Raw genomic sequence first — 72,089 nt, 5'->3', positions numbered from 1 at the left:
AACATATATAAATATATATATATGCATAATTATATAAATACAACTTGATGACTCCTCTTAATGTTCCATATATATAAATATAAAGAGTTTATAGGCATACCATGTAATTCTAAGCGTCAAGTGTTAGAGATGCTTGAGCCATGGCTATGGGCTTGCTAATGTCTAACACAACTCATAGCTGTCCTTTCTTCAATGCTTCACTCTGATTATTCCAAGACTAGATTAAAGAATAATTTGTTGATTACTGAGTGGATTTTTTGTTAATAATATTATAGGGTATATGTTGTAAATAAGCATAAATATCCATTAGTTATTTAAAAAAATATAATACTTTACTTGGAATGTTTTCTCTCTTTTCTTTTTTTTTCATTTTTTGAGACAGGGTCTCTCTGTGTAGCCTTGGCTGTCCTGGACTCGCTTTGCAGACCAGGCTGGCCTCGCACTCACAGAGATCCACTTGCCTCTGCCTCCCAACTGCTGGGATTAAATGGGTGCACCACCAATGCCGGGCCTGGAATGTTTTCTTAATCAACAGACTTGCTTATAGATAGTATGATTTGGATATATAAATTGGTTGACATTATTATCTGCACTGTTACTATGATGAAAAGTGCATTACCAGCTTTCCCGGTAGTCAAAGATTATGCTGTGTGCCGAACTTTGCAATTGATTTTACTTGGACTGGAAAAAAAATACAATACTAATTTTCTTAATGAAAATAACTCTATCCATGAGTTTGTAAATACTGTGTCAAAATTATAAATTATGCTAGAGTAATTTCTCTGCTCATGTCTGCTCTTCATTTTCCCAATGTCTTAATAATCTTTTTCTTCAGTCACTGTGGCAATTTTTAACTATAATGTTTACCTGGTAATTTCTAGTAGAATCTCCTGTTTTTGCATCTGGTTCAGTTGTTTCCACTTTTTCTTCTATATCTTGAAGTAATCATGATATATTTGTGTATTATATCTTAATTTGTCTAATAACGGGATATACATTTGCTACCATGCCAGATGTATGTAATCATACCATTCACTGCTTCCCCTCTATGAGTTGGAGACACTGCATCTGTTTCAAGATGGTAGATGATGTAAATGAAATTATCCCTATGCCTGCTTATTGGTCTCTAGCCTTGGAAGGGGCTTTATCTCTTGACCTTTGCTCCACCCTCCTCTACCTCCCATTCAGACTCCCCAACTCCAATTAAGATACTATAGCCCTTGTTTTACAGCACATCAAAGTTAAGCTTTTGAACTAAATATATATTGCTGTACCCTAACCTGTTACCCAAACTGAGAAAGTGGAAAATCAAGATGTTATTAGTGTCATAGCACTAACTGAAGACTTTAAGTCCCCCACGTAGCACCTCTGTGGTGTGGTAGCCCTACACTGCCTGTCATCGCAAGCAGAGCTAGTATACAGAAACTGCTATGTCCTTTCTTTGCTTTGACATCCAGTATTGTATCTGCTTTTCCTGAAACTGTTGGTTTATTTCTCATCCAGTTCCTATTGCGTCTCTTTTATCTACCTGAGCTCTTAAGTCCTGAAGTGTTCTCGGAAGTGGTTAGTCAAAGTGTGCCTCTCACACATGCGGGATGATTCTGGATGTTTAGTTTTTGATTTTCCAGGTCGCTCTGTTGCGACAATGAACATCATGCACATTCCCCACTAATCCACACTCTGCCTTGACTAAGCACAATGCAGGTTTTCTTTTTTATACTACATACACATTTCAGTTCAGGCACTCATGTGATTTAGGAACTATTGAATTAAGTCTCCTGTTGGAAAAGCCATCCCTGTTTTTCTCCTTTCCAAAAAACCCTTTAGAAATATAAACTCACATCCTGTTGGTTGTTTTCTTTCTTTCTTTCTTTCTTTCTTTCTTTCTTTTTTTCTTTTTTTTCTTTCTTTTCTTTTTTTTTACTTAGAATTACTTAACAGCACTATTCTACTTTCAACATAAAGTTCAAAATCCTTAAAATATTACACAAGAGACGCACAGTTCTGGTTTGCATTCACTCTGCTTGCTTCTTGTCAGTTCACCAAGTGTATCTTCCTGCTTCTGAAAATACACATACTGCCCTTAGTGTTTTTTCTTCCTTTTGTGTTACTAGAAACCGTGTGGTCATCTGTTGAAACAAGTTCATTATTTTAACAGTCTATCTTCCATCATCAAACCCAGTATCTTTTAAAGACTATTTTATTTTCCTTGCGTTTTAGTGCCAGTTCCGTCTTAGTGTGAAACTTGGTATTTTCTTTTCTTTTTCTATATCAACCTCTAAAAGCTTTACTAAATTGCTTTATGGAAATTCTTGGAGTTTCCCCAATAGCTGTCTCCAAAGGTAAATCTTGCATACATATGGTATGGGCTGTATTTGAAGTCAAACAGTATTTTTACAGCATATTTGTTCTATGACCTCTACTAAATTATGTACCATTAGAATCTTCTTTGAAAATAGCATGGAACTATCTTATGGATAACGTTTGAAACTTTCTTCCCTCAAAAAGGAAATAATTGTAATTAAATTACTGTGGCATTAACATACAAGTATTTTCATTTCTGCCATTTGGCTTGGTTCATAACTTCATCTCTAATGCCTGCCAGAAACTAAAACTCCTCTGCACCAAGAAAAGTCATAGAAATTGTCATCTTTTCTCACCTCTCTGTATTGGTATCGACCTTAAAGAATCACAGACCTGCCTTTAGCTAACAGTAGGTGCTAAGAGCCTCCTCATTTCATAGAGTTGCTACATTTGTCTCCCAGGAGAATTTGTACAGACACTGTTCTACTGGTCTGATAGCATTATCTTCAGCATTATCTTCAGAATCTGTTCATCAGTGCAAGTGTCTCCACAAACCACAGGGCAGTAGATTCGGGAAATTTACATGCAGAAACTTGTAAAGTGGCCTAGAAAGAGTATAGCCCATATGCTCATTGGGTTGTCTTATATACCTCTATCTATGCATTTTCATCAATGTCATTTATTATAGTCTTTCCTTTAAACTTGTAACTGTACTAAGTATTTCTCTGAATTCTCTTATCTAAGTCTAGCAAATTAATCACACTTCCTGAGGGGGAAATATTAATTCACTTTATAGCAGTTTAGTGAAGAGAAAAGAAATCTTGGCTAGGAACTAGCATATACAGTTTGAAGGGTGTGTGTCTTAGGGACAGAGTTTCCATTATGAGGGCTGTGAGGCCATTTCCATGTAGGCAGTGGTACCAAAGCAAGCTTTTTCACCCATCATGTGCAATGACAATCCCTGAAGTATTGAATTTCTTAAAGGGGTATACATTCACCAAGTAGTTACGGAAAAAGAAATCTCAAATCCATTTCCAGAAAGAAGTGTTCAAAGATAGGATAAAGCACCAGGGGTAAATAAGGCAGGAGTAAAGGGATTTGGCAACAAGAAAGAAATAATGGAGTGTGTATCTGTGCATTTAATCAAACTTCATGGATTTCACTGGGAACACACTCTGAAGATAAAGTCTTACCATACTCTAAGTGTTGACGTAACATCAAAAAGTCCATCTGGTACTTCCTCAGACCCAAGTGTAGCTTCAGTTGTTTGAAATTGACAAAAGAAGTCAACAAGATCATAGGATGCAATTTAGGCAACCATTGCTACTGTGACTGGTATGTCAACGTGTCAGCTACAGCAAAGCCAGTGGGAGAATATGACACTGGTTAGCTATTGTAATCTGGCTATAATATAATCTAGAACTGGTGAATTTTAAAGTCACCTACATCAGCTGCCACAAGGTGAATGCAAATTTATTCAAGATTTCCTTACTTTCCAACAGCATAAGAACTAAAGTAGAATAGGGGATACCAAATTATTGTCTTCTGCAGAATTGCTTGGTTGCTCAAGTGTAGGAAACCCCTTATAAATCTTGTGTAAGCACTGATTGTGGTATGAAAACAGAGCAAAAGCAGTCATTAGTTAGACCCCAACACAAGGACTTCTTGACCTTCTCATATTACATAATCAGTAAGCATGATCTTGGTTCTTATTTTTCAACTATCTGCTGATATTGAAAAAACAACTTCTAGTATTACACTTCTACTTCTATGAGGCAGTCATGCTAGATTCTGCATGAAGAATACATCAATGCTATGGTTGTTTGCTTTATTGTGATTCAAATCAATGAATCTTCAATTCTATCTTATATATACGCATTACACTGATGTTTCCTAAATTTTAAATTTTATTTAAAAACGTATTCTTTGGAAACTTTATACATATCTTGCTTTTTGTTTTTTTATCCACTATACAGTACCTGAAACTGTGTGTGTGTGTCTGTCTGTCTGTGTATTTACAAAATACTTATACACAAAAGAAAATAATAAAACATACAATAAAACAATAAAATGTACAATAAGAAATACATTGATGCCAGCATTAACAAAGGTTTTTAAAAAGCAGAGAGACCCCAACTAAGCTCCCAGTGGCAAAACTTCAATACATCTCTCTTATAACTTAGTACCTTCCCTTTGGTTTAACTAATAACATACTTAGTCCAATTAACACCACTGATTTGTACATGGAAGTGAGAACATCTATGTGGGCATGCACAACCTATGAGCAGCAAGGAACCTGAGTCTTCCTCCTCATTTCGGTCAGATATATGTCATATTAAAACATTATGGGGGATCCAAAATTGAGGCATGGATCACACACCATGCCTGATCAACATGACAATAGTGACTGCACAGCAACCCAAGGACCAAACTGAGAGCTACAAAACAACAGTGTTGGTGTTTCCCAGGTGAGCGGGATCCACAATGTGTGCAGCATGTGTGGGTCCAGCCTTGGACCACCTGGATAATCTACAAAATCCCTGGGTCCTTGCAGGTGTGTGTGCAGTTTCCAAAGTCTAGCCACTCACCTACATGCATGTGGCACCTGTGCTCTGGGTATCAGACTGAACTGGGAACAACAAAACACCCTTGTTTGTGTTTTCTAGCCCAGAAGAAACCACACTGCCTGGAACCCAAGTGGATTAAACTTCAGGTCACTCAGCCAATCCAAGGAATGCCCCCAGGTTCACACAGGCATGGGCCCAGGCTCCAAGGTCTAGCCACATACCAGGTGGTGGCACTCCATACCTGTGCTCTGTTTCTCAGATGGAGCTGTGGGCTATAAAACACCAGTGTCATCAGAAAATTGGGAACAATGATACCTCAAGACCCAGTTATACAACTCCTGCTCCTAAAAGATGCTCCTGTATACAACAAGGACATATGTTCAACTATGTTCATAGCAGCTTATTCATTATAGCTGGAATCTGGAAACAACCTAGATGTCCATCAACTGAAGAATAGATAAAGAAACTGTGGTACATTTACACAAAGGAATACAACTCAGGTATCAAAAACAAGGAAATCTTGAAATTTGCAAGTACATGGATGGAACTATAAAAGACCATCCTGAATGAGGAAACCCAGACACAGAAAGACACACATGGCATATACTCACTTATAAGCAGATATTAGCCCAACATATAACTCCTCTGAGAGATTCCATACAGCGGGAGTATGGAACAGATACTGGGACTTCATCTGGACCTTGGGAGGAGAGCTGAGAGTTGTGTAGAAGAGTCAGAGGATGGGGTAGAAGGACCCAGAACAGTCAGGAGCTCCACAGGGAGACCACCAAGCCAGAGGATCTGGACCCAGGGCACCCTCACAACGAATGCTCCAAACAAGGACAATGCATGCAGAGTACCTAGTGTACATGGGGAGGGGAGAGAGGGGACAGCTTTTGAAATGAACTCTGGTGCCTGCCATTTGAAGACTGCCCTTTAGTGGTGTGGCTTTGGGGACACACAGAGGAAGGGGATGCAGCCTACCCAATGAGACCTAATAGATTGTGTGATCAAACTGTGGGGGAGGAGTCACCCCCATCAGAGGTCTAGGGGAGGGGAATAGGGTGGAAAAGGGAGGAAGGGTAGTAACTGGAAGATAAAAGCAAGGCAATAACAATAAGCATGTAATATGAATAAAATATATTTTTAAAAAGAATACAATTTGGTAAAAAAAATACAATCTAAAAAAAAAAAAAAGAAAGAAAGAAAAAAAGAAAAACAAAACACCAGTATTTGGAGTTTTAGCCCAGAGGACACCCTACAGTCTGGAAGACAAGTGGATCTGACCTCAGGTCACCCAGCCAATCCACAGAAAACTCCCAAACACACAGGCACAGGCAAGGGCTCCAAATTCCAGCTACATGCCAGCTAGTGGCACACAGCACCTGTACTCCATGTCTCAGACTGAACAGTGGCCTACAAAATAGCAGTGTTTGAGTCTCCAGGCTGAGAGGAGACACCAGAAAGTATTGGTGTCAGACAGGTAGATCTGGTATCCGGCCACTTGACTCGTCTACTGTAAGTTCCTAGGTCTGATCTGTCTGATCCACCTGAAGTGTTGCATCATCCCCCACAGGAGAGATGTCTCCAAATATAGCCAGTCAACTACAACCTGATCTCAACAGCCAGTGAAGGACACCAGAAACTACCACCCAATGCCAGAGACAGCAAGATGGCTAAAAGCAAGTAAAAAGCAAAACAAGAAAAGCCACACACAAAAAAAAATATGGCATCTCCCAAAGCAGTATCCAGTTATCCCAAAGCAATCAACCCTAGACATTCTAACACAACTGGAACACAAGGGAATGGCCTCAAATCTTTCCTTATGGAGATGATAATGGAGGAAATGGATAAAGCCCGTGAACAAATATAGAAAGATAGAGCCAAACAGATTGAGGCTCTTATAGAGGCCATGACAGAGACCTATAGAGAAGAAATGAAGAAATCACTGGAAAAATTTTAAAAATGCAAACAATCAGGTGAATGAAATCAATAAAACAGTTTAAGATCTGAAGATGAAAATGGAAACACTAATAAGAGCACAAATTACAGTTGAGTTGGTAGGGAGGAGCAAAGGAGCTAGAGGAACCTTGGGGAAGGGAAGAATATGATCAAAAGAATGTGATCCAATTATAAGTGAGTATATGCCATGTGAGTCTTTCTGTTTCTGATCATTTCCAGTTTCTTCCATTTGTCCACAAATTTCTGGATTGCCTTGCTTTTTATAGCTGATTAGTATTTCAGAGTGAAAAAGAGCAGGGACTAACTCTGACATGAGCTCTGGTGCCACATATTTGGTGGCCTCCCCTTGGAGGGGAGTCTTGGTGGCACTCAGAGAAAGAATAGGCAGACTACCAAGATAAGACTTGTTAGCCTGCGACCATAAAATGGGGGAGGATATCCTCCTAGGACATGGACCTAAGGAAGGGTAATAGGGTGGGGTTGGGAGGGTAGAAGGAACAGAAGGATAAGAGTGATGGGAGAACAATTGAGTTGTAATCTGAATAAATTAATAAAAACAAAACAAAAAATATTTCATTTAAAAATATCTTTTTATTTTAAGCCCAATACATTGTTTTAAAATTTTATCTTGGGTATTTTTGTCAAGTTAATGATGCTTTTGCCTTTATATTTAATATTTTAAGAAATGAATATGGATACATACTTGGCCCCATAGTAACCAATCCAGTAGTTATTACACATATGTGACAGCACAGAATTCAAAATTCTGTAAAACCAAACTTAGAAATGCTTTAAAAGTAAGCATAGAATTTCCAAAATGTTGCATCAAATTTTTCAATTATCCATTGATTAATTTTATATTGGATATATGTTGAATGATATTTTGTTTACGTTGAGTTAAGTAACATCAGCACTAACATCACCTGTTTATTTTTAATTTTTAATTTAACTAACAGACTTTTCAAAATTATGTGCATGTTTGCATTCATCCCCTTGCCTGGTACTCTGTAATGTGATAGGATCTGATGAGTTTTCAGTCATTTCTGCCTCTACTCATCTCTCCCACCTCCACTAAAAATAGTACTGACTTAAAGATTGCTCAGCCACAGATGAGAAGGAAAGACCTTAGGAGTCAGATGTTGGGAAGGACTTGAGTAAAGAGATGTCTCTAAACATAAGAGGACTAATGTGCTCACGAACAGACAGCAAGTAGTTAAATTTCAACCATCATCATCCTAACTGAGGAGCTAGTGACAGATGATGGGCTATGAGAGAGGAAGACTCTGTTGAAGGTCTGTCACACTCCAGTAGATAGCTACTCAATACATGTATGTGGCTAGCACAAACTGGAATTGATAGGTTACAAAAAGTAAATAAATAAGGACACATAAAATTTGAAAAGTTGTGAGAAAGTTACGATAGGGTTGGATCTTAGAAGAAGTAGTGAAGTGAATATGATCAAATCATATTGTGTGCATATATGAAATTTCCAATGAATTAATATTATTCCTGTATTTTTAAATTTTCAAAAATTATGTTTAGGCTCCACCGTACAACTAGGACATTTGCTCAACTATGTTCATCACAGCTTTATTTGTAATAGCCAGAATCTGGAAACAACCTAGATGCCCCTCACCCAAACTGTGGTACATTTATACAATGAACTACTAGTCAGCTATTAAAAATAAAGAGATTATTAAATTTGCAGGAAAATGGATGGAACTTAAAATGATCATCTTGAGTGAGGTAACCCAGACTCAGCAAGACATGCATGGTATGTACTCACTTATAAGTGGATATTAGCTCCACACAGATGTCCTCTGAGAGACTCTACCCAGTGTGGGATCGAGACAGATGCTGGGATTTGTCGCTGGACTCCTGATGGAGGAATGAGAGTGGTATGGAAGAATGAGGGATGGAAGGATCCAAAGGGTCTAGGAGCCCGACAAGGAGACCATCAAGGGCAAGGGCAGCAGATCTGGACTCAGGGGGACCTTCACAAACTGTTGCACCACCCAAAGACAATGCATGCAGTAAACCTAGACCCCTGTTCAGATACAGCCATTGGCAGCTCATTCTCCACGGTTGTGGATGGAGCGAGGACTGCCTCTGACATGAACTCAGGTGTCCCCAGTCTGATCACTTTCCCTTGGTGGGGAGGCCTGGTGGCACTCAGAGGAAGGAGAAGTAGGCTATCAGGATGAGACTGGTTAGGCTGTTGTCTTATGGGAGGGATCGTAGGAACAGGAAGATACAAGCTAAGGGATAACATTTGAGATGTAATCTGAATAAATTAACATTTGAAAACAAAAACAAAAGAAAAAAAAATTCAGAGGAAGGACAGCTGGTTACCAAGAAGAGACTTGATACCCTATGAGCATATACAGGGGGAGGTAATCCCCCTCAGGAACAGTCATAGGGGAGGGGAATAAGGGGAAAATGGGAGGGAGGGAAGAATGGGAGGATACAAGGGATGGGATAACCATTGAGATGTAACAAGAATAAATTAATAAAGAAAAAAAAGAAAAAAAAGTAAAAAAAAAAAAGTACAGCACCCCTTGTTTTCTCTTGTGTTATTCCATTTCACTACAAAGTGACTTATAATGGGCTTTTTGTAGGAACTCAGTAAATAGTACTAAAAGGAGGGTCAGTATATATTTCTTTCAGATACCATCTCATCAAAACACTATCTTGTTTATCCTCTTGTTCTTGTATCAGCATTTGGCTCAAATGAGAAATTTCAGGTCCATTGGTAAGGCGCAGAAAGAGAGATCTCTCACACCGTGATGATGGTTTAAGCCTTTTTCTGAAGATTACTAATGTAGATTGTGATCTCTATGGCTCCCTTTGTGGCTAGTTCATTGTCTTTCCTAAGGTGATGTGGCACGTTCTCTTGGCTTTGTATAGGCTTTCTGTCCTAGGTGAAGGGCTTGGAATCTGATGCTTTCAGGCCTGCTGAGTTAGCCAGCAGGCCTTCTGCTTTCTAAATATTGTCTCAGTTTTTGTTCTTTATCATCAACATCTTTGGGCAAATATATGTTTGTCTCTCTATAAACTGTATTAATTGCGTTTCAGTGAGAATTTCAGGCAAGGATGAAAACAAGTGCTGTATTAAGTAGGCCATGTTAATAAAAAAACACCTTGGTTACAGTTTTTAATTTTGCAACCATCCAGACATCACTTTTGTTTTTTTTTGTTTGTTTGTTTTGTTTTGTTTTAGTACTTGATTCCTGCTGGGTTGTAGTCAGATATTCATATCTTGTGCTTTGCCTCATTCATTTTCCTTTACTAATATATGTTAATTTATCTCATTCTGTCTCCCTGTACCCATAGGCATGAGCTTTTAAGTCAAATAAGGTTTCAGAAGTTCACTTGCCTTTTCCAATCTTACCAACTGCTATGTTAACACACACACACATAAGGTCTTATTAAAGCACTTCCCTTTATTTACACACAATTTTACTTCCTCCTACTTAGGTCCGACTAATCTTCTAGGACAGATTAATGCTTTAGTGAATCTGTAAATGTGTTCATCAGATTACAGTCCTTGTTGATCGCTCAGCTAACGTCCAAGTCACAGGTCTATTTCCTACAATTTCAAATATGCTATTGTGCGGTATTAATTCAAAAGCTGATCTCTCCTACTCTGAATATTTATGAATCTTAAAACTAAGGGATAGATTTTTGTGGGGCCAAGGAACTGACATTAAGATAGTATTCAGTTTTCTAAAAAGAGAAAACCATTACAATCTCACATGAAAGCTAATTGCCCATACCTTTCATCCAGTGGGTGGGTGGATTATTTATCAGTGAGGGCAAAATATTGAAGTACTATTGCATGGGTAAAAAGTGCAGGCATCTTAGAACTTCCGGATCTTAAAATTTTGTTCAATTCTCTGGAAAGATTGTACGATGAAATCAAGGAAATAATGGCTACTATCTACAAGGTGCAAGTCATGAGGACAAAGAAATGCCAGATCACTGAATTTAAAAGGGCATGCTCTGTCTTCCTATCTTTATTGATATCATAACTGTTGAGAAAAAGGTTTTGAGTTTTAAAGATAAAATGACTAAAACTGTCAATATTTTAAATTGCCTTATCAATGATAATGGAAAATAGCCTGTATGAGACAGAATAAAGGGCTAGGGTAAAATTAAATGTAAAAGAATATAAGTTCATCTCATTGTAGACCTGAGTTTATGACTATGAAAGTTCTTTTTATTTAAAAGACATGTAGTCATCACACTGACTCTTTGTGACAATTTTTCCCTGCTAAAATAATGAGGGCACTTTCTGTATCTCCTATAACTTGCCTTTGGTCCAAGTAAACTTGCTATTTCACATTCCACTTGTCAGGAGGACCATTCTGATACGCCAAGTAATGGAAACATGCCGTTAGGTTTATTTTTTGTTGAATTTTTATTTTGTTGTTAAGTCTTAGCAGAAAACATTTTTTAGAATAATATAATATTTGGAAAGTACAAAAGACTTTGAAATATATTAAGTCAATGAAAAAATGATTTCATTTTAGACAAAATTTTATTTTCATATTTTAAGATTACTATTGTCTATCATGTATAACCCCATTTCAGGAGCTGCGTAAGGACTATATAAAGACCATTTTTCTATGTTCTCTGCATTGTCTCATGTTGACAGTGTTTACTAGCAGTGTGGTACAGAAAAAACAACTCTGAACCAAACTTGTCACCCAACTCCCCTTAAACTCTAGTAAGTTTCCCAACCTACTTGCATTGTGAAAATACTACTACCTCCACGTGCTGAGTGCAAGACTGCTCTACTGGTAGCATCTGGGTCTGGAATGCTCTCTGACGTGGGAAAAGCACTCTCTTGGCTAACCACTAGTATAACATAGCACAACTTAGGTCTCTTAACAAAGGTGCTTCTGCATTTTGCAAGTTAGTTCGGCATAGGGGCATAAAAATGACGCAATTATTTGAAATGTCAGTTAGTACAGTACAGGATTGTGCCATCCACTTTCCAATCAGATTCTGTCCAAGTACATTGGGAGGTTTAAAGCACTCATAACAATATCTTTAGTTTCACTAAGCCTCAGGAAAGAATGGCTACAAGACAACATGTAGGTGGAATTAATTATTTTATTTACAATGTTATTTCTCTAGTTGTCTTTTTCTGAAAATTTACTCACATATTGAAATATGTGGCCACTGGCATAAGATATAGCTCAATTAAGTTCAAGATAAAGGAGTGCAGTCCTTGTGTTGGGATGATAAGCTTCCCTTATGTGACTGGGTAAGTCACCTGCTCTGTCTTATTGCTGCATTGGGTTGAGAAATAGGAGGAGAGACTCCAGGAAAAACTCGGACAAAGGCCAGGAAGTGGTTTCCACACAGAAAAGTGTTCTTGTCTTCACACTGCCCCATGCTAGGCTGACTTCTGGGAAGGTCACTAGAGCTTATGAATGCCTGCCACCCGAAGAGCCTTCTGTTCATGTGGTGTGTCTGTGTAATTTGAAAGGAATAAACACTGGGGACCAAAATTTATTAAAGGCAAGGAGTTTAAAAACCTATGAGAATATGTAAGAGCTTTTATAAAACTATCATTGTACACATCTAGATTATAGGCTATCCTCATAGTAGGAGTGGAGTGGGTGAAAAAACAAGAGAATAAAAAGTTTTATTTGAATCATGTTTTCCTTCCTTAATTCAAATAGTTACAAAAAGTCCTCTGGAGCATTTGATTTCTTTTAAAATAATATAAAACTCAATTTCTATCTTATTTGTTATTCATCTATCTTCAGTTTGTGTTCTTTTTATTTCCTTAGGCCTAATCATGAATACTAGTTTTTTTTATTCCCCTACTATTTCCTGGAAGGTGATATGGTTTTGTCTACAGTAAGTCAGAGAGAAATATGCTAAGATAATTATAGACATTGTATTACCCAAAAAAGTATGCAGCTCTGAAGCTGCTAGAAATGTTTACCTACACATATTTTCAGTTTAAAATGTTTCAGGTTTTTAAATGATTAAGGTGCTTCCAGTTATGGTCCTTTGATTTTGACCTCATTTTCAATTCAAGTTGTGATATTTTTATAATAACACAACATATATTCCCTCATTTTCTAAATTAAAATGGGTTTTCTTTAGAGTTTCAAGATACCAAGTATCAAAATAAAGGCTTGTAAATGCATTCAATGTGTTCTATCTTTACCCCTAATTACAAATTTTGAGACTTTTTTTTTTGTATGAAGTTAGCATGTTTAGCAGGTCAATACTAATTCCTTTTAAATTCCATGGTGAAATGTGCATGTTATTTCTAACAGCGCCTGAATTGGATGTTCAATTATTTTAAAATTACCAACCTCTCATCTATTCTGAAGTTACAAAAGAAACAAAAACAAAGAAACCAGAAACATTTCCTACTTGGGAAGTTCTGCAAGCAGTTCTAAATTCCTGTTGGATGTTGAAATGTCCTCTGCCTCCACCCCTCCTCTTCACTGGCAGGTGACAACTGGTTGACCCCTGACTCATTCTGAGAAAGAGGCCAACCACCCCTGCTCTGTGCATTGTTCTCTTTGTCTCTGTCTCTGTCTCTGTCTCTGTCTCTGTCTCTGTCTCTGTCTCTCTCTGTCTCTGTCTCTCTCTGTCTCTCTCTGTCTCTGTCTCTCTCTCTCTCTCTCTCTCTCTTTCTCTCTCTCTCTCTCTCTGTATCTCTGTCTCTCTCTGTCTCTCTCTCTCTCCTGCTCCCCTTGGTGAGTGCTTTTATTATGTTGAACTATTGTCTACCTTCATTTAGCACACTCCTAGTGTGCGTTATGACAATTTTTCTTTGTGTTTATTTTTACTAAATAAAATTATCTCTTTTCAAATACTCTGGATCAGGAGATAGAAATAGCCAGGAAAGATTAGTTTCTTACAACCAAATGAACAAAGATAAGTTTGGGGGTTTTGTTTGTTTGTTTGCTTTTGTTTCTGTTTTTATTTTTTAATATATTTTATTAACTTATTCATATTACATCTCAATTGATATCCCATCCCTTGTATCCTCCCATTCCTCCCTCCCTCCCATTTTCCCCTGACTCCCCTCCCCTATGGCTGTGACTGAGGAGGAGCTTCTCCCCCCTGTATATGCTCATAGGGTATCAAGTCTCTTCTTGGCAGCCTGCTATCCTTCCTCTGAGTGCCACCAGTCCTCCCCATCCAGGGGACGTGGTCAAATATGGGGCACTAGAGTTTGTGTGAAAGTCAGACCCGACTCTTGCATGAAAGTCTCCACTTACCAGGAAAGTGGAATAGAGGGGAGGACATCCTATTGGGACTGTAGGTGAGAGACACATGGGAGAATAGGAAAATAGAAGGATCCAGAGGGTCCTAGAAACCTATAAGAAGAACATTATGATGGGCAGATCTGGGCCCAGGGGTCCTGCTCTAACTATGGCACCAGCCAAGGACATTACGCGCAGTAAACTTCGAATCCTTACCCAGATCTAGCCAATGAACAAGACTTTCTCCACAGTTGAGTGGAGAGAAGGGTCTGACTTTCACACAAACTCTGGTGCCCCATGTTTGTTTGTTTTTTAATTTATTTATTATGTATACAATGTCCTCCCTGCATATGTGCCTACCTACCAGAAGAGGGCACCAGATCTCATTATAGATGGTTAGGAGCCACCCTATGGTTGCTGGGAATTGAACTCAGCAACTTTGGAAGAATAGCCAGTGCTCTCACCCTCCGAGCCATCTCCTCAGCCCCTAAGTTTCTTGTTTTAATTGTAATTTGTCCATGATTATAGTGAGAAAGGTCCTCAAACATTCAGTTAGTACAGGAAAAACTTTCTGCTAAGAACTTTATACTGACAGACAGGAAAGATTTAGATAGGAGACAGAAAGCTTTTCTTATAATAAATATCCTTATGTTTTCTCATTAATTTTTAAATATCACCTATCAAACAGATTATCAGTTGAAGCTTGCCTGTTTCATATTACTACTTGAAATATTATATTTAGTCAACTTTCTAATTTTTTTCCTTCTATCAGTTACCTCTCTAAAATGTGTGGCTCATACATAATATAGAGGTTTGGGTGTTGTTTTCCCACCTATGGAGACCTGCAAATAATCCACCCTAGCAATTAATCAATGGAGAAGTATGTAAACATTTGACTACTTGCTAATATTTTTCTGGAATTCCAGTTGCCTCATATAAGGAGAATGAAACAGGATATGTCAATTGAAGCAAATGAGTTTAAATATTTAAAAGGACTTTTCTATTAAAAATATGAAGCCCAGTGAAATGAAAAATTTTAAGCCAATTAGTGCCCTTCTAGCAACAGAGAACAGAGTATAATTGACAACGCATAAAAACCCCAAAGAGATGTAAATTAACCTGTAGGTATGGTGAATATTTGTTGCCAAAGCAAAACAAAAAACAAACAAACAAATGAAAAACAACAACAAATAAACATGCACAGAAAAAAATAACATGCCTGGGACAGAAACACAGGTACAAGATGATGATAGAGAGAACGAGAGGAGAACATGCCAGCATGGGAACAAGGCAGCATACTCTGTAGGCTTTCAGCATCATTAGGTGACTCTGAAGTTTTTCTTGATGCTTAGACTCCTTTGTGAAATGATCGAGATTAGATGTTGAGTTCCCACAGCTGTAACATGAGCACAATGAGCAGAGAAGACGTGCATCACAGGTGAGGAGATTAGAATTGCGGTGGACTGGAGGAACAAGTATTCATGTTTGTGTAAATGATGATTTTTACAACTATAAGGACACCTCAAATTCTCTGGTAGTTGTGTGTGAGAGAGAGACAGAGAGACAAAGACAGAGAGAGAAACAGAGGGAGAGAGAGACAGAGACAGAGAGAGAAACAGAGGGAGAGAGAGACAGAGACAGAGAGAGAAAAACAGACAGACAGACAGACAGACAGACAGACAGACAGACAGAGGATTGCCCTATCCCATTCTCTCACTGTGCTCAGTGTATGGCTGTGAATTACCTTGAGCCTCCGGTTCTGATCACCCTCCTCCATTGGATCTCCACTTCTACTGACTGTGCTAGAACCAAAGACAAAGCACCACTACTCCAATTATGGCAGGCTAGGTGTCAACCCAGGACTTGATGCTTGCTAAGCAAGAACACAACCTATTCAGCCTCATCACCTGGCTCCATAGCCAGCAGATCTTTAGGTACAAAGTCTCCTAAGCGTAAGGTGCACCTCTTGAAAGTGAGCTACTGGAAACTTTCTAAGCAAAGCAAGTTGTGACAGAAGCTACTGGTACATTGGCTTGGCTGCACTAGCAAATTCAATAAATGGCAGTTCTTCCAAAACACGCACTTATCTAACTGTAGATAACTGACCTTCTGACCACAGAGCCATGACTGCCATAAAATGCAAGCAGAGGCCAAGACAGACTTTTGAAAATTCTGTTTTTGTTTAAACCCCGTATTGTAATGGTGAGGGCTTAGTAATATTTCTATTCATTTAATAAAGTTTTGAAATCATTCATTTCTCCAGTGAAAATCACATACCCCATATCATGATACCAGTCATGTAAAGGGACAGAGATAACCAAACAATGAATATTTAAATGCTTGTTAATCATCTCTACACTGAGCACTCTAAGCCAGGGAAATTTGCCCTTCAGGAGATCAGATTGGATTCTCCTATGCCTCCTGGAGAACTGCAGTGATACTTACAACAATTTGCTGTAGATATCTGCTTCCTTCATCTTTGTGTCAGTGTTCTGAGTACAGATGGTTTACATAACAAATGAGCCCCCAAGTAAGGATATTATCAGTACTGATACTTGGAGATTTATAGCCTTAAATACAGAGAAAAATCATAAACACTTGGTCTTATTTAGCATATATTATAATGATCTTGTGTTTCAGAGTATCCTTACGTTTAATACTTATTTGATGTAATACATTATTTGATACATATATACATATATGCATGCAGATTAGACTCACCAAATATAATCTTTGATGGCATAAGGGGATCAAAATTATTTTAAGTCTGAGCTTGGTAGTTTCGCATGGCTTAATCCAGTGTTGTCCTCACAAGCGATACTATCCTTGCGTGTAGAGGTCTTCATCTCAGAGACAAATGCTCAAGGCATTCTGAGATTCATATTATGATTACAATGTCCCACATAAGTCTAAGGCACAGAATACACAGAATACCATCAAGGGACTTGCTGCGAGGATGTAAGCGGGTTTTCCCTGGAGAGGAATACGCAGCTCTGTTCTTTTAAACATAGAGTAATTGTTTATTTCTTTTCTTTTTAAGAGCAGTTCATTTTCAAGCTGGACAGGTTGGCAAACACTGGATGCGAGGTTTACTTTAGTTTAGAAGCTTCACTGCCGCACTGGAGTGTCAATCAAAATTCCACAGCCATTCTTAGATACTTGGAGGTGGGGCTGCCTGGTGAGCAGCAGTGATTTGACCAGGCACTTTGGACAAACAGGACCGGAGTTGTCAGTGTGACTCTGTAACCTTGCAACTGCATTTTGACAGTTCCTTTAAACTGGTGGCCTTGCATTCTGTCATCGGACTTCTAACTGGTAATTACTTCTGTGTAATAAGTGAAAATTATTTAGACTAAAGATTTGATGATCAAACTTGTGCCTAAAAAACTAACTTCACTTACTTTGATGGGATTCTTTGCTTTGTTCTTATGCAGTTTAGAGTATAATTGAGTTTTTCTCTTCTTACAGAGAGGAGAAAAAGTAAGAAGTATTACATACATTCAGCTATCTTGTTTAAACTTTTTATTAAGAAAGAGAGTAGGTTCTTGGTCAACTCTACTATTTTTACTATAATCTTGTCAGTGATGTCTATGTTACTAATCTGATGAAAGAAGATTCAGAGATATTTAAAATTATTCAAATATTTTAATATATATGTCTATATCTGTTGTATTAGAGGTACATCTTAATAGGACTAAAAGGGCCTGTTTATGTTTGCCTCCTTATCATCTGTCTGTCTATCTATCTATTCATCTATCCTAAGGAGGCAATTAAATTGCAGATTGTCCTTTTCTTCCTAAAGAAGAAATCATAATAAATTTTATAACTGAAGCTTTGGCTTAATAAGATTTTTCAGCAATGCAGTTGTCTTTGGAATCGTTCAGAAGGAAGGGTATGTCTTTCCCTGCTTCTGGTGGCCGGTAATAATACACAAAGGTCACAGGCAGTTTCTTCTGCTGGCTTTTCTGGCACGGCATGGACAAGTCAGCAGGTCATCGCTGTGAACTATTTGCGAGGTGATTTTGCAACTTTTCTTTTTTCTCAAGTTAGATGTTTCATCACTGCAATGCAATTCATTTAAGATAAGCCACTGATGAAATTGTAGGATATGTAAGTAACACTAAAATACTAAACTAAAAACGTTTCAGTCTGAAAATCACTACTAAGATGTTTTCATAGTAATAATTTGCTGATAATAAAAAAATAGACAAAAACAAGTTTTGGAATTAGGCAAAACTGGACACACGATTGCTTTATTAGTCACATACCATAATTCTACTAACTGATGCTTTATGTTTCGTCTTATATTGTGATGCAATGCTATATGGCAATAGTTGAACAGCATTACTGTAGTCACATTAAATGTTTGGCAATATTGTCTAGGGAATTCAAATACAGAGTAGCAGGAATAGTTAGCCTTAGTGGGCACTGTGGGAATGTAGGGCTGAATGTGTTTTCGGACTAGAGGAAAAAGTGCTAACACTTGCATCTTCCCAAAATCAAAGCTTTGCTTGCAACTGGATCTGTGTAATTCTCTTTCTCTCTTGGGCAAGTAAAAGTGTTACATACTGTATACAAGCTATACTTTCACAGTCACAGATTATTTTTACTTTATATGATCCAGTTTACCTAAAGCTATAATTACTAAACACAAATTGAAGTGATAAAATTTATAGTAATGCCATAAAACATGTTTTATATTAAATGACAAGAAATTTCATTAACTTTAGAATTATGCCAATGACTGTCTGTAAAGAACTAGATGTTATGTTTCATCTTGTTTGTTGAGTTAATGTGTATTTTCCTAAGATATTGTTAATTTTCTAATTTCAGCACTTAGCATTTTAAATATTCAAATATTTCCTAGTGCAAATACCGCTTCATAAATTGCAAGTATAGCCACACAGAGAACCTTTGAGGATCACTGACCTATTAGATAATTAAGGAATCCTTCACTGAATTTTGTACCACAACAGTGATATTTCTTCTCTAAAGATGATGAAAGATCACTGGAGTCCTAAGTATATGCAGTCTGTGGAGCCTTAGGTTGCTTAGAAACTCAGTGACTATGAGCTTGCTATGGCAACCCAAGTTATCAGTGAACGCAAACTTAGCTGGCATTCTTCTAAATCTCCATATTTGGTTGGTAAGAATTTTCAGATAATATCTTCTGTAATCTCTGTATTCTTATTATTTATGCAAGCATGATAAATGATATGCCAATAGACTCCAATATGAAAATAAAATTATGATAGATTATACACACATAAAATTGATTTTAATCCTGTATTTTATTTAAAATGTGTGATGTCTGTTTGGTTTTATAATCTGCTCTCTCTCTCTCTCTCTCTCTCTCTCTCTCTCTCTCTCTTTCTCTCTCTCTCTCACACACACACACACACACAGAGAGAGAGAGAGAGAGAGAGAGAGAAAGAGAGAGAGAGAGAGGGAGGGAGGGAGGGAGAGAGAACAATAACCAAGTATGGTGCATTGAAAATATGAGAAGATGAAGTTGGGACAATAATTATTTAGATACTATATCAAGGGTATTAAAATTTTTACTCCTTAATAGTTCTACTTAACATTCTACAAATACAAGACAACTTGCTGTCATTTTCATTGTACTTTACACACTCATTTGGAGACCATATATAAGTATATTACTATAAATTTCTCAAGATCTTACTTTAATACTATGTAATCTGCAATACTAGAAATCATGTTCCTTTGAAGAACACATTTTGGAGGTCATGGCAAAGGCATGAGGAAGCTGTCATCCTCTTACTTTGTGTAGTGTGTCACAGCAGTGTGTTTATGGGGCTGTGGCTTTTGTGAGGGTCTGTTATCAGATGCGAGAAGTAGCTTCATTGTTCTCCACATTTGTACCGTGTAGAGCCTGCGTTCTTCCTAGCTCCTCTTCCTATGTACGTGCTGTGCTTGGCTTATCTCTCGATTAGTTCCAGCTTTGTGTTTATCACTATCAATAGCAGAGGCAGAAGTAGAGGTTCTCTTGAGACAAGACACCACAAGGCTCTATTTTCTGTCCTTTTCTCCTGGGCATTATCATTTGTGCATTTTGTTTTGATATTTAAGAGTTCACCTTGTTAATATTTCTCTTGAGAGAAGAAGAAGCAATTTGACTCAGCTTTACACAGAAAAAGCCAGGATTCATACTTTTTCATATTCATGATTCTGCAAATAGTCAACGTCTGTGAATTGCTTAGTACATTAGCTCAGCTAGATGGTGTCTCTGCAGATGGTAATAAACTGCAACTCACAGACACGGACAAGTGTAAACAAAGAACTTTAGGCTGTTTGCCTGGAGGTAGCTGTTCTTTGAAAGCCCAGCCCAGAGCTCTTTAAGATTCCAATGAGCACTCATTAAGTAAATCATTCATGACATAAAAACTTTCCCCTTTCACTACAAAATAGATTTTTAGCTGTTCAGTGGTTGTACACACCTTTAATCCCAGCACTTGGGAGGGAAAGGCAGGCAGATCTCTGATTTCAAGGCCAGCCTGATTATAGAGCAAGTTCCAAGACAGCCAAAGCTACACAGAAACACTCTCAATCTCAAGACACACACACACACACACACCTCATACAACTCATATAATATATCCTGATTACAGTTTCCCCTCCCTCTACACCTCCCATTTACCCCTTTAAATCCCTTCTATGTTTGGAAGGATAACTGTTTACAATAATGTTCACTTATTTATTTATTTATTTATTTATATTTTGGGAGTGGGCGTTTGGTTTTTCAAGACAGGGTTTTTTTTTTGTTTTTGTTTTTTTTGGTTTGTTTTTTTTGTTTTTGTTTTTTTGTTTGTTTGTTTTGTTTTGTTTTTTGTAATCCTGGCTGACCTGAAACTCACTCTATAGACCAGGCTTGTCTCAAATTCACAGAAATACTCCTGACTCTGCCTCCTGAGTTCTGGGATTAAAGGCATGAGCCACCACCGCCCTGATAATAAGTTCAAATGACATGCCATCTTTGGCATGTCACCCAAACTTTCAGAAGATTTCATGGTGGCCATGTCTCTTTCTGCCTGGCATCTTAAAACTCATTTTCACTCCTATCAGTTTGAAGCCTTCTGTTTACAGATATGTTTTTTATATAATTTGCACACAGAATCATCTGAAATATTTAGGGAAAACATACAGGAGTATATCACTCATTTGTTCATTGTAATTATGTAAAAAATATCTTATAGACTGGAAGCGTTCTTGCTATCCTACAAAAGCGTTTCCTAATATGGAGTAATAATATGATATATATTTAACACATTTAACACAAACTATACCTGTTATTGGTCACATTGCATTCTTAACATATACTAAACCAAAATATTTACATAAAGGAAGTTACTATCCCTTTAAATTTTGTATCAGATAACTGGAAAAGGCAACTATTAAATGAAATTGTAACTCTTTTAAATGCCTTGGGTTCTTCTAAAATAGACTATATACTATTATTTCATCTTACTTTTATTTACATAGGATTAGATGAAAAGAAAATGTGTAATCTAGACATGTACAGTCATTTTATAAATAGAAAGAAAGGTTTTACATATAATTAATTTGCACCAAAAGACATAAAAGAATATATTCCCACTGTGGTTTCCCTTTACCAAAATGACATAGCGAATAAGACAAGAAATGATCAGTAAATAACACAAATTCCATTCTTGTGTTCACTTCTTAATTTTGATCATTTGAGAGATTTCATCTTATTTTTCTAGAATAGAGTGACACATATGAGGCCAAGAAACGAAGAAACAGAATAAGCCTCATTTTTTAGCTAAAACACATTTCACACGATTTAGATGTAGTGAGCTGCCACTGAAAGCAGTAAAACAGAAACATCTGTTAAATTGATAAAGTGAGCTTATCTACAAAAGGCATCAAGGACCACAGGAACTTGTGGTTTCCTCTAACTTAAAAACTTGTGCTAAAGTAGATACCACTTTGAAGGAAAATAAAATTCAAAACACAATATCCAGTAGTCAAAAAATAAACAGGAACACAGTGAATGTAAGACACTAAGAATGGAAAAAGGATAAGCAAGAGCTAAGACAATTCTGCAAACTGTTTATGGTATCTGTCTTCTGGGATATTCATCTTCATGGGTTTTAATAGGCTTGCAAAAATGTGACTGTTGTGTTTTTTACTGATTTATTTCACTCCAAATTTTTACTTACTCTCATCCTCTTAGCTCCAACTAGAGTGATTATCAAACATTCCCCCAATGAATTGTTGAAAATGAGAGGAAAAACAGGCCTAGCAATAAAATTGGATCACATCCAGAAAATATTTTTAGGTCTTACAACACATGGAGGATGGTGCTACCGGTCTTATACATGGAGCTTGGAGAAATATGTGACATCCTTAGCATGGTCATTCTGAGTACCAAAGGACCCTGTTGCTAACAAAGACAGCATCCTAGGTCCCCACCAAGCGTGCTCCGACTCCATGAGTATTGCACCTCATGCTTTCGCCCATGAGCTGGGGCCATTATAGAATAGAATGAACAGTAAAATGGTTTGCTAATCAAAGCCAAGAGACCATGGGCGTCCAGAGCACAGAAATGAAAGCTGTGTCCTGGAAGTCTAGATTGACCATTGTTCTCCTTAAGTAGTGCGAAAGTTTCAGAACTTGGTCACTTGAAAAGTCATTTGAAAGTGACATTCCATAGTTCATACGGTTCCAGAAACGCTACTGTTTACTAAAATTATAACCAGTAAGAGAAGGGAAAAGTTACCTTCAGGAGCATGGGAGGAGATAGCCACAATGAGGTCGACAGATACTGACATAAAGGCAGGGTCCGTGATGCCTAAACCTACACCTAAGGACACAGAAAGAAGATTCCTTCTCTGGAGTATACAAGGTGAAATACAGAATCACTGCCATTGCTTACTAATGGGCAGCAATGTTTCTGCTATGGCGATGCGGCTGAAACAGGAATGAGTGAGTTAGGAAAAGGTTTGTTGTCCGCAGGTTATTGGAGAGATCCCAAAGTGAGCATTTCTTCTGCTGCTCTGCAAGATTTGGATTTCTTTCATCAAAGCAGGAGTAACATCTATCCTAAAGCACACACAGGGCAATGGAGGGCTCTCTGTTTTAGGATGATTCTGGACTTGCAATCTATCTGTCATGTGCTTTATAGACTGGTATCCAGATGCTTGCCAATCTTCTGGAATCTAATGATTTCAATGATGCATTTATAAAAATGTGAAACGCAGAGTGGTACTGTACTCCTTTAACCCCAGCACTTGAGAGGCTGAGGCAGAGGGAATCTCTGAATCTTGTAGGTGTCTTTGTTTATATTGTTCATTTACTTTTTTTTTCAAGACTCTTGATTTTCTATAGATGATTTTCAAAGAAATTTAATTTCTTCCCTAAATTTAAATAACTTTATCCTCTAGAGTATTTATCATGTTTTGCTGTTTATGTTCACATTGTAAATAGTATACAGCACATGTTTTTTCCTAACACGTTCTTATTGTAACCAGTTTATATGTGTACATATACAAAAATATGTACATATACTGCTGATTTCAACTCATGAGATTGTGAGCTTTGCATGTTCACTCATCTACATATAAAATATAAACAATACTGATACAGGCCTTGCATCCTAAGAACTTTTATTTTTAGTTGAATTTTAAAGAGAAACTTACCTAACACTTATCATCTACATATACAACCTGTGCTGTAAGGAACTAGTGTGGACAAAAAGAGTAAAGCAAAGTAAACTATTGGACAAAATATTCTCAACTTTAGTAACTAGTGAAATACTTAAAAAAGGAAATAAATCATTTCAGTGACTCATTCGTTTTTTCCTAGAAAATTTATGATTTTTTTTTGGCAGTACACATAATTATTACCAGATTAAAATCCGGATCCGTGTAAAAAACTAAGCATTTATTTATGAGCTTTTTAGACACCTATAACATATGCTTAATATATGCATCTTACAGCAACTCAAGTCGTAAGTAAATTGAAGATCATAGATATTGGTGAATTGAGTACAACATGAAGTCTTGATTGAGCCACGTGGTGGTGACGCTTGCCTTTCATCCCACCACTAGGGAGGCAGAGGCAGGCGAATCTCTGTGAGTTCTAGGTCACACTTGTCTACAGTGTGAGTTTCAGGACAGCCAGGGCTACACAGTGAAACAAAGACATCTAAATGATTGCTAGCATTCCAAGAAAACATTTTGTCCAAAGGTTTTTATGACATAAATGGTAAGCATTCTGTATATTTTATTTGCTCATATAGCAACATTATAAAAAATGTCCATTTCTATATAATTTATGAAGTATTGATTTATGCTCTGTTGAAACTGAAAAAAAATTCTTATAGCTGTTCCCATCTTTAATGTGATGCATGATTGAAAATCCCAAGCACATTTTTTTCTATGATTATTTTATGAGTATGACTGTTTTGCTTGCATGTCTGTTTGCACACACAACATGTGCACTTGGTCCACATGCAGGTTAGAAGGAAGTATCAGACCCTTTGAAATTAGAGTGATGGACGGTTGTGAACCACCATGTTTGTGCTAAGAACCAAACCTTAACCTTCTGCGAGAGTAGCAGGTACTCTTAACTCCTGAATCAACTGTCTACTCCCCTAAACATACGACTTAAAGAACTCTAGGCTGTATGTGGCTTGAGAAGTAGCATCTTCGCAAATGACACAAGATACTGGCTCTTCCAAGAATAGCTATTCATGAGCCATTCTGGAGAAATGAGGCTCGCTTTCACTGTAAGGCTTGAGAAGTTGTTTTATATATAAAGCTACCAACTGAAGCTGCTGTGCCATCCAGGAGCAGAGAGTTCATGCCAAGTGGTTCTTTGAATGTCGAGCAGGAAGATCACACTTCTTCAAACAACAGCAACTGAAAACACCCAAGACATATTATTTTCTATGTGGTGAAATTTGAAATAAGCTATTGTTAGGTAAGACGCTTCTTAGAATACATGTCTCTTGGCTTTACAAGTAAGTCTAATTAAGTTTCCTCCCATGCCTTGGAAAGAGTGACTATGTGCCTGTATGTGTATTTAACTCTTTTAGTAACTGAATGCTGCTGTTGAATTTTTTAAACATAAGACACAACTATCAATGCCATTTTCACATAATTTCTTTTTACTTTTTTAAACACAGACTGGTCAGCCTCATTAAAGGTACTTAATAAATGGAAAAACCACCAACTCTGATGTTTAATCAAAAACATCAAAAATGGAGATCCTTCTGTTTTAATTTATTTATCGCGTGCTTCATTTCTATTACTGTTTAAACAGCACAAAAATTATGATATTATTTTGGAATCACAAACCATATTATTTTGTTCAACCTAAGGCACAGTGCAGGATAAACCGTTATTTTTTTCTAATGCATTCTTTTATTAACTTCCTTTTTAACACCCCACTTCAAGAATTCTGTTACATCCTGTCCCTGCTACAAAATACCTCAGCATTAACACTTGTTTTTTCTCAATTATAATAAGTGCTATGACTTTCTACCATGTATACCTTCAAGTTAATTAACTGAATACTTTTTTCTAATTTTTTACTCAGATATACCTGCTGAATGCTTTGTTTAGCTGCTAATTGGTGCCATGTCCTGCTATTACAACACATGTTGCTTTGAGTTCTCATGGTTTTACCTTAATTATTTTTCCTTTTATCCTCCTGGTCTCCCTTGTACTTTATGAATAAATGTGGCATCCTGTCAAATTATGTTGAAATGAACATTTCCTCAGGGTTTTTTTTTTTTTCATAGCTTACACATTCACTTTTCTTTCCCTCTCCTTGGAGTGTTAAATCAATGTTAGTAAATTGTCCACTTAAGAATTGGGTCTGCCAATACTTTTCATTGCTTCATGAGATTTGCATATTGACCTAGCCATGCCCACATGAGAAGTTGCCCCAAATACAGAGGTGTTCTCAGTTCATTCTTTCGCATTTATGCACAACTCCTTACTATGGCTTCTGTTAAGCATGTAAGTAAGGCTATTTTGTGTTTTTAGTGTCGGATGCTCTGTCACAGTCTTTTGGTTCATTTGGGTAATGTAATGTTATACAACAGCTTGCCTTCATAGTCTGCACTAGTGAGGATCCTTGGAATTTTCTTTTGAAACTAATATTAAAAATCTCATTTATCTTTTCAACATTTTATGCAAATTGTACTACAACATATTAATGTTCTGTTTCTTAATGAAACAAGCATACTATGTCATGTGTTCAATACTTCTATTAAGTCAACAAGATAGAATTTAAAAAACCAGCATGTATGCTCTTATTCTCCATATGTACTCATGTAATATACATGTGCAAAATATGTCTTCATGGATAATCTTTATTATTTTCTGAACATTAATAATGGTTTTCTTAGTATTACTTTGTTAATTAATGGTTTGACATATAATTTATAAGACATCAGGATACAACTTTATCTTGTTTGATTATTAAATATTACCTGTTCATTGCTTATTGTTTGTAATGTACACAAATAATTTTCTTCTTAATATAATATTATGTCATCTTAATTTCATTTATCAACATATCATTTGAAAAGAAAATATAAGGTAAGATATTAAGAACATATTTATTGGTCTGATTTTATTTAATGTGTTTTTGTTGAGTTTGATAGGGTGGGGCATGTGTGTGCTATAGCTCATGTGCGGACGTCATAGGGAAGGTTTTGGCTGTATTTCTCTAACTTTCACCATGACTTCCAGGGAGTAAGCTCAGGTACTTGTGTTTGCATGGTGAGTGATTTTACCCATGAGCCATGTATATGATACACTCATCATTTCTTCACCCCAAAAAGGATTAATTTTTTTTTTTTGCAAACCCCTCCCTGGAGACATCCAAGTTTTCTGTAAAGCCTAGTGAGGAGTCATGTTAGGCAACTGAAGGAATCCACATGAAATAGTTCAATGTCTACAGATACTAAATGCCTGATGTGTCAACAATGTCAGAGTATGAGTATCTTAATATTAAGAATTGTTGTCATGTACACAATCTACAATTATACTCCAAGTTATCTAGAGATGTTGCTTTTTATTTGCTAAAGTGTCAGAAAAAACAATGCATATTCCCTAAAGAATTTTCAACTATTGTGACTCACCAACAACCTAGCTTTTCATATAAACGTACAGTTTAAAGGATATACCCACCATGTGATTTATATTAAGCTTGAGTGTGGACAGACTGCGTGGGTTTGCTCTTCCAGCTGTGAACGACATTAGTGACACAGTAACTCTGTCCTACTTGTTTTCAGATCCTGTTGTGAATACATGGGAATCAGATGTGAGTCATGTGACCACTCTTTCGAACTCTTGTAATGCATCTGTCGTCTGCCTCTCAAATATGTCCCAATATTTGTGTTACTCAACTTATTACACTTCCTCTTTTCACAAGAGCTGAACTGCAGGAATCAACTATCTAAAGTACTGCCTTAAGGGGTTTTTAAAAGTCATAGACTGCAGAGGAAAGGGTATTATTTTCATAATCTTAAAGCAAAGAGATACATTGTAATAATGACACAACCTTTAAAAGCAAATGACAGACAGAACATTAATGAATAAAAGAGTAAATTCTCTAGTTGAAAAAATATTTTTAAAAGGTAACATTTGTAGTTAAAATTTTTTTAAAAAAAACTTCAAATGTTAAAAGATTCTCTGCTTCCCTATTAATAAACAAAGGAAAAATATAAAACAAGCTCAGGAGGAAAAAAAGACACCATTAAATTGCTAAAGTAAAAATGTTGAATAAACTTCAGAAAACATATTAAAACTTATTTGATTTTTAATTATTTACTGTGAAATCAAGAACAAAGCCTGACCAACATAATTGTTAAAACTATAACTCCGTGTCAGTCATTGTGGGCGGTGTTGGAAGGCTTCTTACATATTGTGGAGTCCTTATGATAATGTTGAAGGCTCTGCGGAGTCACAGCTAAACAGATATGCTCCTTCTTCATGGACCGAACACATTAGCAGGTGCATAATCAGGACAGAAAAACAAGTCAGTTGTAGGTCTTAAACTATGATAAGTGATCTGTAGGGAGACAAGATGGGGAGGAAACAAAGGTATATGGCTCAGGGATGGGAGTGTTGGGAACAGAAAACTGACAGGCAGCTTCAAGTATTTGCCAAGTGTTACACACCACACAGCTTGTTAGCTTTTGCTACCCTTTCTAATACTTATCATTTTTTTGATAAGCAGAAGAAAAGTGGAAGGCACATTAGTGCTCTTAGTTTGACGATCACCTCACAATGCAAACATACCACCATACTGTATACACCTTTGGCATTTTTCATGTATCATTTGTCAAAGCTACAGAACAAAACAAATGAAAACAGACCATAAGGGATTGTTATTTAGCTCCTGATTCACACTCACGTTAGGTCATACCTAGCAAGTACAAGATTCAAATTTACATCTGACTCGTGTTCTCAAAGCAATAAGACTTCTCAAAGAATTGGCCTTAGATGACGTATACCCATTAATGTTTATTTCTTGCTGTAGTAGATATCTAGAAGGCTAGATGAACTTCATTTAGAGCACATTGGTTGAAAATACTGTGTTAAAAAAAAGAAAATACTGTGTTAAACGATCTTTAAGGATGAAAACCGAGGCCTGGTGATGCTGGGCATGGTGGGACATGGCACCACTCGGCATATCAGCACTCTAGGAGGAGAGGCAGGTGGATCTTCCTGAGTTTGAGGCCAGCCTGATCCACAGAGCAAGTTCCAGGATAGCCAAGGCTACACAAAGAATCTTTGTCTCAAAAAACCAAATCAAACAAAGAAAACCTAAGCTTGCTGAGGTAGCTCAGTCTGTAAAGTGCTTGAAGATCTGAGTCCCATTTCCAGAACTAATGTACAAAGCCCAGACTTGATGCTTCTACTGTCAGTGCTGGGGAGGTGGAGACAGGCAGAAACATGGAGCTTTATGGCCAGGCATCCTAGCTTAGTCACTGAATTCCTGATTCCAGAGAAAAACTTTGTCTTATAAAGCAACAAAAAAGAAGTGGGAAGCATCTACAGAGAAACAATACCCATGGTTGTCCTCTATCCATCACATACATTTGCATATATGGACACATGAACTGGTACTGATACACATACATGATCACACCTACATGTACATACCTTCTCTCTCCATACACACACAGAAAACCAACCCAAGTCTTGACCATTAAATGAATATAGCACATTGCTCAAGTTGTATTTTCTTGAAAATTCATACCATGGATTTGATTCCACTGTGTGCTTTTTTTAGTCTTGAGTAGAAAACACTATTGGCTATGGGGTTAAACACTCATCACTGGCTTCTAAGAATGTAAATTTGATTCTTTAGCCAATGGAATGTGTTTGACATTTTGTTCTCTAAGATGTGGATAATATTAGACTACTGATTAAAAAACAATCCTAGTGAATGTCATACTCATTTGTGCATCCTTTTTGAGAAAATATCTTTTTGTATTCCTGTTTATATTTTCATCATAATGCATCAGTTTTGCCAATATTCTTAAAATATCCTCTTGAAGACTGACCTTATCTGCCCTTGTGTTGAAATGCTATCTCTAGAGTGTCATGTTGGTATTTATATGCATGATATTTAAATTTGAGAAAAAAGTATTTATATAAAAAAGATTGAAGTCCACAATAGATATTTAGTAAATATGCAATCTCAGTCAAAATATTAATTAAGATATTCTTTATCCTCCCTTGTTATATCATTCAATGTGAGTAAATAGTCAGTCATAAAAGATTGCCCATAGTTTTCTTTCCTGTAAGTAACTCTTCTGATATCAAAAGGATAATTAATTTATGTTGAGGTTATACAAGATAGCTTCAGCTTTATGCCAAACTAAGTAGTCTGAAGTCAAAATGAAAACCCCAGTATTTTAATTATCTCTTGTTAGTAAGTATTAAAAACAATGAATGTATTGGTACAATCACCCAGGAAAACTCAGCAAAGCTTAAGGCCAAACAGGAGTTTAAGGTTTTTCTCCAGTCACATTCCACTTAAACGAGAAGAGAGGGAGCCCTGCCAGTGTGACACGGCCATGGGGACAGCGGGCACAATATAAAGCCAAGGACTGGATTAAACCTGAGCATGTGAGCTAAATATATTCCTGCCCGTGACTTGACTCTTGGGTTGATTTATTTCAGGACACTTGGAGATGGTTTTCTAGTGAGCTTGCCAACTCTAGGCCAGGATAACCTTATAGAGGTTTGGCCCACCTCATACTCCCTGAGAATAGTTTTCACATTGAGGAACTTGATTTTCCCAGAGTACAAGCTCTTCTGCTTTGATTAGGCACATATACGAACATTTCCACTGAAAGTGACTGTGGTACATGCATGGTTTACACCGAGACACCATGCTCAGTAGGAATTAGATTTGTGTGTTACTTTCTGGTTCTGTTTTGAATAAAGACATATATTTAAGCTATTTTGTGATAAGCATTTCACCATCCTCATGAAATTTCAGCAAAATTAACAACAAGAAAAAATGATAAATATTTAAGAACTTCCAGCTAGAACAATAGTCCATTTCCTTTTTAAGGTCTGTTTGTCCTCCCTGCTGATTGACAGAATTTCCAATTGTTTTTCTAAATTATTTATCTGAGAGTAATTCAGGTTCATGCTCTTGTAGTATAAAAAAGCACTCTTTCTTGCATTCTATAAGCTGAGATTTGCAAGCTTAGTTGTGACAGCCAGAGAGTTCCCTAATTTACTTTCAGCCTTGTTTCAGTCCAGCATCTGGAATAACGATTGCGTTTGAAAACAAAATATAGAAGGGAGTGGGGCTCACTTAATCAGTTCCTTTTAGTTCTCTGACCTCTGACTTACTTGGATGGGAACATGGCAAAAAAAAAAAAAAAAAAACTTCTGCTCTGTATCTAAGATGTAGGTGATTGGTCTTTACCAGAAATAGACCCTTATGAGATTAACTAGAGAGTGTGGCTTCTTTTTTTTTTTTTTTTTTTTTTTTTTTCCAATTCTGCTGGCAACAAACCACAAACTGGGATCTGATGCTGAATTTTTTTGAAGCTCATTTCAACTCTCACACACATAAGTACTGAGGAATTCAGGGTAGGGGTTTTCTACTGAGGACCTTTTCTTTTTCATAGCTGCCTTCTGAAATCTTGGAGCAATTGGTGGATGGGTCCTTAGCCTTTCAAAGGTAAGCTATATGTGTTTTTCTTAAAATAAAATAAAAGATGAGAAGTTTTTCTACTTTTAAGATGAGAGAAGATAATAGTATTCTAAAATACTTTTTCTAACAAAAATGTAAAAAAGAGGAAGGAAAGTCACAGCTCAAGTTTCCAGGCTTTATTTAAATGACAATGTGTTCTTTAAAGATCTTCCTACATTTTTTCTGGGTAGTATGAAAATTATGTTTACTGGCCAATGGCATTTTTAATTTATGATTCTTGGTATCATGTGTATTTGTCAACATTAATGTGTCAATATTCAAAATGATTTATAATCCAATTTGTGGTTTTCTCAAACTTGTTTAAACATGATATCTACTTTAAATTATGATGAGGAACAGCATTGATGCAGTGAGATTGGTTTTTATAAATGGCTAGTAAATCTTATACCAACAGTGTGCCTTGTATGTAATTTGTTAACTACTTGTTAATTTTCAGTGTCACTAGCTTTTTCAAATTTTCATGTATGATTTTTTCTTTTTCTTTTCTTTTTTTTTTTTTTGGTGAACTTGATTTTTCTCTACACAGGTGGGAATAATGTGAATGTATTTATGTGTATTTACCAAACACTTTTCTTTAATGAACAAAGGTATTTTATTTGCCATAGGACTGGGCTACTTCAAATAATGACCTTAAATTTAATTACTGTAAATTGCTGTACAGCTTAAATATAAAAATAAAAGAAAACCAATGCCTTTAAAAATTCAACAAATTTGTTTCAAATATTAGTGAAATGGTTCTCTAAATTACAATTCTGAGTGTAAATGATAGATAAGTTATCTAGAGAAAGTAACTATCCAATTATAAGTAACTTTATAAGTAACTATGAATGGCGTAGATTCTTTATAATAAATTTGAAATGTTTTTGAATATGAATGGATTCCAGGACTTTCCAGTCCTTTCTTAAATAATTTTAAATTGGTAACTTCTTTTTAAAATGCAATAAAATGTTGTAAATATTATTTTGTGAATAAGTGAAAATAAAATCTTCAAAATTTTTGCTAGTTTATTTTCCAGGAGACTTTAGAGTTTATATATGAACAACAATGGAAAAAACCTTCCTAACAAAACCATTATTGAACCAGAACAATAAGTCAATTCAGATTATCAGATAACAGAGTGGCCTGGGAAAAATATTAACATTAACAATGGGAGGGATTTTTGTACAGAATGTACTGAAAACTTTGGAATTCTTTATGAAAGTTATAGTTGCTGCTTTTACCATTAATGAAATTATGGTTATTTTCACTCAATTTGAATAAATTTTTTTTGCTTAATTTGCTTTTGATTTCCTAAAAAAAATTATCCAATTTTGTGACTTAATGCAAGATGGTATAGTTAACTTACTAAAACTTTCAAGTAGCATGATCTGATGGAGAGGCTGTGCCTCTACTGAATGAAAATTTAATATTACATATACATAGTGAAGAGATTAAGTTTTATTGAGATTTGAAAATATTTACATCATCTTAATGTAGTCACACTTGCTGAACTTTTCCAAATCATGACATTGGGAAATATGAAATAGAAGTTATTGCTACATTACAGGAGCTTAAAATAATATTGCACAATACTTCATACTCATTATGTGCAAAATGTGACTTCCTATAATCGGATTGCTTAGACCTTATCATGTTGGATTATTTTGAAGTCCTGCAATCTTGCTTAAACTATTACAAACACAGAGAAAACAGAATCACAAACTGATTTATGAAGACCTAGAACTGCGTGCTTAGTGTCTATTTTCAAATCTTAACCTTTGAAAACCCTCTTTGTGGTAAAGAAAGAAATACTAATACTACCTAGGGTTAAATGATTAAAAATGTTTCTACCAATGGTTAATGTCTATGACTTCACTTCATTTCTAAGGTTGAAACCAGACAGGATCCAGATCATTCCTAGGTCAATTCACTGTTAACAATTTGGTGACTCAGTATAAGAAGACATTAAAATTGATTCCTAGGCTTAGGAAAGCAGGTGGTACTTCTGGGAATCTCCATTAGATAGCCTTGGAATTTGTTGCTCATTGAAGCAACTTTCCTGTTGTTAAGTTTCAGCCAATATGTCTAAAGGAATCATCTCAAATCTGTAGTCATCTCAAAGTAAACCTCTAAAAGGCAGGCTTAGATTGTGAAGGACTTTGAGTATCATGTGTGTAATACAATCTCTATTAATTACGTAAGGTTATCACCAAGGCATGCTTTTATTGTAATTTGATTAGTTTAATTAAGTGAAACGATCCATTGACATTACAAATGTCTGTTTGTTTATTTATTATTTGCTGTAAATGTATGCCCACATATAGCCTTAGGATAGAAATGGACACATGAGTAAGACAAAGGGGTCTAATGACTTCAACTGAACGAGAGTTTGGAGAGCAACTTGTGAAGGTATTTTTTTTTTATCAGAGTTAGTTCTCTTTATTTTTCTTGTATAAAAAGCTCTATGTGGTAGTCACAGCTGGAGCCCTGGTCCTCTGAACAGAGGCTCTGGTGTGGGGTTTTCACAAGATGATCAGTGAACTCCTGATGAGGAGGCTTGGTGAACACTGCAGAGCCTTTGAAATCTCTGCAGGGATGGTTTAGAACCCAGGCGAGGCACAGCTGAAAGCAACACCATAGTCTTAACTTCTTCTAACATTTAATTCTTTTCTGAAGTCTTCTTTGACACCAACCCATGTATGCAATTTAACCTGAGAGTTCTATTCCTATACATAAGTTTACAAAGATTGGCCTTAGGCCTTTGTTTCAGCATGATCAAATATCAGCAGATATCAGAACCCCTTCCTGTTATTGAATATATATGTTCTGGTTATAGATTCATGGGTTTGTAAATACCATTAGACATGGTGGAAGGGAAATTGGTGAAAAGGATGTAATAGGTTTTGAAAAATTCTGTCCTCGTATTCAACCTGTTGTTCATTAAGTTACTTTTAGCGTTGTGCCCACATCAGGACATCATGGGTGGGTACTACTCTTTTCTTGGGTCAGGGAGATTCTGTGTGAAAAGATGACAGGTTCTTGCAGAGTTGTGTGGCCTGCTTTTCTTACTAAGTGTCAGGAGCCTTATATGCAGAAGATGAATTCTTAACTGTCAGTACATGAAGAAAAGAAAAAAAAAATTTGTCCCAGTCTGATTCTGAAGCAGTTCGCATTCACTGTTCAAGTCTCAGAAAACGTTACCTGTGGTCCCCTCCTTTTCTGGGTGGAGTTTCTGAGGAAGCACAGCTGGAAATACACTGGGAATAAATTGGGACACCCCAGGGGGATTGGCTCTCAGGCTCTACTAGGTTCTCCATGTAATGGAAGGGTGCTGTGCTTCAAGGTTCATGATAGAAGTTCTCTGTCAGTCTGACAACACCAGGAAAAGAAAAGAAAGAAGACCACTTCCCTTGCTTCTTTTAAAAGACATTGAAAAACTATAGAATCCACCCACAAGTTCTGAAAAAGCAACCGTATGTACTTTATGCACCAGGTAGGAGATATCCACCTTTCCTCTAGATTAGTCCAAACAGCTCTCCATCCCTGATTCTTCTTTGCCTTCTAAATTTCAGTGCTGTAAGCAGGAAATAGTTTATTGCAAATAACATCTGAACTAAAAAATTAACCTTAGAAAGTTAATCTAATGTTAGAAAAATGAAATGACCGAGTGTAAAATATGAACAGCTGTGCTATGGAGGAATTGTAGTCTCCTTAGACCTAATTTTTTTTTTTATTTCTTAACAGCTAAATTAATAGAAAGTAGTTTAAAGAGGCTATACTTTTCTCTGAAGATAAATATGGATGGCCAGGCTGCAGGCTAGACCATGATACCTGACCGTAGGTCCTCAGGTCAATGAAACAAATTTACTTTTATATAATGTATTATGAGAAAAACGCTTGATTACACTACGAATCCCTCATGACCCGTAATGTGAAGATACTAAATAATAATTAGTAAATCCAAGTAAAGGAACGCATCTTTCCAATTTTTAGCAAAAACCCAGAAACTTTATTATGACACAATGTAATGATAACAAATCAATCATTAAACATATGAACCAATGGAGATGCTAATTTTTGTTTGTTTGTTTCTTTTGTTTTGTTTTTTTTCAAGACTGTGTTTCTTTGTGTTAGCCTTGGCTGTCCTGGGCTGGCTTTGTAGACCAGGCTTGCCTGGAACTCACAGTGATCTGCCTTTCAGGAGAAGTTAATTTTTTTACTCTGGCACATATCAGCATATGCTTGAAAACATGTAAAATAAAGGATTACATTAATGTTTAACATTATAAGCCAACAAAATATACTTCCTGATATGTCTGTTTTCTAAGAAGTCTGAATCAACCTCCATGGGATGTGTGCATTTTCTCACTTCAATTTGAGGCAGACATAACTTGGACCATATTCATACCTATGTAATTGCTTAATGTACTGGTGCACATGTCCAGTGATTGATTTTTAGGCATTGGAGCGCAGGTACTGTTTGTTGTGTGCTCTGGTATATGCTGTTATAACTTTTCATCTCATGCAGAAATGATTTCCTGTCATCCATAGGGATACTTCCATAAGGAAGAATGATTCACAACCTTATTGTAATTTAGAGTTGAACAAGGGACAAATACATCTAGTTCAGAAGAAATAATATTGTAATTTTAAGGTCATTTTATACTTGTTGGAAATGGAAATGCAATTACTGAGTAATTTCTAGCATTTATTTATTTATTTAAAGTGTGTGTGTGTGTGTGTGTGTGTGTGTGTGTGTGTGTGTGTGTGTGTGATTGTGTGAAATTTTCAGGGTTCAATTATCTGTTTCCACCTTGTAGATGCTAAAGTTCAGCTTGTCAGACTTGGCATCAAGTATGGTTATACACAGAGACATCACACTGCCCCAGATGGATACTATTAATGATGTTCATATGAGCATTAAATAACTTTCCAAATGAAGTAACTCATTGTGTGTGTTTACTTAGATTTAATTTAAATTTACCAGTCTTCTATAGCACACAGGATTGCCTGTCCCAGTTCTAAAATCATGGGTCATACTCTAAGAGCCACACTTGCTTAAAGAGGTTCTCTTAAATTTTCTAAGAAGTCTTAGGCAGATATGGAGTCAGTTGGGAGCAAAGGTCTCTGTGTTATCAATTGCTATGTAATCACAGTTGCTGTGCCTTTTGGTCTCCCATTCAACAACTTGGAAAACGACCAAAAATGGGTGAACAACCATTTCTGCGACTTACATAGGAAACTGCCGCCTTCACTTTAGATTTTATTTTGAAACATGAGAAAAGACAAGATATAGAGACTGAATCTTTTCTCCATTGTTATCTGGAAGGAGAGTGAAAGGTCAGCTTTTATTGCATTTCCAATCTCTAATCTGTGCTGTGTCAGCTGGATCCCTCTGCTTTGATTTCTGCCTCACAGGTATGATTTTTCGTTTACAACAGACAGAAAGAACTCCTGCTCTCTCACCAGTGTGGTGGTTGCTTAGAAGATTATGTTTCAAGAAAAGTCTCAGAATTTACAATTAAATGACGGGAGTGGGACTAAGTAAAGCGAAACTCCAGGCTTTACTGAGGGAGTAAAGTTGCCAAGAAAGGTTCTGCACCATATGTGTTCCTCCATCTTTGAGTAAGGCTTGTGGTTTTACACAGAGTGTTGTCAAAGTGTTTGCTGTGAGTCTCATCTTTTCTTGGTTCTATTGATACATGTGCTTCTCTCGACCATGGACATTTTGATGAGAAGCAAACTGTTAGAAAAAACAAACTATGGGAACAGCACACCACCATAAAGCTACCATTGAAACCCTACTTCCCCTTAAGATATTGGTCAGAAATGACACATTCTTATTAATTTTGTTGCAACAGGAGTTAGTGATTCTGTATATTACTTTCTTCCAATGTTATGTAACTGCATAAAATATGATATCACAAATTAAACTGCCTGCATGGAGTATATAATAGCAATACTACTTTCTTTAAAAGAATTTACATGTATCCTACATAGGGAAAAAATGAAAAAAATGAATGCTACTACAGTTGCATATGTAAAACAATCATTGAGAATAACAAAAATCAAAAACCATCATTAAATCTATACATATTAAAATATATGTGTGTCTTCAAATTCTTTAAGCTAGGTTTTAAAAGTTTACTGAATATTTTCCACACTGTATGGAGAAAATTTTAGTCATGAACATAAAAGTCAGGAAATAAGTGGAATTTTCTTTAACACTCATGACTACATTAAAGAATATATGACTATTCATTTTCTAATAATGTGTTTTTCCTCTGCTTTCTTGTTTTGACAGGTGGCTTACAAATGATTTGAAGTGTTGATTCTTTCTGAGTCTTACCAGATTATTTTTTATAAAACTCATATATTGCTGTTTGTCCATGAATAAGGTATGTTACCACTGCCATCCTGAGTTAGGAGACTCATAGGCATATTAGCCCAGCCACATTTCACTAGCAGGAGAATTCCTGGCATGTGTTTATGGTTCTGTTTGAATAGTAAAACTTGATAAGGAGTGAGGGTAAAAAAAAAAAACACACAACATGTTGTGGTAGGAGTAGGAGGATGAGACTATATATAAATATAAATATAAATATAAATATAAATATATATTTCTCCTTATATAAGATTATAATACATTAAAATCACCCAGAGAGAAAACTTCAAAACAGAAGAATTTTTTAAAAAACACTTTCTCTGATACGGTTTCTGCTTCTGGTGGGTGTTTAGGAACAAGTGGAAGGAGAAAGACCTAGAAAAACCGGCTTGGTGGAACAAACAAAAAGTATTTGTTTATTTTTAGCTGGAGAAAAAAAAAATCATCTGCTTCAGTAGCGTGTTTTCTTTGTACTTTGATCTTTTTGTACTGATACTTAAGCTTCTTTTTTATGACTTCTTTCTAATAGTAGAACCAGGCCACGTAGAAAACACTGTTATCAAGCCTGGGAGTTGGTGAGAAGCAAGTGCTGCACCTCGATTCTTCTGCAGGAGGAAAATGGGCTGTGATCGCAACTGCGGGCTCATTGCTGGCGCTGTCATTGGAGCAGTCCTGGCTGTGTTTGGGGGCGTTCTCATGCCAGTAGGAGACATGCTTGTTGAGAAGACAATCAAAAAGGTACAAGCAACTTAGAGAACAGGTTGTGACACTCACTTATACTACTATGTCTCTTGTTGTTGTTGTTGTTGTTGTTGTTGTTGTTGTTGTTCCGGATGCTTGGTCTTTGTTAGCGGTAATTCTGTGCTTTGAGTAGGAGGGGGGTTGTGAACCGGTGCAATCTCACATGATAAAGTAAACGTGTGAAACATTACACTGTAGTGCAAAGTGAACCAACATACACTCTTATGGGTGTGTAAGGTAAATTGAACATGAACACATTACTAATCTTAAATATATGAAATTTTGTTGAAACTGCGGGTAATAGTCGTGTAATTTAGTAGAAATTGTTATTTTTTTTTTTTTTATGTTTGGAGAGTAGGCCAGCATCTTTTTGAATAGAAATAGTTTATTTTGTAAGGATATGCTTATAAAAAGTAGTTGTATTTTCATTAATCATGAAAAATGTGTGTATCTAAGCAGATATTCATGTAAAAATGTGTTTAATATTGAATGAGGATCTCTGGAAAACTGCTCTTAGGTAGATGTGACAGTTAATACTAATAAATAGTCCCTGTTTACTCATGATAATATTTGGCTCTGACAAATTTTCAGGAAAAAAAAGTTGGATAGGGCACATTTTGGCATACATTAATAAGTTGAAGCTTTATCTCAAATTGGAGTGGTTTAAATATATGAATATGCACAAAATCATCTCCCTCCTTAGTTCATTTTTAATTAGCTTCAAATTCAAATAAATGTTGATGAATAGAAGATACATTAAGGGGAAGCCTCTCTGTTGGGGGTCCTACAGAGTAGTTGGAAATCTAGCAGCTTGGAAATGGAGGTCACAATTAAAATAAAGCTACCCAGATCAAAGGGAAGGATCAAGAAAGGACTGATACGAACTCAAGAGTATCTTGTCTGCTCAGGGGCTCCCATGCTCAAGCGAAGAGTTAGCAACTAATGGTGGCCAAATGCCATTTGCAGGAGCACTGGTCTCACCTCCCAGCTTGATTTTGATCCTAGCAGAGAGGAGAGCCAGAGAAATGGATTATGTATATTAATTTGCACTGAATCTTTCGTTTTGCTAAGACCTTTAGTTTCTTGTCTACATGTTAATTTTTGGTACTATGGCTTTTCTCAAGATATAAGCAAATGTCATTTGCGTTCATAAGAGCATTAGATTAGTGAGATTAATATAAAAATAACTTCAAATACAGTTGTTCACAAGCGGAAGTTACTACTTTGTGATGTTACTTCCTTTCATTACAAATGCTAAGCCTTTAACATGAAATATACTCTCTGAATTATTTTAGCTGCCACCTCACTGTGTAGAATAGCGAAGGTAAGAATTTCCCCCACGGGGTTAAATGAGCCTTTCTTAGAAGGAGGCGGGGGCGTGTCTGCAGAGGCCTGCAGAACAAAGGTTTAAATTAAAGTCCCTAACTGTGTTGTGTCACGGGAAGCCAGGGGTGGATCTGGAAGCAACAGCAACCAATCATTGCAGACATGCAGCAGGCCGCCCTGTGCATGCCACCTTGCAGGACACGCCCACAGCTGCTTCTGCCTTTCACCACGGAACCAATTGTTAAAGAGTGGGAGGAGCAGGGAACAAAACAAAGCTAAAGTAGACTGGGCCTTATGGCATCACAGCATCCCCGTGGATTGAGTGGGAAGTAAACCCTGTTGACCCCCAACCAAAGAGTTCTGACGGGGCCCCAACTGGTGCCTCTTGGTAAGCATGGGCATCTTAAGATTGTATCCATCAAAATGAAGAGAAAAAGGAAATAAATTTTTAATAAAATAATCCACCAAAATAATTCAAAAGCCTCCCTGCCAGCAGCCATCTGGGCCATCCAGCATGGCAGGCCCAGCACCCCTCTGGAGCCTCTAGAGGGCTGGCGGAGTCTGAGCTGCGATTCATTCTGCCAAGTGTGGAAGCCAGGGGCTGCAGCAAGCAGCAACAAGCAGGACTACAGCACCTGCCATCCCTGGGTGCTGACACTCAGAGCACCCTCTGGGGCTATGTGGGCCTGCCAGACTGCACTGTGCACAACAGGAACCCTGGGTCTACACAGTTCACTTTTAATTCCATCATCATCGTGAGGTGATTAAAAAACAAAAACAAAAACAAACCCAAACTTCAACCTATAGATGGCCATGAAGAGGCAGACTGGGGAACTAAGATGGGAAAAGCCAAAAGAAAACAAAACCCCGGCTCAGCTTCGGGAGCCCCCCCCCCCCACCCCGTGCATGTCACAGTGTCCAGGGTGAGCTCCCACCCATGCAGGCCAGGCAGAGCTGGCCCCAAGGTCCAAGTTTCTGCTGGTGTCGGGCAAACTAAAGGCAAAAAGGAAGGAGAAGAATTTTATAAACACATACTATATTGTTCAATAACATAACTGTATAATGTCACTTACATTACATGTCTCCAACTGTTTGTGTTTTACAAAAATATAATATGTTGTACAACACATGCATTGAAATATACGTACAATTTATATATTACATATGGATTTTAATTGAAGCATAGTGCCTTCAGTGGACCCTCTACATTCCCTTGATAGTATTACTGATATAGAATTACAGAGAAGGATAGATGTGGGTGAGGAGAAGCTTGCTTGACTGGGGTTGGGGTAGAGAGTGGAACTACCCATGTCCCCAGCCCTTTCTGCTTTGTCACTTATGATTTCCACTTGGATCATTTTGGACTATTTCTCTCTGTGCCCACTTAGACTGGAACATCTATTGAACAAAAAAGTCACAATGTTCTAAAATAGAACATTATAAACTAACAAGAATAATGACTGAGTACTTTTCTTTATGTAAAAAATTAGTTTACATAAACGTTCTTGAGTGACATGTGAGCACTACACCATTTTGCATTAAATATTCATACTTTTTGAGCTCATAATGAGGATTTGTATGAAGAAAGTTTTAGTTGTCAAAGTATAATTTTATAGCATGATAATTGGAAGCAAAATAAACATTTTCTCAAAAGGTTTAAGAAATATCTATGAAAATGTGTTTCTTACAAGGAAAAAATACACAAACATGTAAGAGCATAGGATGAAATTTTGTACAGTATAAAATATAAGTGTTATATAGGAAGAAAAAACTGAGGGTTATCATGAAAATTCAGGAAGACACAGTGTAATTTTGTTTGGTATTTAAGACATTTATATTTTGAAAAGCTCATAAGACTACCAAATGTTAGGGGAAAAGCTGTGGGCTGCAACTAACTCTAGTAAAGAGGTGAATCATCAAGAAGAAAGAAAAAATGTAAAAGTCAGGTAATAGATGACTCCAAGGAAACAGTGTCTTCAGATAGAACAGGGCATATACACATATGAACTCACAGAAGAACTCAGCAACAAGAGGGGAAAATATAGCACTCCTAACCAAGAAGCTATTTACAATTGATATCTGCTGGGGGAAAATTCAATTTTACCCAATGGAGTGTCATTGAGTATTTAAACTACACACTCTGTTCAGGTCCCATGCCAAGAAGTAGTTAGTCTTTCAGGGGACATCCCTGTTGAACTAGTGTTCAATTATAAGTGAATATATACCATGTGTAATTTTCTGGATCTGGGTTATCTCACTCAGGCTGATCATTTCTAGTTCCATCCATTTGCTTGCAAATTTCAAGATGTCTTTGTTTTCAGTAACAGAGTAGTATTCCGTAGTGTGAACGTACCACAATTTCTTTATCCATTCTTTGAGTGAGGACATCTAGGTTGTTTCTAGATTCTGGCTATTATGAACTGTACCAACCAAGGACAATGCAGGCAGTAATCCTAGGACCCCTATTCAGATCTAGCCAATGGACAACACATTCTTCACAGTTATGTGGAGAATGGGGAGTAACTTTGACATGAACTCTGGTGCCCCCCATTTGACTCCTTCCTCTTAGGGGGGGGGGTTGGTGGCACTCAGAGTAAGGGTAAACAGACTAAGAGGATGAGCCCTGATAGGTTGTGATCATAAGGTGGATGAGGAGGTCCCCTTCTGTCACAGACCTCTGGGAGGAGAATAGGGTGAAAAAAGGAGGGAGAGGGGATTGGGAAGATACAATTTAAGGGATGGTAATTGAGATGTAATCTGAATAAATTACTTAAATAATTAAAAAAAATTAGTAGTTAGCCAACACAAGTAGGTTCCATGGTTTATTGTGCACTTTTTGTTCGGTTTGATTTGGTTTAGGTTTTCTGTTTTGTCTTATTTATTTTGTTTTGTTTCTATGTTTTGATTTTCATTTGAGAGATGAGTGAATGAACAAAAGAATGAATTAATTTGGGTGGATAGAAGGGTAAAATCTGAAAGGAGTTGGAGTTGGGGGAGAGGAAAACATGATCAAAGTATATTGCATAATATAAATTTGTGGACAAATGGATTGAGCTAGAAATGATCATAATGAGTGAGTTAACCCAGAAGCAGAAAGACTCAACTTGTATATACTCACTTATATCTGCATACTAGCCCAAGGGGCAGGTCCCACGAAAGCCTTCACTTACCAGGAAACCGAGACAGAGGGGAGGACATTCTATTGGGACTCTAGATGAGAGAAGCATGGGAGAATGGCAAAGTAGAAGGATCCAGAGGGTCTTAGAAGCCTACAAGTAGAACATTATGATAGGCAGATTTGGACCCAGGGGTCCCGCTCAAACTAAGGCACCAGCCGAGGACAATACAGGCGGTAAACCTTAAACCCCTACCCAGATCTAGCCAATGGACAGAACACTCTCCACAGTAGAGTGGAGAGTGGGATATTACTTTCTCACATACTCTGGTGCCTCACCTTTGACCATGTCCCCTGGAGGGGGAGACCTGGTGACACTCAGAGGAAGGACAGCAGGTTACCAAGAAGAGACTTGATACCCTATGAACATATACAGGGGGAGGGAATACCCTCAGGAACAGTCATAGGGGAGGGGAATAAGGGGAAAATGGGAGGGAGGGAGGAATGGGAGGATACAAGGGATGGCATAACCATTGAGATGTAACAAGAATAAATTTTTAAAAATTTTTAAAAAGTAGAAAACTTAGTAGAAATACTAGGATAATAAGAGAGATGGGTATAAACCAATGCATACTTGGCTGGGAGAAGCTTTAAACACTATGAAGAAGAATAACGAGTTGGTGATATAATAAACATTGTTGGTATATTTTTTTCAGTAAGATATAAGGAAACAAGCACTTAGATCAGTGCCATCAATAGACTTGTACAATTATAAGCTCCCCATATAAAAAATCATTTAATTGTCATAAACATTTGATTTATTTCATGCACTTTATAATCTCTAGATATTACATCAACATTCCATCCTAACTAGCCAATTGGAAAGACAGGAGACTAAATGGTATAACCTGACGTAGTATAAATCTGAAATGGATGTGGCTAGAAAGTGAAGACTGGAAAACTGTGAAAGAATAAACATGTGGTTCTAGATCCTTTATAAGAGAAACTTTAAAATTCTATAACCCTTTTTCTCTTTTGAGACAAAGTTTCTCTGTGTATTCCTGACTGTCCTGGATGGACATGTTTTGTAAACCAGGCTGGCCTCACACTCACAGAGATCTACCTGCCTCTGTCCTCTGAGTGCTGGGATTAGAGGAGTGCACCAGCCTGCCCCGCCCTCTACACAGCTTTTATAGAATAGAAATGTCTTTGTCTATAAACCCGTTATATAGTAAAAGGCCTGAAATGGTGAAACTTTAAAAAATGATGGATATTTAAATATATTAGAATTTTGGGTAGAGGGACAAAATCAGGGAAGAAAGGAAAGGATGTGACATACCTTAAGATATGCAGTTGGCTTGTCCATGGAAGTACATACCCCAAAATGTAAAAGACTCAGAGAATTTGCAAGTGGCTTGATATTAACATCACTCTGTATTCAAAGGTCAGGGTTCAGATAGATTTGATCATTGATGGGAGATTACAGATAAATCTAGACAAACACACTATCTTCTAGAGGCTTATTGTCCAGAGGGAGGGGGAAACAGGATTGCATACTACAAGGATTTGTGCATAGACAGGGGCAAGGAAAAAAAACAGAGAAGGAAAAGAAATAGATTTTTACGAAGAAACAGGAAAAATAAGTAATTTTCTAGAAGTTAGGAGGAAAGCTGATATCAAAGGAAGACAAAATGAAATGTTTCCTGAGTGGTGAACATTAAAGAAGCAATTGGTTGGGGGTTGTGGAGATATCTCAGTCAGTGATATGATAGTCAGTTAGATGTGAGGACCTGAGCACTATTCCCAAATTCCAAGTAAAATACCTGCCACGGTAGCTTGTTGTGGTCATCCAGGTAAAGGAAAGTCAGAGCAGGATGAATTCCTGGGGAGTTCTGACTACCATGCCTAACCTAAGCTCAAGGTTGATGAGTTTTCTTATCTCAAAAAGGACTGTGGAGTTGAGGGATCCTGAAGAATGATAATTAAGGTTTGCCTTAGGACACCACATGCAAATGCAGATGGTTTTTGAAATAAAAGAGATACATATGCAATCATTAACATTAAAAGTGGGGCAATATAGTACCAGAGTCAGGAAGGAGGGCACCCAAAACTGAAAATGGAGGTGTGAGTAAGTTACGCAGAATGTGAAACAGTAGTTTATACTGCACACCACCGTGTGCCTGCACTGGAGACTAAAGACATACCATCAGAATCTGTATGATATATTTAAAGCATATAAACATACTTCTCATACCAATTTGGGTTATTTAAAGAAGCTACTGGGCCTGCATTCATCTGAGTTGAAGAACACATGGTTATCATGAGTGAGGTTTGGTCTCAATCCTTAGCAACAAAGAAGCAAATGAAACTAAGAATTTTTGCTTTGCCTGTATAAGGTCTTGTCTTTTTTTGTTGTTGTTATTCTCATTTATTTTTTTTTAACAAGAAAGAGAATTTTGATAGTAATTCCTAGTTGACATTTTCCAGTGTATCTTCATTTTATTTTTCTGAAAAAATAAAGGACATTAAATTTTCTTTTGTGCATGAAGCCATTCAATTGCATCATTAATACTGTCTTTTTGAAAAGGCATGCTTTTCAGAATGACTTTAAAAGAGCAAGTTTTAGATATTAATATACATTTGTTGACAATGTTTGTTTTTCTATACAAATTGTATTTTTAATTTTATACTACTAACTGTGGGATCCTGTTAACTTCACTTTGATATTCATTTTCGTACTGACACTTAATAAATTTTCAGTCAATACTTTACCATAATAAGTGTTTACTACAATTTAACAGATTCACAATAGAATTAGTAGAAAATTCAATTATATCAGGTTGCTTCTGTGGATTATCCCAGAATCCCATCTACTCTAATAAACCTCTACCTGCTTTGTAACATGTAACATAATAGTGCTATAATTCTGTAATACTTATCAATGAAAATAAGTAAAATTTAATACTGTCTACAAAATAGAATGCATTGCAAAAATAGGTAAGACTTTGAGCTTCTCCATCTTTGCTATTTTGAAACACAGAGATTAAACATGCTTGACTGAGGAAGGCACAGTATCCCACACCTGTAATCCCAGCACTTGGAGAAACAAAGGCAGGCAGCTCGCTGTGAATTTTGAGTCCAGCCTGGTCTACAAAGCGAGTCCAGGAGAGCTAAGGCTACACAGAGAAATCGTGTCCTAAAAAACTATCAAAATATTTTTTAAATGTTTGACTCTCACTTGTCTTTTACTTCCATGGTACTAATTTACCTTATTACTATAATGCTTTTATTCACAACATCAACAGATTTTTAAAAAAGATAGAAATAATTCCTTGCATCCTATCAGACCACCATAGACTAAAGCTGGGTCTCAATAACAATTGAAACAACAGAACTCATGGAAACTGAGCAGCTCCCTGTCTTTATGAAGCTATTTTTTAATTAATTTATTCAGATTACATCTCAATCGTTATCCCATCACTTGTATCTTCCCATTCCTCCCTCCCTCCTGCTTTGAATCTATTTGTAAAATGATAGTGATGAAGCAGTGAGGTGGCTTGGTGGGTAAAGGCAACTATCCCTAACCTGAGAACCTGAGGTCCTGAGTTCAATCCTCAAGACATGGTCAAAGGAGAGAACTGTTACTTCCATGTTATCCTCTGATTTCCACAAGCACACCAAAACACTCACGCATGTACAGACACACACATACATACACGTAAATACACACATACTCAATATACACACATGTGCACGCATGCACACACACATACACACACATACACAATATACACACACATGCATGAACACACACATACACACATATAAATACACACACACATCTAAATAAATGTAGTAATTTTTAAATGATTCAAGATTACATTTTCTGATATACCACAGAATTAAAATCTGTTATTCTTACGTTTCATACAGGAATGTTCAAAGTGTTTCACTTTTCTAATCAATCCTTTTTGTCTTCTTTTTTCTTATCTCTTTTTTTAATTTTTGAAATTTATTAACTTATACTTCATTTAGTTTAAAAACAGAGAATTCAGAAATCTATTGCTTATAATATCACTTTGAGTATTGCACATTCTTTCTAAATAGTAAAGCATAAAGTTAGCTATATGTTGTGACACTTTCTCATTCCAAAGGATGACCCCATGCCACTCTTATTTGCAATGATATAAACAGTCCAGAAAATGCTATTCAAAATAGTTTATTTTTGCTGCTTATTTACAAGAAATATTTTCTACAGACGTCACTTTGCTTGTAGATTAAAACTATAAAACAGTTTCCTGCCAATTTTTATAGTCTTCATTGGTCCTGTGAAGCTGCCATGTTTATACTCTCTTGGGGGATAATAGGAACAATAGCAGGAACTGCCAGTAATGTGCTTCTGGACAAAGCTCTGCACAGTGTCGCAGCTCCAGTCTATTTGCAAGTGATGTTAGACAGTTGGTACTGTTAGTGTCATCAGACGAAATGGTTGGTGGCTTTTTATAGTATAGGTTACATTAAATAAATGATACTTTCTCTATGGTATACAAAAATAGAATTAAAACGTTTGTCCTATTAAAAGATTAATGATCAATAATCACACAGCTCAGTCATGGTACCATTTCTTTTAACCATTCCTTGAAAGGATGCCCCTTAGGTACCCTTGAAAATAATGTCACATTTAACAAGGTGAATCAGTATTTGTTAAAATGATAAATTTTGGATAATAGTGGGTACTTGGATAATTATGGTACAGTATTCCTAGAAATTATGAAATAATTCACACTTTTTCAAAGTATTTAAAAGCCTAATAAAAGCATTTTTAGACACTACATGTCTAAGAATCATTTTCTATATAATGGCATGAGAGAAGGGAACAGTCAAATAACTAAGCTAAAATAACAACATGCTTATAGCACATACACTTTCATATGGGTACCAAACAAATGGCTCATAGTCAGTGGTTTGGTAACAGAATTCAGTACATGTGGGTTTCTCTTTCTTTCCCAGGTTAATATCATGTAGTTCACTTCTCAACTCTAATGAAAAATTCCCCTTCTATGTTCCTCTATAAATCCTGAAGGCATACTTTTTAAATATCTGAAATTGTAAATCATTAAATCTTAATACTCCAATATGCACCCACACATGTCATTCCACATTTTAACTTACGGTAACCTAAAGCTAAAGGCAATGTATTCCTTTTTAACACAACTGCCACCAATAACCTAATAAATTCTATTTCATGTTACAAACATCATACATAAATGTGAGAAATTTTATTAACTTATACTCATTGGACATACTGAGATCCCTTATGATGTTTCCTACATTCATAGAATGTATATCCATCATATTCATTTCTCATATTCTTCTTTGTCTCCTCTCAGTGATGTCTTTTCTTTTCAAGCACTACTCCTACCTAATATTTTTTCTTTATTAGTGGCAGGATGAGATCACAGTTTTGTTGCCATGAGAAGAGGTGGGGTTCAATGGCACCCCCTACCGAGTCCTTAATGAAATGCTGCTGGGCCGGACCTCTGAGCATCATCTTCAGGAAGTAGCTCCTCTGATGACTTCATGAGTAAAAGCCATGAGCCAGGGCATGCCTACAGACAGCATGTCTGGTCATCCTTTCCCTTCCTTAAGCTCCTATATTTTTTTCTAGCCCTTATTTTCGGATGTTCCATAAACTTTAAAGGGGTCACAGAGATAGTTCATTCAAGGCTGAGCTAGCAGGAACAACCACCACCCACTTCACTAGCCAACTTCTCTATAATTTTGGCATTATGTTCAAAGAGCTGTCACACACAGAACTGCCAATTTTAGTGTGCACACCTCAGTAGTTAAGTGATGACTCTCCTTCTGCCCCACCCTAACAGTCTAGTGGCTTCTCTGCTCAAAGGAAAAAAAATGTCAGAAACCATTTCTAACTCCATACGTGCATAATGAGTTATTTTTATTAGGGAATGAAATAAATTTGTACTTTGAGTAACACAAAATAAATAATAACTATTATGGTGGGCCTTAAAAGTTTTATGACCTGTTGATTCCTAGTCTTGAGACATAAATCTTAAATAAGACTTAAATTTCAACATTCGCAAACACGTTTATCTTAAGAAAAGTGGGTATAATCAGTTTGCAGCTTTGCTCTAAGACTGGGCTAGTGTGGAAATAAACATTTGGCTGCTTTAAGGATATTTTCATAGAAAAGCAATCCCAGTCTGAATATCACGTGAACAGCCCTTGTTCCCGTACCCGTGGGTACTACAGGATTTTCAAGCGCACCCCCACCGGCTGCCTTATTCTGAGTAACGAATTCCATTATTCCCTGCAGTAAGCAACATACTTTCCTGAACATGAAACGTCATTTCACATCTACCAACTAGGAGCAGAAGATGACCAGGGTGTATGTATGAGACAGAAACCCAGCAATACCACGAATCTAGAGAGGACTGGTGTAAGGGTCAGGGATGCAGGTTCCCTCAAGACTGTGCTCTTATTTCCCGGGCTGCACTTGTACCAGCCACCTGTTTTCTTCGAGACTCTATGTCCTCAACCTCCAAAACCGTGTTACCTTTCCCTATTCTCTTCTGATCCCCTTTCAGCGAATTGGTATTTCCAGACAAGGAAAACTGCGTTAGGATGTTCCTGTGTTCCTGTGTTCCTTAGGCTGATTTTCTATGAAATCTTTCTTCCTCTTACCCTTGAACTCTCTTGAACCTCGGCATTCTTCCCAAATTACTTAATTGGAAGGTCTATCCACTACAAACTCGCTTTGTTTGCACTAGTTACTATGACTACATACACTTCCTGTTCCGAGAGTGAAAGCCCTGGGAAGAAGCTGGCCAGCACCTATGGTAACTCTCTTACCCTGCAGACAATGAAATGGACCCCAAGGGGTTTAATGACTTTCCACTTGGTCCCAGAGCTCCAAGACACAAGGCAGTGTCTAATAGTAAGTGTTTCAGTCCTGTTGCTATATATTTTCTTCCAGTGTATTTTCAGCACAACTGGTATACCTGGCTTCTCACGTGTATCATGCACACACTGACACAAAGACTCAGACAGACAGACAGACAGACACACACACACACACTCACACACCACCACCACCACCACCACCACCCTTTTTAAATTTTGCTCTTTTGAAATTTGTGACAAATTAAAAAGTCGTATTATTTGGAAATATGCAATCAAGCAACCTAAAACATACTAATTTACAGAGGGAGTATTGAGCAGGATTCCAAAGAGGAACATCCATACTTATATAATACATCCTTAGGCATTTATGATCTTCATTTTACCAAGTTTAATCAGAATCCATTGAATTTCTCAACTGTGGAAGAAAGGGGTTTTGGTATTGTTGTCATTTAAAGCTCCCCATAGTACTCAAGTTTTCGCTCAGCTTTTCCCTTTGCCTCATCAAGACAGTGTCTCAGATTTAGAAGCTTACAAACGTGGCAAAACATCTTTTGTATGATAACTTTTAGAATTAGCTTAACTTATTGTTTTGTTAACTAAGGGAATGTTGCCACAGGTTCACTTGAAAGCTTGCTTTGAAAGCAACAATAATGGCTGCTCCGTTTACACACTTGCTCTCTTCATAAACATTAACTAAGAAACTCTCCTTTATGTGGACAACATTCCTGCTTCAAGTATGTGACAAAGTTACACAAGTGTTCCTTTTATTCCGGCTAAACATAACAACATCCTAGAGGTATCCGTGTACATTACAAAGAATCAAGTGACCTTGTTTTTATTTTCACAGGAAGTTGTCCTTGAAGAAGGAACAATTGCTTTCAAAAACTGGGTTAAAACTGGCACCGATGTGTACAGACAGTTTTGGATCTTTGATGTGCAAAACCCGGATGAAGTAGCAATGAACAGTACCAATATCAAGGTTAAGCAGAGAGGTCCTTACACATACAGGTGAGTGAGCTCTTGAGAATGAGTGGGGTTCTCGCCTTGCTTCTGAGAAGGCTTCTGTCCAAGGAGTTCCGTTGTATTGAGATTCGCTTCTTTTCTTGACAACAACTTACCTTAAAATGTTTTTCTCTACCTGTAGAGGATCCTGATCTATAGATTTAATGACTCTGCATGTTGCTATCCATATATGATATTCAAATGTTACTAGATATTTCATGAAAAAGATGTATAGACATTTTAGGGAAAAGAAGTATAGAATTGTTTAGGTCGGCTAGGGTTTCTCTGTGTAGCGTTGGCTGTGGTGGAGCTCACTTCTGTAAACCAGGCTGGCCTTGAACTCACAGAGATCCACCTGCCTCTACCTCCTGAGTACTAGAATTAAAGGCTTGTGCCACCACTGACCTGTTAAAGAAGCACAGACTTTGTTTCAACTTAAGGCTATCAAATAATTCCCCTACTCAACAAGTTATGGATGTTTTGTTTGACACTTCGGTCATGTTCCAATCTCTTCAGTGGACATGAAAGAGTATTGTGCATCCACGATGAACATCTTGCAATGAATTGGGTATCTTAATTCTGGGCCAGGAACAATAGCAACAAACACCACCCTCTACACAAAGTGGAGCACAGACTCTCCCTGTGTATTTTAAACTCCTTTATGTGACTCAGACACACACCCTGTTTTGAGAACTACACAGCTAAAATGATTTTGCATAATTGCAGTTGCTTGCTAAGCATTGAGGTCAGCTAGGTATGGAGACTACATAGCAATTTAAACCTTATATTTTTTCACTGCTATACTTTTATCATCTCTCTCTGTTTCGTTTAAAGATAGTGATTCTTTGATCTTTGGGATTTATTTATTTATTTATTAGTTTTTTCAAGACACAGTTTCTCTCTATATCCTTGGCTGTCCTGAATTGCTTTGTAGACTAGGCTGACCTTGAACTCACAGAGATCTATCCACCTGCCTCAAGTGTTGGGATGCGTTTGCACCACCGTGCATGGCTCTTTAATTTTTGTTTATTTAGGGATAATGATTTCTGTTTTTAAGGATTTTGTGAGGCTACAAAGAAGTGTAAATATAAAATTTAAGCCTAATTATATTCTCCTATAAAACATACATATCCTATAGGATTTATTTCTAACATATATATATATATATATGTATACACACACACACACACATATATATGTATAACCTATAAGATTTATTTCTAAAACCCACAGCCTATTTCTATATAGAACTAAAAGGGGATGAATTAGATATATCTCATTTGCTTGTCAAAGCAACAGAGAAATCTGGGAAAGAGTAGGATCTGTAAATACAATTTACAGACAGCAAGCTCTCCTTTGTGTGGCTTTGTTGAAGTGTGGGTCATCTTGTCTCATGACATCATCGAACTGGAATTTCTTTAGTTTGCCTAAATGACTTAAATAAAGGGAAGAAAATCAATTAAAAAAAAAGTCAAAAAACAAAACAAAACAAAACAAAAACCTTTTTAAAGTTACAATTTGAAAGTAGATTTATTATTTTTTTTAAGTCACAATTTTGAGAGTCTTCTAATGTGTTAGGTGAATCTGTGTCCCATCATTGGTGACACTCTGACTCCATTTTAAATTGAGATTGTAGAAAAATATACCCCTAAAACAGTCCCTCTGGTTGATTTGGCCAGTGACTGCTAGGATGATTTTGACAAAACATTGATAGACAATATAAGACAGGGTTAACACATAAAATTACCTGGTTTAATGTCATAATTATATCCTAATCTGCAATAACTTTGGTTATTATAGTTTTTCTGGATATTTTCAATTTTAAAATTTGTGTTTGCTTTGGCGAGAATACTAATGAAAGCATTGAGTAAATGTCTGGGGAAAGATAGTCTCTTGGACTTATTAAGCAATATAGCGCAAAGTTTCCAAGTTTTTATTTTAAAAATTGAGTGATTATGTTCTTTCAAAAGAACTTTTCCAAGACAAGATTGTATTACCAATTTTTTTCCGCTTACTGAGTGCCATCTACTGGTCTGATGTTGTAAGTGCCATTTAAAGAAAAATAAATCTGAATTATTTAGCTTTTGTTTCACTTAGTCATACCTGCACTGAAGTTTCTGAAATTGCTGTATCCTTACTTAAATCTTTAATAGGTACATTAATTTTAAAATAGTTATTTTATGAGAAGTAATTTATTACTAGTATAGTGTTTTAGGTTGTTTCCGTTTGTTTTTTTTTTTTAAGTTGCTTAAATATCTTACTCAACAGAGAATAAATAATAAAGCTTTGTACAGCGCTTATTACAATAGAGTTCCAGTTTTAATCCATGTTTTGAAATAATATGGCCATTAACTCTCTTACTCACCAGCTGTGATGGCCACCTTTGTAATTGCAGCACTTGGGAGGTGGGCCCATAGCAAGTTTTGAGACAAGCCTGGTCTATCTAGTTCAAACTTGAAATAAAACACACCTCGAAGTAAGAAAATACTGAAAATAGCACTCCCTATCTGCTTGGGGATCCTATCTGTATCCTGTAGGAATTCACCTGTTTTTTTTTTTATCAAACTTATAGCTCATAATTTTTCAATCTATGCTCTAGTTATAAGTCACATAATTAATTGATATCCAGCTAGAGTAATGTGCTGAGTGGTGTCTACCTTATTTCACTTTTAACGGATGCTTTGTACCTACCAAATGGTTGTCTACAAAGCAATCACCTTTTACACACTCATGAACAGTATTACTGTTGTTAAAGTCAAGAGACTGGAACTCAGAATTCAATATGTAAAATAAAGGAATACAGTTAGCCCTGGACACTCTGAAATTGCAAACGATTCTTTGTTGTTTCATGGTGGCTTTGTGAATGTACTTAAACCGGGATTGCTGGGTAACCTGCACACTTGGAGCGGTCTTTCTAATATGAAAAATACATTCATACTCTGACCCTCCATACTTCAGAGTTAAGCCTGCCACTTGATTATAATAGCCCTTTTATGTTTGAAACCTCACCTTGTGGTGTTTGTTCCCACCAACTGTTTCTCTTTCGCTCTACAGTTAAACAGCACTCAAACACTGGCATTTCTCAAACCACGTCGTCCTGACCTTCAGCATTTTTAACTTGCTACTTTTAGCCCTTCCTACATAACACTTCTGTTCGCTTGGCCCTCCGCACAGAACTTACCAAAAATGAGTTTTCCACCCACTGTTCCACTTTGACCAGGCTGCTCCCAGACTCTAGTGTAACTCACTTCATGTTACCCTACATTTCTATTACCGGGTTTAAGACCTCTTCTGAACAGATTGTCAGAGACGTAGCAATAACTAGTTATTTACCGTCGTAATTCTGCAACTGCAAGTTGTGACTTCTTCTGGGTTCAAAAAGCGTTTGTTGAACGAGGAGACATTTGCTGTCTAGTGCTTACATTCATTTCCCTCCCTCAATTTTTTTTTTTTTACTTCTGTTTGTTTCAGAGTTCGTTATCTAGCCAAGGAGAACGTAACACAGGACCACGAAGACAACACCGTCTCTTTTGTACAGCCCAACGGAGCAATCTTTGAGCCTTCACTGTCTGTCGGGACAGAAAATGACAGCTTCACAGTTCTCAATCTCGCTGTGGCGGTGAGTGGAACATTGCAGAGCCTGTCACAATTAATCTCAGAATTACCCAATCATTTAACTTTCGTTATTTTGCCAATTTAAAAAACAAGTTTTATGCCATTTTGTCATCTAGAAAGATGACACAATCATGATAATCAGTTTATTTAATGGATTACTTAAGGAGTCTCCTTCAAAAATAGCTCTTAATTTGAATGTCTCTCTGTGATTATACATAATTCAGAATATGTGTCATATAGGGATTAAGAAAAATGACACAAACTTTAATATTAGTCTAACCAAGATTTTGAAGGATTAGTGTAATTTTAATTAAACTCAGTTTTTATGGTTAATAAATAGACTTAAGAAGTACTATGTATTGATTTTTCAGAGAGTGTGTTTTTTTTTTCAGGCTGCACCACACATCTACCAAAACTCATTTGTTCAAGTTGTGCTCAATTCCCTTATCAAAAAGTCCCAATCTTCAATGTTCCAAAGAAGAACTCTTAAAGAACTGTTATGGGGTTACAAGGATCCATTCTTGAGTTTGGTTCCATATCCCATTACTACCACAGTTGGTGTGTTTTATCCTGTAAGTACCAAATATAAATGACTAGGTTGTTATATTCTAATTATGTAATTAAATTTAGCTGGAAAATTATAGTTTTGCATATTAGCCTTATTAGTTATTCTGAGAACATAGAATCCATAACTTTTAAAATCTGAGTCTTACGTGCCATCAGTTTTGCTAGGGAAAAATAATTTAATTCATTTGACTATATTTATCTTAATTTAGAAATTAATCAAATTTTATTCTTATAGACAGTTGGAACTCATTTGTAAGTATGTAAATCTTTGCATTTTGTATTTATTTTTCTAAAGCATCAAGGTTAATATATTCTTCATTAAAAATCATATATTTTCTAAAGCCTTAATTTTTTAAAGTTTTAACTATAAAGTTACTGTGATTTTTCAATTGAGAAATTCATCCAGCTTCAGTTAATGAAGATTGCAGCTCAGGTTTACAGAGCATCAGTTTGGTGATTCGTAAGAGGTAGACCTCCTCCAATACTTAGTTACAGGCGGCAGTTCTGAACTACAACAGGATGAGATTGAGATGGTTAAACCAAATTCCGGTTTGTACTATTATATCATTACACAATTTATGGGAATATTCCTGATGCTTTCCAGTTCATATTGTTACTATTTCATGGTATACAACTATATATTAGTTGGAAAGCTCAAAGGAATTAGAGGCTATTATTATTTAAACCAAATTATCACAGCTCTTTCTTTGGCAAGGGGGATATTAATTATGTTTGTATAATTTTCTATTTTATTAACCGCTATTAATGATTTAACAATTTAGAACAATATAGATTTCTATAGAAATCTCCTAAGTTCAGCTTAGTGTATTCCTCCCTGAACATAATGAGAATAGTGAGCAACATTACAATGGCTTAACTCATAGTAATGCTGAGACTGATGTTCATAAGCTTCTCTTAGCTACTTTTTAAAGTATTTTTTCTCATCATCTAGCATTTATTTCTAGGCAATTTTTATATTCTATCTTTAAAATACTTAAACCTCAAGATGTACAACTCATATTGTATTTAATATCATGAATGATAGAAAATGACCCATATTTGAAAAAAATGTGAAAGCTAGTTAGTCACACGTGTTATGACATAGTAAATAAAACTTGATGCATGAGTAATTTTTTATTCATATCTTTTCAGTACAATAATACTGTAGATGGAGTTTATAAAGTTTTTAACGGAAAGGATAACATAAGCAAAGTTGCCATAATTGATTCCTATAAAGGGAAAAGGTAAGTAACTATGTGTGAGAGAGAGATGAGGAGGGGGAGGGAGGGCCTAGGTTAATCTAACATACTGTTAGTTCACTGTGCTGTTATTGCTAAGGCACAGAACCAGGCTATGAAACAGGCATGGCTATAGAGCAATCTTAGCAATTTTTGTTTTGCCAGATATTAAGCTCATCTTCATGCCACTGTCTTGTTCATAACCAGTCTTACTGAAAACCAGTAGCATGAACTCTTGAAAGGTTTGCTTTTAGTCACAGCTTCTTTCAGTGAAAGAAATGCAGTGTTAATTGTTATCTCGGCGGCATATCTAACAATATAGCACACCCATACAATTAAGTGATAGCAAATTAAAATATCGGTATAAATTATGACAGGCAAATATATCTTACTGTGCCTTTAAAAATGATTGTAGGAAAAAATATACATTACAGTGATCGGTCCTAAATGAGCCTAAACATGTGAATATCTAAAATGAATCCACGCAACCTCACAATGTCACTACCATGCCAACTTTTTCTACTTACGGAAAAATGAAATTAATATTTCAAAGACAGCAATAAATGTATATAATGTACAATATATCACTTTTGGAAAAGTGAAAGAACACAATAGGTTCAGGAAACCACACTTGTCTTTCTCACATTTTCTGAAAGTTCATCATGTTTTTTCATATGTATAAAATAGAAAGAAAACTAATTACCAGAAGGAAAAAAAACTTCTTTTTTTATAATTATGCCATAGTTTTACTTTAGTCCAATTATTTCTTGAGGACCTTAGAGGTAGCGGTTTAAAAGGATGAGTGGTTTTATTACCAAATGTAACTTACTTCCAAATGCACACATACATAGTTCTAACATACAATGATTAAATGTTCGCTGTTGTACAGCTTTGCTTTTACAGAAGAAAGGAGTTCATACTCACATGCTTTTATAGGGAAGTCTAGTGAAGAAAAGTATTTCTATGTGTTTATTTTTTGGGATATTATAGCAAAGCTTGCACATTGAGCCGTCAGTGCACATATTCTGCAGGTTGTAGTTGTGAGAGTGACTATTGAACTATTGAGTAGGTTATAACTGACCATGGTTGATCTATGCAATTGTCAGATTATGCAGTTGATTTTACTTCCACTCCAGCTGACCATGATTAGCAGCACTTCCTTTACAAATAAAATAAGCAACAGTATATTTTGATATCCTACTATAATAGCTATTTTTTAGGAGAGGACATCAACTTTTTTCTCACTCAAAATGACTTATAAAGATTTACAGAGATTTAAATCTATTATTTTTAATGACTTCAATGTACAAAAATACATAAATGATTTATATAATAAAAGATAAATAAGTTCTGTCCCATTCTAGTACTAGTCCCTGATAACACTAAAATGGAAAAAATTAAACACATGTAAAAAGCACAATGACAAAAAACTAAACATTCAGTATTCATGTATTTTGAATTCTATATATCCAAACATCTGCCCCTCTGCTTTCTCCTTTAGTTTGTCCCCACTTCTATATATGGTGAGCTATGTCAGGAACTTCCTCAATACCTTCATTGCAAAATCAGTATGAGCACTGAACAAATGCCCACATAATTAATTTCTCTGAAGGAAAAAAAGATCCTATGTAGAAATCTGTGTTTCTCTCATTTTCTTCTGGAACTGTGCCTATCTGAGTGGTTCCTAATGAGCTCAACTTTCAGCAGGTTGTGTTTTATGGTCTGTCCTCTTAAGGAACCTAGTAAGTCCCTTACTGCAATAAGATCAGGGGAATCAAACAATTGTGGATTAAATGAAGTGGAATGTTTATTAAATCTTGGCTTTCACCACCTCTGTTCTTTATTATGTTGATAAAAGCAGTGTTTTAAAGTAGAAAGAGTACTGAGAATGTGTGTTCTTGAAATGAGAGTATTTGTTCATCTTATTTCTTTTATTCTTAAGGAATTTGTCCTATTGGCCAAGTTATTGCGACATGATTAATGGCACAGGTAAGAGTCTTTGTTGTAATAACCACAATGAGAAAAACCTCACCTTCTTCCACAAGTTTAGCCCTTTCCCAGCCAAAGGGATACAAGTTGAGAGGCTGTAATTACCAGTCAGCATAACTCAATCTTTATTTCGGGGTGGGCTTAGGAATGGGCTATATCCTTAATGTGTTGGGATTTTTTTAGGATTAACCATGGAAAATAAGCCTCATTGCATTACAAGGAGAATTCAGCTTTGTAAAAATATCTCACTTAATGTTTGAGCATCCAACAAGTGGTTAAAAACAAATATAGAGATGTAGTTACTAGTAAATTTTCTCTCAGTGTTAGACTGATAAGTTGGATGAAAAGAAATGTAATTATAGAAAGGAAAACATATCTCAGTGAAATGAGGAGCTGAGCTACAAGTAGCATGGTTAGAGAGCAGAAGCAACCTATTTTGGACAAGTTGGTCAGCATGAGTGAGGAATGAAAAAAAAAAAATAAAACAAGGTTAGATCTCTACCATCAGTGAAGAATATATGTGAAATTGTGTTCTCTCAATTAGATTCAGAATTCAAAGAAACAACTGAAGTTTTGGTTAGGATATATTTGAGTTAGTTAGGCTGGGCTTATTATTGTTCTCAGATAAAAGCAAAGTGAACGCTGTCCATCCATGTATGAACTGTGATTGCACAACACAATGGTAATCAAATACCATGAAGTAGTTTAAATCAAAGATAAGCCTTTACCAAGAAACACAAACTTAATGTTTACAAATCAGATAAGGGACTACTCAATAGGAAAATGATATAAGGAAGATAATGAAAGTTAAATAAAAAAGGAATCACAGTGCTGTTTACCATTCCAAAGGCACAATTGAGATTTGCAGGTTTATTGAATTTTGTTCTGTCTCATATGGTGGAGAATCAGGACCAATGACAGTAATGTTTTCCAAGATCACTTTTCCAAATAAATTGTCAAGTGTTTAAACATTTTAATAGTTATGTAAGCATGATAATACTTAGAGAAAACAGAAATGCACTATGGTCTTCCTAAACAGTACAGAATGCTTAGTGTTTAAGGGAAAATGATTAAGAACTCTGTTTCAATCTAAGATATTGGTTAAACTGAATGAGGCAGAGCTTTGGGAATTTATTAGTGACACTGACAGGAACTACTGGCATGGAATTGAGAATACAGAGGCACACTACAGAAGTGAAATAAGCAGAAGTAGAGATGAGAGTTAGGAGAGGATCTCTGTGAGAGAGACTCTTGACAGGAGACTAGGAGGGAAAAATGGCCACTGAAACACCGATGGCAACGTGTGTCCATCATAATGTAAAAACGCTTCTTCCTTCAGCTTGAGTCACATCCACTGAAAGGACTGGTACACATTTAGAATGTTTCTTTTCAGAAAATCAACTCTCTGGAAGTGGGGAGATGCTTTGGTCAGTAGATAGCTTCAACCTGAGTTACATCCTCAGGAACAGTCGTGGCATGGGGGGACCGCAAACACTAGACATGGTGAAGGGTACTTGTACTTCTACAGTTGGGTAGACTGAGATGGGTGAACATGTGGAGTTCATTTGCTGGTCTGCCCAGCCTAATGAGTAATCTTTAGATCCCAGTAAGAGAACTCAGAGCAAAAGTAAGAATGGAAAATATTGGTAAAGCTATATACAAAGTTTTCTCTGCCCTCCATACATAAAAAACAAGTAAACAAAAGAAAAATATGGCTCTATTAATAACTATCTTGTTTCTTGCCTGTGACAATTTGTGGGTTTAATTATTCTATATCTTCAATGATATTTCAAATAATAATTTAAGTGCTTACAATAGACAGTCCTTTCATTATCTAACCTCTGGATTCTCAGGTGTAGACAATACCTATATAGACACCAGCGTGAAGAGTTTAAACTCAAATTTATTATACAGTCCTTTAACTGATAGAATGAAGTGTTGATCACAAAAGCATTATAATTTACTTGATTCTTTATTCACAGAAACATGAATAGAAAATAACAAGTCACAAAGTTAAAAAATAAAGCTTGATGGAAAAAATACATGGGACATATATTTGAAGGATATATTAGACTATTTAACCAACTACAGCTAGTGGTGTTCAGTTTGGCCATATTTACTAATGAAACAAATTGAAAGGTTATCTGGTTATTTCTTCACTTCTTCAGTGTGTGTCGTGGAGGATAATTACATTGAAAATTAGAAAACTCAATAGAATATCATCTTAAGTATGTAGAATATACTTTAAATATTTATGAGAAATTTTACTGAGAAAAATTAAAAAATTATTAGGGCAGTTGAGCAGATCACTATTAAAAGTAAGAACAATGCTGATATGATTAGGGATTCTGAAAGCACTTAGTAGCAGGAAAAGTGCCAACCTGGTGGTGGAGTGTGATATTTCAAAAACACTTTCACAACTTCAACAAGGTCTGGTTTTATTAGTTATTTTCTTTTATTTTATAACAGTAAATATACAACAGTGATAGGTCAGTGATTCAGATAGCCTCCAGCCACATGTGGTTTTCAGGCACTTGAAATATGGTGCCATTCCACTTTCCTTGTGCTGCTGTGGCAATACACTGACTGAGCTACACAGGGAAGAAAGGATTTATTTATCTTATTCTTCTAGTTCATTACTGAGGGAAGACAAGGCAGCAGTCAAAGGCAAGAATTTTGGTGCATGACTTATGGATGGATGCTGTTGGCTGGCTTGATCACAGCTCACTTTTAGGCTCATTCTTTGCTAGCTTGTTTATATAACCCAGGACCATCAACCCAGGATATAGTAGAACTCACAGTGGGATGGGCCTTCTTTCGTTGACTAATAATCAAGGCACTCCCTGTCTCAGTCAGTGATCTATTGCTGTGAAGAGACACCATGACCACAACAACTCTTCTAAAAAAAAAAAAAAACGAGTGTTATTGGAGCTTGCTTACAGTATCAGAGATTTGGCTCACTATTCTTCTGGCAGGAGCAAGGCAGTATGCAGACAGACATGGTTCTATAGAGTAACTGAGAGTCTACATCTGGATGGTCAGAAAGCCAGAAGAGTGAGACACTGAACCTGCCTTGGGTTTTTGTAACCAGAAAGCCCACCTCCCATGACATACTTCCTCCAACAAGTTTACATCTATTCCTACAAGGCCACACCTACTAATTCCTTCTAAGTACTCAATTATAAGCCTATGGGGGAGACTCTTATTCAAACCATCAGATTCTTCTCTGTGGCCCTCACAGATGTGTAGCCATATGATAATGTAAAAAAAAAATGTAAGTCCTCATAGTTTATCACAGTCTCATTGTTATTTCAAAGTTCAAAGTCTCTTGTGAGATTCAGGGCAATATGTTTTTGTTTTGTTTCCTTTGTTTTTACATCATTCACCGCAATCACATTTATCATCTCTTCCCTTCATGAACTGGCACTCCACACTTGTAACCTCCACCCCAACAGAGAAACAAAATCTCATTGAGGAATCTATAGTCTGAGACAGTGTGTCCCACAGTGTACTCTTTTGTCTATACCTTTTTACTTGCAAATGTTCATTGCAATGAGTCATTGGTCTGATATGAGGCCTTGGCTTCTCCTACACTCTCAATATAGAAACCTCACTGGTATTCTTCTTGAATATCCTGCTGTTGCCCTGTGTCATGGAGATCCTGTTGGCTTGGATGTATAGGACCAGCCCCTTCATGCACTCCAGTGATGAGGTAGATGTTGGCATGGTCCAATTCAAAGCCTGGAATCTGGGCCTGAGAGGTATCTAATATAATCTGCCTACTGCCTCTCTTGCTTTCCTTCCCTCAGGGCTGGCTCACCTGCAAACCCCTCAAGGTGAAGGAACTGCTCTCCTGAATGCCACAGCATATCAGGAACAGGGCCTGCTCTCTATAACTCCCTGAAAGTAAAACAAAACAAAACAAAACAAAACAAAAAACAAAATATAGGTCACATATTTCCAATATATGATGGCACCAATGCATCACCCTTCCAAAAGGAAGAAAAAGGAGCATAGTGAGGAAATACTGGACTAAAGGAAGAACTACACAAGATGAGAAAACTCCAAGTTATACATCTCTGTGTTTGATGGCAAAAGGGATCTTCAGATCTCCATGTCATTTCAGCTTTGTTGACTGCAACATACTTCTCTCTCTTGGGCAAGTTCCACACGGCATTTGCAGCTCGCCTGGGAAGGTATTCCATGACTCTGGCATCTTGAGGTCTACAAGACAGCTTCACCTTCACAACCTCATGCCAAGGCATCTCTAGGCCTCCATGCAGGGACACTCCTGGCACATGCCTGGTCTCAGCATCTTTCTTTAGTTGCAGAGGGAGAGCTCATAACTCCTTTCTTATATCCTTGACTCTAAAGCCAGAGGCAAGTTATAGCTGAAGCTGCCACATTGTGCTGCTTTATGGGCCTGGAAATTGGCACTCTCTTTCAGCTAGTTTCCCCCAACATTCTGTTGTTGACAGTTTCCCTCATTGTGTAAGTTTTCTTTAAATCCTTTTCACAAGTTGGAATCTAGGTGGGTCTTGGCCTGAGGTCACCAATCCCTTTAATCCACTTTGCATCAGTCTTTTCTTAACATTTTTTTAAGCTCCTGAGTACTGGACTTAGCTCAATTATACTTCCCCTTTTCTCTCCAAACTGAACATTTTATAGTTTTCCTCGCTTAGCTTTCTCCTTTTCATGATACCTCTGCATCAGAGTCACCAGAGATCAGGCATGTTCGGGGTGATATGGCCTTAGACAAGTTTAGTTTTACATTTAAGCTTAGTTGTTTAGGGGTTACGATGTTTTTAGGTCTAGATAAATATTTTAAGTTGATAATGATGAGATATGATAGATTCAGAATTTTAGATGCACCAAGATAGAAAAGATGTTTTCTTCAAAGCTGTCAAATACAAATAGCCAAAACACTAAGAATGTAACATTTATATAATTTATGATAGTGTCACCACTGTTCTTCTTGCTACAGGTAGTTTATTGTATATAATATAAATGTAATAAATGTAATAATATAAATGTATATGTAAAAAATTTTAAAAATGTTTAATAAAAAATAACCAAATGACCAAGTCAATATATTATGGTAATTTTAAATCTCCTCTGCCATTGCCCTTCATCCAAAACTCTTTTCTTTAGCCTGAGGCAGATTTTTGGACAAGAGCAGAAAGCAGCTACATTCTTTACTAAAGTATTCTTTCCCTCTAAAAAACCTTTAGTCAAACCCAAAAGTTCAAATCTTCTTCAGCACTGTCATCCATGTTCCTAATAGGATGGCTCATTAATCCCTCCTTAAAGAATTCAGCCACTTTTCTAGTCCAAAGTTCTAAAAATCTACATTCTGCTTACAAGGGTTGTGGTCAGACCTGTCAAAGCAATACCCCTGTCTGTGTTACCAACGTAGGTCTTAGTGAATATTCTATTGCTGTGAAGAGATCCTTGTGACCATGGTAACTCTTATAACAAAAAGCATTTAGTTGGGCTTGTGAATAATTTCAAGGGTTTAGTCCATTATTATCATGGAGGGGAGAATGACTGCAAGCAGGCAGACATAGTGCTAGAGAAATTAGAGTTCTACATCCTCACCCATGGGCAGCAGGAGGAATAAGACACTGGACCAGGCTTGGGTTTTTGAAACCTAACAGTCTATCAGGCACAACACACTGGTTCCAAGAGGCCTCAACCACGAATCCCTCCCAAATCGTGCCACTCCCTGATCACTAAGCATTTTGTTTTGAGCCTATGTGGCCATTTTTATTCAAACCACCATACTCCCTTAGAGACATGCTCATGGGCCAATGTGATCTAGGCAGCCTTCAGTAGAAGTTTTCCTCTCAAGTTACTCTAGGCTGTGCCAAATTGACAGAGATAGCTAGGATATCTGTTGTGATTGAAATGAACATGTGCTATGGTTTGACAATGAAAGATATTTTTGTTGATTATATGTTGAAAATAAAGACTTGTATATACTTGAATAAAAGAAATACACCACTATTTTCTGAAGGTAGCTCTCCTAGTAGATAACTTTAAAATTGTATATGCAGATCATATTTTATTTCTATTGACTATACTAGAAAGAAAGATTTATAAATTTTTCTAGGATTCACATCACGTAAAAACACTTGTCACTGGCTTGGTATTTTTTAACAGATGCAGCCTCCTTTCCACCTTTTGTTGAGAAGTCGCGGATACTGAGGTTCTTTTCTTCGGATATTTGCAGGTAAATTTATATGGCTTTCTTCCATCCCAGTCTTAAAAGACAAACAAACAAACAAACAAAAAACAAAAAGAAAAGAAAAAAGAGAAGCCTAATTATTTACATTCTTTGAAAGAAATAGGCAAATATTTTACTTGATTTCTTAAGAATAAGTGTGTTAATATGGAATTAATATTTATTTGTACTTTCAAAGTAGCCTACACATTTCAACATTTCATAGTGCAAGCCATTTTCTTTGTCATTGCTGAGTACTATTTATCATGTCTGCTGATAAACTTTCAAGATACAACAATCAAATGTAATGAGAATGCCTAGTCTTTTAGAAGATGTCTAGAGAAGGTGACACATTTGTTCCAAAACAATGTTAATTGTCCCCACATGTTCTGTATGGGTGAGGTTGAGTATATACCCATGAGTACTGAACCCACACAACTCCCCTTATCTTCAGGCCTATCCTGAAGATGAGACTAAAGACAATTATTAGACACCTCATAATCATTGCTCTATGTATAAAAATATCTGAAAACAGTGCTTTGTCACATGGTGGGGCTGAGGGTCAGAAGGAATATTGATTGAGCTCTTCCACACCAAGTTCAGCATGGTGGACACATGGTAAGTGATAGATATCTCTTCCAAGCATATCCATGCACAAGGCCCATCAAGTGAGTGACTCTTTCTTTCACCTTTTTTTTTTGAAAAGTGGAAATGATCTAAATTGAGCACAATTATATAATTTGAGGAAGACATGTAAATATTTGTTGCATAGAAGAATTTAAGTATAAAGAATTTATCTTGCATTTATTCCTCCATGACGGTTTACATGTAAAATTGACCTTAGAATATATTTAAGAACATGTATATTTCACACTCATGTTTTTAATCATAGTGTGTCTTACAATGTAAAAATAACAACAACAATAATTTATCTAAGAATTAAAAAAAATAAAGTTTATCAGAAACATGACATTTTTATAAGTTAAAACAAGAATATAAAGTCGTTTAAAGGAAAAGAATCAGATGTTCAGAATAGGATTCGGGCTTCTAGTCTGAACCTTTTCTTGAATCTCCATGTAGGTCTATCTACGCTGTGTTTGGATCTGAGATTGACCTCAAAGGAATCCCCGTGTACAGATTCATTCTGCCAGCAAAGGCCTTTGCATCACCACTAGATAATCCAGACAACCACTGTTTCTGCACTGAAAAAGTCATCTCAAAAAACTGCACATCGTATGGTGTGCTAGACATTGGCAAATGCAAAGAAGGTTTGTAGATAGGCTCATCATATGCTCATGTAAATTTGTATTGAATTATGTTTTGGAGTTTTATCCTTTGAACTGTAACATAAAATTAGATAGGGCTAGAGAAGATTGTATTATGTAGAAAAAGCCATATTCAGAAAGATAAATATCTCAAATGTTGTCATGTATGTGGAGGTGGGAAAGATGAAAGGATGAGATCTTAAGCTGGAGAAGAGATAGTTATGAAATTCATGTGACAAGAAAACTTAGAGGAAAGCTGCTACTTGAGTGGAAGAATACAAGAGAAAGAGGAGACAGATGAGTGAGAATAAAGTATCATAACATGTAATGTAATAGTAACCCATAATTTCTTTTTATTGAACATTTAAAATTAAATAAACCAATGGTAACAGAAGGTAACCTTTGGTGACAGTGCACTTTGTGGTGCCTTTATATGTTCCTTTTTAAGGCTTCTATTGTGTTTCAGGATTGCAAAATTGAGTTATTGGGAAAACCATGTTGCTAGTATGCCATGTCGTTTTGATGGTTAAAGAGAGAGGAATATCCCCAGTATATAATGAGTTTCCTCACCATCTGCCATGGCTGTACACCAGTCCCCACCCCTGCCAGAAAACAGAGATTAAAATAATCTTTCATTATGTTCATAAAGTAAGAATTGAAAAGCAAAGACTTTCGAGTCATCATTGTCTTGTTTGCACTCTCTGTATTACAGTCAGAAGAAAGAACTAATCATAGTACCACTTGAAGTTTGCACATGTTCTAATTTGGCTTAATGGGGAATATTTGAATTCTGCAAATTAGTAGGTGAAGACACAGACAACAACTGGCTGCTTAATAAAATGTCCTCTAGTTTTATGTTAGTTTGCATAAGTAAGGCTCTTAAGATTAGAATTTTACAAGCAACTGCATTTTAACCTACAAAAACTATTTCCTCTAGCAGATATTTTAAGTAATATATGAACAGTTTAGTAACATTTTTCCAATTGTCTTTTAACATGGGTCTTCAGGAAAGCCTGTGTATATTTCCCTTCCACATTTCCTACATGCAAGTGCTGATGTTTCAGAGCCAATTGAAGGCTTACATCCAAATGAAGAAGAACATAAGACATACTTAGATGTGGAACCTGTAAGTCACTGTCTTATTGATTTGATTTGGTTATTTTTTTTCTTCTAAAAAATAAAATATATATCATTTCCTTGGATCATATTCTTACTATCAGTGAAACTATCAATGAGGATAGTATTTATTTCTCCTTTTTTGATGTATAAATGGGAAGAAATTAAATTGTGCTTTCAGCACATGGGACTTCATATGGCTTTTCTTGGCCTGTGGATCAAAATATTCTAATGATATACTATTATTACTATTACTGTTATTATTATTATTATTATTATTATTATTATTATTATTATTATTATTATACTTAACTGTAATTGCTTTTGTGGGAAATCACTGTTATCAAGGACCAAAGGATATGATTATATATAAGTTTCAGAGAAAATCTATAGCAAGGATAATGTTTAAGAGTTGCAGTAGTACTGCTATTAACATTTGAATTATCTTGATACTCTTTTTGACACTTTAAAGGGAAACAATAGATGTAGCTCAGTGGTCTAATACTTCCTAAGTATGCATTCTCTGGAATGGACTCTCAGCACCTGACATCTGTGGAGACAGATCTGCTTAAATAAAGAAGTCTACAACACTATTTGTTACTGATATGGAGACTCTAACTAGATAAATATTTGAACATATAGTTCAGCAACTAAATTAACCATCGGAGTTGGCCTTTTTATATTGCTTTATTAATGTTGTCTTAGTCTGCACCAAATTATGCACATTTCACAATCTAAAGAAAATTTTAATGTTAGCTAAGACAAAGAAATTTTCTCTTCCATATATATATATATATATATATATATATATATATATGAGAGAGAGACACATGCATACTATACATGCACACATTATATGTGTAGATATAGTGTATATAAATTCACATAGACAATGATTACATGTACTTATGCTCAAAGTTTAATAGACTCTAATTTCCTACCCTTAAGAATTACTCCATTTTAAATACAAAATGATTCTGTATCAAAGATAAAGTATGGTCATTAAAAATAACATTTTAGAAGTTTTTAATTATTTAACTTTGCTCTTTTTAGATAACTGGATTCACTCTACAATTTGCAAAACGACTTCAGGTCAACATACTGGTCAAGCCAGCCAAAAAAATAGAGTGAGTCTCCTTAACAATGTTTTTTTTTTAAATGAAATTAGTAGCATTTTCTTATAAGAATGGGAATACATGAATAAAAGTGGAATGAAGGGCTTATGGGCTTTGTCTTAAGCCATTACAGAATTATTAAATGGTTAGGCCACAATATACATGAAGAATCATATCTGTTGCTTCTCAAAATGGTCTTTAGGTATTTTAACTACTAGAGTTGGAAATGCTTGAGGGTACCTCATATGCACCATATATCCAATTATCACTACTATAACTTCTAGGTCATATACTTTCCTAGATTAAAAAGTTGACCAATGAACCTATAAAATGTAATTAGAAATCAACATTAGACATGTGAATGGTACTATGAGAAACATCTGTGGTAAGACTGAATCATTGAATGGAACAAAATCAAAGAACTTAAACCATATGCAAGAGAAATTGGCTTCTGAGCATTTGTTTGTTATAAATGTCTTTTAAGTGTGTATAAATATACTGATAATTATTTTTATGTGTGTCATAGAGCATTAAAGAGTCTGAAGAGACATTATCTTGTACCTATACTTTGGCTCAATGAGGTTAGTATTTTATTATTCATTAAAATAATTATATATAAAAGCTTTCAGTTTTAAATGACATACATATGTAGTATGATATCTGAAGATATATTTACATTGCCTACATATATAATAATAATATAGTTTTTAAAAACTAAATTATATAGACATATTTGTAGAGTTTTATGGCTTGTTTTACAGGTAGACAAATAATTTTATCTATTTTACTTGCCATAATATTTAAGAGATGTGTATATGTAACACCACAGAATTCATGACTCATTAAATATGAGAGTGATAAGTTTAAAAAACCAATTACTTCCAAACATGACAGATTAGAGTAGATAGACAATCCTATTGCCTGATAATCATTTTACTGTAAGCTGCTAAATTGATTAGTCTCAGAGCTAAAAATTGCATTGTATAAATCTTCAAAGCAAGCACAACTATTGGCCTTTGCAAAACAACATTTGAAAAATTGTGAAATATTTCAAAGAATTCAAAGGATCAAACAAGTGCTAATACACTGCTGAGTTCTATATAGTATGATCAAAGTAGGGCAGGAGTCATTACTGAAAAGTCAGTTTTACTGACTCTGACACAGCTGATACCTATGCATATGTTTAAAGAAGAGGATGCTATAAAATTCTTTTGTTTCACATATTTACTCAAATAATGTTAACTGTAAACTTGATTACAGACTGGAACCATTGGCGATGAGAAAGCAGAAATGTTCAGAAGTCAAGTGACTGGAAAAATAAAGCTACTTGGCCTTGTAGAAATGGCCTTACTTGGGGTTGGAGTGGTGATGTTTGTTGCTTTTATGATTTCATACTGTGCGTGCAGATCCAAAAATGGAAAATAAGTAAGTGCTCTAACGAAGTATGTATTATTTAACTAATTTCATCTGATCAAAAACGGATTATAAATTAGGTCACAAATATTTCTGGACATGTTTAGCCAACTATAATGTCTTTATTTATACCATTATTTTTTTATGTGATTGCTGTAAATTTAGAAACAAATGGTGAACGAAATCATGACCATTGTAAAATTAGCACAAGTACAGCTTCTGTGCAAACTTAGACTTGCTCATTTCTTTTTTTGTCAGTTATAAAAAATTATAAATACTTTATCAAAGTTATAATTACAAACATTTTAGTAGACTGAAATTCATAAGAGCAAGACAAAAAGATACAGATGCAGGAATATATAGATTTTGATGAAACACAGAGGTAAAATATATCATCATCATAAACCTCTATGTACTTGTTACTTATGCTTTTCTGAATCATGGGTTAATTCATGACATTTTGATAATGAGCTAAAAACTACTGTCTGGAAATTAGTATATAAGATTACAAGATAATCAGATAACTCTGTGTAATAAAAAAAAATTACGTCTCTGGGGAAATCTGTGCACAATTTAAAAGGGGATAGATTTACAAAAAGAAATAAGGTAGAGTGCTTAGGAGAATAGACTGTGGGCATACAGCAAGCTCACTTTGAATGTTGTGGCATATGAACCTCTTCATGATGACAGTCTTGAGTGTATGGTGATGCTTTGCCGCAAATGTAATCAGCTACCCTCTCTGGTCTTATGCTTAGCTCACGAGAGTCAGGATGCAGCGTTCTGTTTGTCACTCTTGAATGGAAACATGTGTCTCCTTGATGAGGAAACTTAGACGACTTTTCTCTTTAAAGATATTGAGCCGTGTAGCTGAAGGAATCATATCTTGGATCTGGAAGAAGACACTATTTTATTGTTTTAGTATCATACTGCTTCCTGATTGGTAATGGATTGGTTTTTTTTTTCTGCTTTACAGGTAGAAAATGAGCCTTCATATACACACTGGCTACTTCAAGATCTTCGGTAAAACCAATCTACAAAATGAAGACTTAATATATGCTTTGGTTTTACAAAACACACCTATCTTTAGTTGAAGAAATGATGGTGTGTGTGCTCTCTCTCTCTCACTCTCTTTCTGTTTTTCTCTTTCATTGCATATATATGCAATAAGTCACAGCATATTTCAAAAAGATTAATATGTCACTTTAGCCTATGTTTTTAAATAAAATCCAGCACTTTGTAAAGTCCATCATTTATACCCCTGAGTGGACTTTGATTTCTGTAGAACCAATTATTTTTGTTTGGTTCTGATTTACTGATTTATTCCCTGTTGGCAAATGTCAACAGTGTACATTCTAGGCAATTTTTTTCCTCAGTGAAAGAAAAACACTATCATGTCTGGGGTGCTCCCTTCATTCATAGCAAATGTACCTTGTGACTGTCAGTACATAGTATATTAGAAGTGTGAAACGTTTTGAAATGAATAATTGGAATATGAGCCATAGATTAAATATTGTTTAAATGTTTTCCTCCTGAGAGTCCTTGGCACAGCAAAGTTAGATATCACAGAGATTTATTGTTGTTGTTTTTTTTTTAACTTTCTAACACCGAGCTTATATGTTTTGTCCCTTGCTGTGAAATGGACATTTTTAGCACACTTTAGATGTTCAAATTTTAAGTGTGTTGTCATGTTTCATGTTGCATAACTCTTCTAGAAACTGAATCGGTTTTTCTCTTTCTGCTCAGCTGCAACTAATTCAACCTCAGAGAGCTCTTATAGTATTAAGAGATGTAAATTATAACAAAGGAATTATTTTATGGAATATTACAGACTCTAGAATGAGCTTTAAAATGTATTTGTGGTAATATCTCCTGCTTTCATAGTCACCTAAAAAGGACTGTTTCTAACATTAAAAGATGTTACTTAAGTTTAAAATGTTTGTGTAGTTCCTATTGCATCACAAAATGCTTTTGTGTGTGTGTGTGTGTGTGCGGAAATATTCTACCTGAAGCCATAGAGCCATATGTATTTTTCTGAATTATTGAATCTCTCATCATATCTTAATCAAACTGGAAACATGACAATTGGTTTTAATTTTATTGCAGCAACATGAGACTGAAGGCTACTTTCTTTCAGCATGAGACACATTGATAGATAGTACTGCTTTCCTTAGCGGAAAAACCTATTGCAAAGGTATTAGTTCAAACAAATTCTAGTATAGAAGAGAAAACAAAAACAACCATTTTGTGTTTTATACATGGAAATATAAAAAGAATGGGGAGGCAGTTCTCCTGTCTAGGTAAAGAAATAAAAAAAAATAATGACAGCTTGGGGCAATAGGATTGTATCAGTGCTTAGGAGCACTTGATGTTCCTATTGAAGACCTGGGTTTGGTTCTTAGAAACCACATGTCTGCTCACAGTATCATCAACTCATGTGAGAGTTGATGCAATAACCTCCTTTCCTCTATAGACTTCTGCATGCTCGTGGCAGACATATATACACCCAGGCACACATGTGCACATGAATAGAAAATAGAGCAAGGAGGAGTGTATGAGAAGGTCTTAGGGGAGAAAAAGGATAGGGGTATGATGTAATTATAAATCTCAAAAGTAAGAAAAACACTTTTTTCTTCAAGGCAGAGTTTGTCTATTTAGTCCTGGCTGTGCAGGATCATGCTCTATAGACCAGGATAGACTTGAACTCAAGAATCACCTGTCTCTGCCTCCTGAGTGCTGGGGAAAAAGGCATGCA

General features: G+C 36.1%; 1 protein-coding gene across 3 annotated transcripts; it reads left to right on the top strand.

Annotated features, from left to right (window-relative positions):
• Nucleotides 1–17,255: 17,255 nt before the first annotated feature.
• CD36 (CD36 molecule (CD36 blood group)) lies at nucleotides 17,256–71,270 on the top strand. Of its 3 annotated transcripts, XM_084784978.1 has the most exons (16): nucleotides 17,283–17,392; nucleotides 31,239–31,291; nucleotides 37,608–37,701; nucleotides 38,218–38,426; nucleotides 50,642–50,802; nucleotides 54,268–54,415; nucleotides 54,804–54,983; nucleotides 56,131–56,222; nucleotides 58,159–58,205; nucleotides 64,368–64,437; nucleotides 65,509–65,696; nucleotides 66,701–66,819; nucleotides 67,863–67,936; nucleotides 68,451–68,505; nucleotides 69,185–69,349; nucleotides 70,311–71,270. In XM_084784978.1, exons 4-15 carry the CDS (start codon nucleotides 38,307–38,309, stop codon nucleotides 69,347–69,349), a joined length of 1,419 nt encoding a protein of 472 aa, XP_084641104.1. In that variant the 5' UTR covers nucleotides 17,283–17,392; nucleotides 31,239–31,291; nucleotides 37,608–37,701; nucleotides 38,218–38,306; the 3' UTR covers nucleotides 70,311–71,270. The 3 variants fall into 3 exon arrangements, with proteins under 3 accessions (XP_084641103.1, XP_084641104.1, XP_084641102.1); XM_084784977.1 differs by lacking the exon at nucleotides 31,239–31,291 and having other exon boundaries at nucleotides 17,256–17,392; XM_084784976.1 differs by lacking the exon at nucleotides 17,283–17,392 and having other exon boundaries at nucleotides 31,133–31,291.
• The last annotated feature ends 819 nt before the right edge of the window (nucleotides 71,271–72,089 follow it).

This window comes from Acomys minous, assembly GCF_964271855.1.
Source record: "Acomys minous genome assembly, chromosome: 6".
In the NCBI taxonomy this organism is placed as follows: Eukaryota; Metazoa; Chordata; class Mammalia; order Rodentia; family Muridae; genus Acomys; species Acomys minous.
The sequence above is the reverse complement of the archived record's forward strand: the minus strand, read 5'-3'. Positions and strand labels throughout refer to the sequence as shown.

What these genes read in the sequence shown, in the direction of transcription:
- CD36 (XM_084784977.1), top strand. Translation starts at nt 38,307, where the DNA reads ATGGGCTGTGATCGCAACTGCGGGCTCATTGCTGGCGCTGTCATTGGA. An exon ending in CGACATGATTAATGGCACAG is followed by an intron (nt 58,206 to 64,367) that starts GTAAGAGTCTTT and finishes ATTTTTTAACAG; the next exon opens with ATGCAGCCTCCTTTCCACCT. An exon ending in TTTTCTTCGGATATTTGCAG is followed by an intron (nt 64,438 to 65,508) that starts GTAAATTTATAT and finishes ATCTCCATGTAG; the next exon opens with GTCTATCTACGCTGTGTTTG.